This window comes from Phycodurus eques, chromosome 8 (genome assembly GCF_024500275.1).
Source record: "Phycodurus eques isolate BA_2022a chromosome 8, UOR_Pequ_1.1, whole genome shotgun sequence".
NCBI lineage: Eukaryota > Metazoa > Chordata > Actinopteri > Syngnathiformes > Syngnathidae > Phycodurus > Phycodurus eques.
Window position 1 is genome coordinate 21,220,885 of NC_084532.1, and position 72,089 is coordinate 21,292,973.

Sequence of the window (72,089 nt, forward strand, 5' to 3'; positions counted from 1 at the left end):
AATCACCGCTTTGTTGGGAAAATAAGAGGTTAATCTCGCCCCCCCCCCCCCCCCCCCAAAAAAACAACAACATCCTTCTAGTTTTTCCCAACAGTCAGCCTCAATCCCGCTGCCACACTCGCAATCCTCTTCCTCCTCCAAGCCACTGACTCACTCATCCAATCACAAATCACAGACACCTTCAAGGTCTCACAGACAGTCGGACCTTATAAAACTCTTGCAATAATCTACGTAACATAACTGCAGGTTTGCTACAATACATGATTGCAAAGCATTCCCTCCACCTGTATTTTTTTTTTTTTATACTGAAGACCACAGGTGTCAAACTCAAGGCCCGGGGGCCGAATCTGGCCTGCCAAGTCATTTCATGTGGCCTGCGAAAGCAAATCATCTGTGTCAACTTCCATGATTCTTGCTCAAATTCTCATAAAATAATAACAATAAATAGTATATTTGAGACATTGCAAGCATTTTATGTTTAGAGTAACTTGAACAATAGTTGAACACACTATTATCCTTGACTTCTGATTTAAAAAATAGGGTATCCATCAATTTGTTGTGTGTATGTAATAATATTATGTATATTATGACATACTTGGTGTAGATTATTAATATGCCCTGTAGCGACCCTGCAGTTGTGTTATATGAATTGGTGTTGAGAGTTTTAGAATTTCCGACTGTCTGCAAGGGGTCTCTGAATGTGGATGAACGAGTGTCTGAATGTTTATTTACTGTCAGTCATATAAAAATAAGTTAACCACTATAAAATAGAACTACAATAAAGTAAAACTACTCACCCTCTGAAGACACCAGACAGACAGGGAATAGGAAGGTGCTTGCAGGGCGATATGGTCACTGAATTTGTGTTGGTACCCTCCTGTGAATGAAAGATAATGAACACTATAATAACTTGAAACTGACAAAAGTAATAATAAATAAATATTTACTGAAAATTAACCAATGAAAATCAGGTATTGTTGTATTTTTGTGGTCCAACAGAATTATCTTCAATTAATAGAAACAGTCTGGCAAGAAATTATAGTACTCTTAACTTAATATTTTATTGCACGAGTACTAAGTGCTCCAACTTTCTCAGGTTTGAACAGTACCTTCTGCAGACTGTATGTTTCAGCTTCTTTCACCATTGTCCAATAGTAATAGAACTCTGGTGAATAGTCCAATGTTTTGTTCTTAGCCATTCTTTTTTTATTAGCTTTATTTTGTTTCGTTATCCTGTTGGAGGACCCACGACTTGCAACTGGAACCAAACATCGTGACACTGGGCAACACATTTCGGTCCAGAATGCCTTGGTAGTCTTGATTTCTTTGAACTCAGCACACATCAATCTAATGTGCACAAGGCCTTCAGTCTCAGTCGCACTGCCCGATGTAACTTAAACTAAATTAGCATCTCGAACTTTTACACCAAGTACCACCTCAAAAAATCTTTCTTCGTGACAAGAGCGTAGAAGTACATTTAACATTTTTGTAAGACACTGTAACGTGCTGTCCAAACATTAGCACCGTGCTGAAATATCGAAATATCGAAAACTACTTCCATTCAATTAAACTGTATTGTATATAAAAGTAAATATTTCACCTAAATACATGTGTGAAAACAAACAGCTCTTTAAGATTAAATGCAAATATATTGAACTTTAAAGTTAAATAAAACTGAACTGTACATAGGCAGTGAGTCTTTCGCGGCATACCACTAGAGGGAACCAGCACACTACTAGTGGTACTCGTACTACACTTTGAGAATCACACCAACCAATCAGATTTCAAAAACATCTGAACTCCGGCCCACAATGACGTTAGCATTTTTTTCCATCCTCTGATTGGTCGGTAAAAGCAAAACTGCTCCAGTCAAGTTCGACAGTCTGTAGGATATGCACACGTGAATATATTTAAGAATCAGCATCTGTGCCGAGAATGATGCATTTGTTTTCTATTTCTGATGTTTGTGTGATGTTATTTGATAAATACTGCCTCGGATGATTTAAGAGGCACAGTTGTGTGTTGGTATATTGCGTTTTTGTATAGTCGCATATTGATGGTCTCTATAATAGAGACGAAATGGTGGTTAAGAGGTGGCTTAAGTCGGGTAAGACCCCACTTGAAGGTGCAGGCACCAAATGCATGGCCTGCCACTGACATGGACACCTTGAGCAAGGCCCATATTGAGTGTTTGCTGTGCTTACAGTATTGTGGTTAAAGGTCAGGCTTTGTGCATTCAATATGATGCATTAAGTACACGTACACACACACACACACACACACACACACACACACAAAGCTTCTCGCACACATCTCGAAAATTCAATATTCACTTTTTAGCATGAATAAATGATGCACCAAGTTGATGATTAAAGGCATTGCAACAATAAATATCGAATGTTTAAAACTCCACGTCGCTTGGAGTTATTAATATTTAACCTTTCACCCGCAGAACACGTGGCGTATCACAAAACAACAAGGATGAGTCCTCCTGTTATCCTCCCCAAAGTAAACGTTGCTCAAGAGTGGACCTTTTTGTTGTTTGTTTGTTTTTGTTTTGTATATCACCACAGACACAGCCGCTTAATGCAATCTTCAGAGCTGGAATTCGAGTCCGAGTGAGCAACCCGACCATATGACACGACGGCGTGACGTCACATCCCGAGAGCGCGCGCGTTCGACGATACGCCACGGGGGCGCGCACATGCGCACAGGCTGGCAGTGTGATCTGAACATTCACAGAGAGAGAGAGAGAGAGAGAGAGAGAGAGAGAGCGAGCGAGAGAGAGCGGGAGAGAGGTGAGAGAGAGAGAGGTGAGAGAAAGAGGAAAGCGAGCAGAGGTTGGCGGCGCCACAAGGAGAGAGAGGACCATGCTGGATTGACTGCAGACAAGCAACCACAATCAATGGCTCGGCTTTGAAATCGTTCACAATTTATCGGCAAGGAAAGAAGACGAGAGAGGAGTGAGACGAGAGAGCGCGCGCGCGTGTGTGGGTGTGTGCGTGCGTGCGTCCGAGCGGGGTGGAATTAAAGATCCCCCCCTCTTTATTTCCTCCCCCAAACATGGAGCTTACAATGGAGAGCATTGGCAACCTGCACGGCGTGGCTCACTCGCACCAAAGCGGGGAGCTCATGAACGCCCCCCACCACGCGCGGCAGCCGTCGGCGGCGTCGCACCGGAACTTGGTGTCGTCCCACGGCCGCTCGGCCATGGTGTCCAGCATGGCCTCCATCCTGGAGGGCGCGGGCGACTACCGCGCCGACCACGCGCTCTCCGGGCCCTTGCACCCGGCCATGAGCATGTCGTGCGACTCGGGGGGCATGAGCCTGAGCAGCACCTACACCACCCTGACGCCGCTGCAGCACCTGCCGCCCATTTCCACCGTGTCGGAGAAGTTCCACCACCCGCATCCGCACCCGCACCCGCACGCGCACCCGCACCCGCACCACCACCACCCGGCGCACCAGCGGTTGGCGGCGGGCAACGTCAGCGGCAGCTTCACGCTCATGCGGGACGACCGCAGCCTCGCCTCCATGAGCAACCTGTACGGCCACTACCCCAAGGACATGTCCGGTATGGGCCAGTCGCTTTCCCCGCTCTCCAACGGTTTGGGGCCTTTGCACAGCTCCCAGCAGTCCCTGGGCGCCTACGGCCCCGGAGCGCACCTCTCCAACGACAAGATGCTCTCCGCGGGGGGGTTCGATTCCCACGCCGCCATGCTCTCCCGGGGCGAGGAGCACCTGGCGCGGGGACTCGGCGGCCACAGCGCCGGCCTCATGACGTCCCTCAACGGCATCCACCACCACAGCCACCCGCACTCTCAGGCCAACGGCTCCATGCTGTCAGAGCGGGACCGGCAGACGGTGGTGGGGGGCGCGCAGGGCGGAGGCTCCGGCCAGGTGGAGGAGATCAACACCAAGGAGGTGGCTCAGCGAATCACGGCCGAGCTCAAGCGCTACAGCATCCCGCAGGCCATCTTCGCCCAGAGGATCTTGTGCCGCTCGCAGGGGACCCTGTCCGACCTGCTGCGGAACCCTAAACCGTGGAGTAAACTCAAGTCGGGTCGCGAGACCTTCAGGAGGATGTGGAAGTGGCTCCAGGAGCCCGAATTCCAGCGCATGTCGGCGCTCAGGCTTGCAGGTGAGTGACGAGCAAGGCGCAACACCGGCGGCTCCCCAACCGGATCAATTTCAAGTCAATGTGGCGAGACTGTCGATGGCAGCGCAAACAGACATTACGACGAGTTATTAGTCGACGCTATCGAGTAAAACTCGGTCGGGGAGTTCAATGGTGGCCCCGTGTTAGATTGATTCCGGAAACCGACTGTGCTGGGTGTCACAAGCAGGTGATTTCACGCACACAGCGCACCTATTTCATCCTGTAGATTTCCCACATGCACAATTCATATTAAATAGTAAACACTAAACAATATCCCGATGAAACCTTGTGACTAAATTAGACTGCGAACAAACTTGGTGCTGCACTTTGCACTCGTTCTTTTCCAGCCATCAAATAAATGCATCTTTGCAAACAAGGATGGCCTGGAAGAAAGAGATGAGGGTGGGCTGCGAGGGTGTGCATGACCTCCCGTGGATCAATACTTGAGGTCCGGGCGTCCCCTTTCATACCGAGTGGCGCTCTGATAAATGATCGATTTGGATCAAGGCAGACAAAAAAACAGATGCGCACATTCTCTCCAGAAAACAAGGAGCCGTTTTGCAGGAAATCGCGTCGAACCCTCCTCATGCGTTTTTTTTTGTTCACAAAACAACGTCTCTATCGTTCTCTCCGATGAAGAGGACTTCAATAAAACAATAAAAACACTCGAGCTCGGCTTAAAAGCTCTCATTGACTGACGCCTGTTTATTGTAAAAAGCCGGTTAGAGCTCAATCGCCCCCCCCCCCCAACCTTGTTTTTGCGCGTCGTATTTCAAGACAAAACTTCAATTAAGTCAGGCTATAGTGGCATATTTTATTTCCAGTCGATGTCTTATTGAAAAGCACTTAATTGGCATGTAAATTGTTCCTCGGCGCGTTTTTTTTTTTTCTTCCGGCCGAGGTTTCTGGTAAATAAAGATTTAAACGCCGTCCCGCAATTGTCTCTTTAAGTGTCACCGCAGTTAAAGCTAATTGGCCTGTGCGGGCTTTTATATCTGCAACACTCTTTTATCCGGATGAAAGCCGCCAATATCCGTCGAGGGCGTGAAGACAAGGTGCTACTTAGGTGTGTTTAAATCTTTTACTTTTAAAGAAAGAAAGAAAGGGGGGAAAAATAGCCTAAATATGGTTTGAATGTGATTTTATTTACCAAGATGCAACCTTTTGTCTACACACCAGGATTAATTTAGTGCATTGTGAGCAACCCAGAGCCAAAATGGCGCCCATAAGGAAACAAATGATAAATGGCCTGTATGCAAATGCACGGAAGAATTATTTTACTGATTGCATTTAAAATCACCATTATCCCGGGTGCACGCGTGGGCCGTGTGTGTGTGTGTGTGTGTGTGTGTGTGTGTGGCCCGCACACAGTGAGATAGAAAACGAGAGAGGGGAAGGGGGCTGCACTATAAACTGAAAGTGAGGCTCGCTGGGCCACATCAATCAATAACTTCAAATTACTATTCCAAATTCATCACAGTCGCACAAATCAATGCAAGCTGGCCTGCTTAGCTAATGCGAAAATGCCACTGTCTGTACATGCATGCACACACACACACACACACACACACACACACAAACACAGTGTGTACAGACTTGGCCCATTTTAGGGGGACTTTGCATGCCCTTCACGCCTAATGGGGCAAACACCCAGAGGCACCATTGTAGTCCTCATGTAGACCCCATTCCATTTAAAAAAAAATAAAAAAAATAAATAGGCCTATTTTTATGTTTAATACATAAATGAATAGCAGTTAGTGTAAACAAGACGCAGCTGGCGCGGAGGAGACGTTAACATACGGCATTAACGCCGAAAACAATTCTTCTTTTGCATCTGTGTTGAATTCCACACTCCATCTCAATGTATTTGGTGGGATCAATACAGGCCTGATCGATAAGGATAGCCAGTGCATCTATCAATTATCCCGCCTCAGCACTCTCTCCCACTGGTCTCTCCCCTGCAGGAGGATGAGGGGGTGGATTGTAGATGTGAGCGGGGGATGAGGAGTAGTAAAAAGCAGCTGCATTTAAAAAAAATAAATAAAAAAAAAGCAATTTCTCTGTCCGTGTTGTCACCATGCTTCATTTCTTTTATGTGTGGCTTGGTTCCAAATGTGCCTTTTAATAGACTGTGGGTCTCCTTTAACATATATTTCTGGAAAATATCACCAGAAGTGTCATATATATTAAAAAAGATGTTGGCAGCAAGAAGGATCGCTCCATTTGTTCTTTAAGGGTATTATACTGTATATCAGTGGAAGGGCAATTTTAAAAACAAATACAATTCACACGTAACCCACAAATGCTCATAATATTTCATCTGTTCAGTCATTGCATTATTTTTTTGAATACATACAGTATGTTTGGGTACGATAGAAACAGTTACCTTGTAGTCTTGTAAAAAAAAAAAAAAAAAAATAAGAAAAAAAAAAACAGGGCTCTATAGTCAACTTACTAAATGGCCCATGGCCTCCATTGATTCTTTAGGGACGTTATACATGGAGAACCTACGGCTGGTGGGCCACACAATTTTAAAAACAGATACAACCACACTTCACCCACAAAAGTTAGAATGTTTTCACTTCATTGCATCATTTCCCCCCCGTACATTTAGTGATTTAATAGTACGTTGGAGTCCCCAAATTAGCCAAAAACAGGCGTGCAGTTGGAGTTAACCGCCGAAACTTAGGGTAACGAACCAAATTGGGTCTCTGTGGATGTTATATTCGGTGGATATTAAAAGTCTACACACCCCTGTTCAAATGCCGTGTTTTTGTGATACAAAAAAAAACAAGACCAAGTTAAATAATTGTAAACCCTTTCCCCCCCCCGTTAATGTGACCTATAGCATGTACAATTCAACATATTTTTATTTTTAATATTTTCGAAAGACGAAGTAAAAATAAACAAACGTGGTTCCACAAATGTGCGCACACACTTATAAATGGGATACAGCTGTGTTAAGAATCAACCAATCACATTCAAACTCATGTTAAATGGGAGTCAGCAAAAACCTGAAACCATTTAAAGTGCCTCTGATTAACCCCAAAACAAAGTTTAGATGTTCTAGTAGGATTTCCTTTCCGGAAGGTTTTGTGCCAACACTGACTGCTATTTTGTTCATAATTCCTTCCACCTAGTCTAATACTGATGGTATGGTGGTCTTTGGGTGATGAGCATTGTTGTGTTTATACCTTTGAAATACCTTTTGGAATTATGGCTAAACGTCCAATCCTGCATTCATTCGACTGTAACAAAATATGCCAAACGTGGGCAAATGTGTCATGGTTTTATTGTAATTATTTAGCTTGGTCTCATTTCATCATATCACAAAATCCTGGCATTTGGATAGGGGTGTGTAGACTTTTTATAAGCACTGGGCCAAGGAGTCAAATGGAACCCGCCATGAAATTTTAACTAAAACCACATTTAACCCACACATTCTGATCATTTGTTCATATTTGTTTTCCATTCATGTAGTGTTGTCTATGAACTAAAATGGCCCCTGATAGAAAAAGGTTACAACCCGTTCTTTATATTCATTACATGTACAGTCGTATAATTTCCTGTTTCATTTCCCTGTCGCATTATTTTAATTCCTCTACTGCACATGCAAACATTCTTGGCAATAAACTGTCTGGGAAAAAAAGAACAGTTGGCTTATTTGCATGTGAATGGCCGAGGCACGTTCCAGGGTGGTTAGGTCAAGATCCGCTGGACAAAAAAAGACAAAAAAAAAAAAAAAAAAGGTTGTGAGGAGAGTCAGTGAGCTTTATTTAGGAGAAGAATGGGGGCCTCTTTATTCAATGGACCACACGCCGGCACACTTATGCACACACTCTGGCGATTAAAAGTTGGCAGGCAAAGTGTAGCGGCTAAGCGATCTATTAAAAGGTTCCAGTCGAGTAACTTGATTTCACGACCTATTAGAAAGCATGCAGGAGTTTGAATCGGTGATGCTGTCCGTAATGCTGAAGTAGTCCACAACCGCCCCCCACGCCCCCTCCTCTGTTTTGTCCTTCAGTTTGAGGACAGTTCAAGGTGATGAACTCTCCCCACCTCAACACATGGTTAATCACATTCTTGTAGGCCCCTAAACACAATTATTTCATCCAACAGCTCCCTGCCATGGATCAATAGCACAATCCACAATGGTGTCGATCACACCATGGATCCGAGTGGACCCAAACTGATCTGATCACAAAATGAACAATCAGCACTTCTTCATTTGGAGCCATTGCAAGGCAAGGGTTCCAATTGGATACGAGGTATTACTATATGATTGATGCAAAACACAACAAAAAAATCTGAATGTAAGCTCTCGAGATGATCGATCGCTCCCCTTTAATAATTGATGGCGGTGGTGGTGGGGAGGCATGGGAGTAAACAGCGCGGCTGCGGTTTGGGAGCCTGGTCCTTCGTTAAGCACTCTCGCAGCGAGCCGCCGTGTGATGTAAGTAGCGAGAGAGACGCCTCGTGTACAACCTTTAAAACCCTCTTGTGGGAGTGCTGGGGCGCTCGTTTTACCGCAGGTCAAACCCCGAGAGGCTCTTTCGCTCCGAGATGAAACGACATGTGACGACCTAACTGATGGAAGGCGCGGGTGGACGTGGATGCTGAATTGGGGGGAAATCTTTATTTTACAGACTGGTGGAACAATGCGAATTATGCAGGAAACAAGTACACCATTGTTCCTTTGGGGGTGCCGAGGCCAGCTACTGTGGGTGAAGGATTGGGTTCCTTTTCAGTACTCAAACTAAACAAAATGATACAAAAAAAAAAAAGAAAAATACAAGGGGCACTACTCAAAGAGCAATGAGCCTAATTTTCCTGTAGCTTTATTTGTTGCAAAAGAAAATCCATTTATGCATTGAAATCAAGCCCAAAAAGTGGGGATTTCATCTCCCTTTTTCTCAACACCGACTGTCCTTCGATGAACAGTGGCATGTATTGTATGGCAGCCTTGTAGAATTCAGTAGGCTGCACGTTTAACCATTTTTCCCCCACAGCTTCTTTAACTTGTTCATCAACAGAGAAGTGCTGACCCCTAACTCCTTCTTTTAAAGGTCCAAAAAGGTGATAATCTTATGGTATTAAGAGATGGGTTATGGTTGCCAAAGGGACTGATGACTTCACAAGCTCCTTTGCTTGTCACGAAGGTCAACTCAAAATAGGCTCTTGCTCTTCGCCTTTGATCCTGGACACCCACTTTTCTACTGTGCTGTAGTCTATTGCTTTCTGAAAACGGTTAGTGGTGGCTGCCTTTCCAAAGCAAGAAATTCAATCACAACTCTCTGCTCCTGAGGGACATCCAACAGTGATGTAATTTCCAAAATGGCTAACAAAAGAGGACAGGATTCAACAAAACGTTGTTTTTAAAATAAACCGTTTTATAAGTATTTAAACTACAAACTGTGAAAATTTCTCAAAAAAAAAAAAAAAAAAAGGAAAAAAAAAATCTGTTATTGGTAAGTTAAATTAAATTGGGCTCATTACCTTTTGATTGCCCCTCGTACATGAATGGAAAGCCCCTTTTCTGAGAAATTATTCACGTGCCGGGCGACCAATACAAAAGCGTAACAGCATTTTATTCCTCATTTCCTATTAAAAACGTATCCAGGAACCATTTTGGGCTCCAACATTGTTTGGAAAAGGCTTTCCGCATAAAGATTACCTTGGAGTCTCAAAATTAGCCTTTCAGTGTCAAAATCAGGTTTGACACTGAAAGGTAGGGAACCAAAACAGGTTTCTTAATGGCAACATTTTTTTGGGTCACTAATCATCTGGATAAAATGCTGTGAGCTATTTTATTGAAGTAGCAACAATTTGTTTTTTGCAATAAATGAATGTTTAATATGTCCTTAATCACACCATATGATTTATAATACAATGGTGTCATGAGATACGAGTTTAATTCATCCCATGACCACACTCGTAACTAAGAATACTCATGTCTCAAATCATCTTTCCTAATTGAAATGTATGGAAATTCCATTATTCTGTTCCAGCACCCCTCATTTTTTTAAAAAAAAGAAAAGAAAAATAGCACTCCAAAGTACTGTAGTTTATGGAAACACATAAAATGACATAATTAAATAGAATGTAACGAATGAAACAGTTTCTGCCACATTTTGTTTCACTTCAATGCACATTGTGGTGCTGCGCATTGGCCACCAAGAAGGCAGTATAATACAGACAGAGACACAAGAAGAAGAGTTTCACAACTTCGACAAGAGAAACAAGTATTGGACTGCAATTACAGTGTGAGTTCAGTCTTGTGTTATCTTCAGCTAGTGAACAGCAGGTTCCGACATTTTGTACAAATTTGGGTTTCTTCATAGCATGAGTTGCAATTGCCCAGGCTGAGTCAAATGAGCCCCTAAATCCTACAAGACGTGGGTGTCATCCCCAAGTCCAGCCTTGTTGACTCTTTCGGGCCACTGTACTTCATGTTCATGAGCTAAAAACACGTTGCCTAAGAAGCTCTATACCAACTTTATCCCACAAATTTTACATACAGACAATATGAATTTAGCCTAACTGGTCGAATTACCACTACAAACCAAATTCCGGGATTGTGGACATGTAAGAAAATAAATGAATGCCTCATTATAATGCAGGGAAACCATATGATTTCTCCCAGTCAAACGATGAGGAAAGGTGACATTAGTGAAAGTGATGAGACAATTGCACCCTCAATTCATCGGCATTAGCACCCTCGTAGTCCACGAGGGGAGTTTTAAACCATTCTGACCTGACTGGACCACCGTTACGTCAAGCTCATGCTGGTCAAAACCAGTACTAGTTGACATGTGAAATGAACTAAATCGTGTTTGTTTGCGACTATATGGTCACGATGTCGGACAGGGACTCTTAAATGAATAGCGGAGGAGTGCGTGTTTGTAACTTAAATTATGAGTTCTTTAAATGATGTCCAATACGACTATATTTATTCTACTTTGACAATTTACCCTGTCCCGCCCGGCGCTCTCCCCAGTGTAATTTAATATCATGAAAGACACTCCTATTATTAGGGACTGACATAATGATCAATTAATGGATTAAAAATTCTGTCGATTGTGTGGAATTGATTGTTGATTAATGGACCAATTGAAGCAAAATGGAGTGCACGACATGGCCGCAACAAACAACTCCATGCTTTTTTTTTTTTTATAAATTGTGGGAAATAATATACATATCTCGGAGATTCATGAAAAGTTCAAAACAAAAGGTTGAAAAGTTCTAACTATAAAATATATATGTTTTCTACGTAAATCGTGTGAAGGACAGGCATAATTACGATTAATCGATCATTGAGAATTCTGTCGATTGTGTCATTGATGCAAACAGCAAACGTACTCTTGATTCAGGTTTACTGGCTAAAGAGGCTTTAAGATGTTTATTGCACCCCGTCCCCCCGCCCCACTTTTTAGGGTGTTCCGCCGCCCGTGCGCACAAGCGCAACGCAGACTTGTGCACGCGTGGGCTTCCTCTGCGCGGATGTGCGCACGCTCCTGCTTCTGAGTGGCTCTTGCGGCCACACATTGTTAGATAGAAGGCCGATGTGGCCAGCCCTGAATATGTATCGATTTCCAATTCCCGACCTCCGCTTTCCATCCCTGAAGCTGTGCCACGCAACACCCCCCCCCCCCCCCCACACACACACACACACCACCACCAATATCACGCAGACACAATATCTGCATTAATTGCGGCGCCCGTTCATAACGCGCCAGTGTCAGGACGTGACACTAAACAAAATTACAACCTTCTTCTTTTTATTTTCTTTCCCCACAACCTCCCCTTCTTCTTCCAAAGTTCACAAGCATTTAACTTCTTCTTCGTTATGCATCCCACGCTCCTCTTATGGGGTCGTGCGTATTATTCAAAACTAACAGAAAGTCAAATTGGTGTGCAGCCGAGTCGCATGCACTCTTCTCCCACATGCTCACCCCAATTCACACCGGCGCCGCCGCCGCCGCGCATGCACGTGCAATTACAAATGCAACGGAGGCGGTCTGGACTCTGTACAGTCTCCCCATACCGTCTCTTTTATTTCACATGATCAATTCCTACGCCCCCACCGCTCTCCCCCCCCCCCTCGCCGGAGCGGATCGATAGGAGAGAATGACCTTTAAATCAAATTGCTGCAAGAGTCGACTGAATGCACGCGGATAGCATCAAAAGGGTTAATGCTTGCGCGTGCGCACTGATTTCCAGTCAAACATAACACAAAGCAGACGAGATAACCATAATTCAATCTGGTTATTCGTCCTTGTGGCGTATGTGTGTTGTGTGTAAAAAAAAAAAAAAAAAAAAGAAGAAAAAAAATCATGACTTTTGACCCAAGCCCACAATCAGCACCAGTCCAAAGAACATGCTTACGTGCAGGAAAGGTATAAGTGGGGGGTTGTGCAATTCAACTGCGCAATGGAGGTGCTGTTTATGCAAGTTTGCGAGAGCGCCGAATCCTTCGCCTGTGTGTAAACTAATGAGAATCGTGTAAAAATATGACATTTGTACGACTGAACTTCTAGTTATGCTGTTGCAAACGAAAGAAAAAAAAAACAGCGAGAAAGTAAAACGCTACACTGAGTTGTGTGTCACGTATAGGAAACTTCCAAAACGGGAATGTACATATTGATATAGAATTTATTTATGATTGTGGTTTTAATGTAGGTGAATGCCCGTAAATAATGCAACCAAAATATTAGAAACAGCTCACAGCAATGCAGTTAAACAGATCAAGCATTACTATTATTATCCATAAAGGATTTGTTTTCTTTCTTGTATCTGTTGCATTTTGGATGCTGTACCTTAAATTGTGGCGCGCGTGTGTGTGTGTGCGTGCGTGTGTGCGTGTGTTGTCTGCTTATCTGGCACACTGACAAGCCATCGGTTATTAAAGGGCCGATAATGGCTTGCTTAATAGAACAAGAGGATCCAATCCAATTGAGCAGTGCCAGCTTTCTAAAGGCAATTTAATCTGGTATTAACTGTGGAAATCTCCATAGAAGATTTAACGTGTGTGTGTGTGTGTGTGTGTGTGTGTGTGTGTTGTTATTCATTCACTCTAAAATGTCAAAACACCAGTTGGATGTAAACAGCATTCTAAAATGAAAATAAAAAATTCACAATAAAATGATCTAAATTAATAATTGATATTTCCCATGGATATATTAAAATATTTTTTTAGGGGAAGGTCATCTTATTTGAAATTAAATTGAAATTGTGAAATTCAATTTAGAATTTGGACTTGATTACGATGTAGATGCATTTGCAAGCTTTCTCTTCACAAATAATAATAATATATAAAAAAAAACCGTGCATGTCCACACACAAGCAACAAAAGGAGTAAAACGAGTGTGAAATCAATTGATAAATGAATCGATGTCTCCGCCAATACACTCGGAATTACATGTTATTAAAATATAACAAGCAACCAGTGTTTTTGTGTTTTTTTTCTGGTTAAGTTTATAATAATCGATTTATTTATTTGAGTCATTCGCTGCATGCATACGAACTCGTTTAGGAGACGGATCAAAATATATGAATCCCATAAAATCCCCTATTATTATTGTTGTAAATTAGAACATTTCTGCCTATATGTATTTTTTTTTAATGTATTATTTTTTTTAATTAGACGTATTCCGGTTTGTAAGACAACATCTTAAAGAGCAAATTTGTGTGCGTGTTTTCGCTGCATGATAGTTAAAACATAAAATTTAATCACGTGAATGCAATTGAGTCTTGGACTCCAATGTGTAGATTTTTAAGAGTTTTTTGTGTGTGTGTGTAGTACTATCCATTGTAATAATCTGAACATAATTGACTTTAAAACTAACATGGCACAATGCATACATCTAATTCTATTTGTCCAGCAATTAATTTAAAAGTTCATTATTTTATGGAAAAACTTTGAACCGCAGTTTCCATCATCAAGTCGACATTTTATCCTCATTTTGTTCATAATGAGAATGAACGTGCAGCGCGCACTATGCAAAGCGCGCTTCAACTACGCTGTTTACGACGCGCGGCCATATTTGAAGAAATGCAGAGGACGAAATCAATGTTTAATCTCACATAAAACGAGTTGCTGGAAACGAATGCAATTAAACCGGCGGTAATAATCATAATCATCACGCTTCTTAAAAATGAGTCTCCCTCAAAACGCTCCAGGGCATTTAATTATTAGAGTGCCGATTGCACCGCTCATTAGTGCATGCACCACAGGGCTGCTAATACAGTAGAAAGAACATATTGGCACTGATAGGAAAATGCCCCCCCCCCCCCCCCCCACATACACCTGAGACCTTATTTCTAACATTGTGGCGACCGCATTGGGAGTGTTGGACGAGTAATGCCTCGCAGGAGAGCCAAGCAACAAATTGTGTCCCGTTATCAGTGCATTAACGCCAATTCTCACTCATTACACGCCGCCGCTATTGAGCTGTGCAGATTTTTCTTGGCCCGGCTTTTTGGCCTGCAGCCTGTCTGACACACGGACACGCACGCGCGCGCACACACGTATATACGCACGCCCACACGCTACTTGGACAAACAAAGTGGATCCATGCACTGAGGTGATAACGCAAAAACTTGCAGCATGCATTTCAAATGAAATCAAAGTAAGAGTAATGCATGGGGATTTTAAATGGAATATTTTCTCCAGGTATTAACGCAGCAAAAACGATACAGCGGACCCCCGTATATCGTGAAAATCCGACAATAATTGATATTACAATTGCCATGAGAAAAGAAATCTGAAAAAAAAAAACGTGAAAAAGCAGGGTGATCTGGTTGAAAAAAAAAAACTCAATATAAGCGAGGCATTAGGTAACAAAATGTATGAATAAGCAGCGGTTCCGCCCGAACCAGGGATAGATTCCTCCCAAAATCCGTAAAATGTCAATCCGCAAATGTTGAGATACGAGTTTAATTCGTTCCGCGAACGTGCTTGTATCGCCAATCATCTCGCTCTGAAATGAATGGAAATGCAATTAATCCCTCCAAGCCCTGCACACCGAACAATAAAATTCGATTCTTAATGGGCTTTTTTTTCATATAAGAAAAATTCCACTCAACAGTATTGTATAAAACACACAGTAATAACATTTACTCCCCACATAACCTGCAAACGGAAAATGCAAAGCCAAAGCCTAACCCAAAAAAACGCTCATTAGCGGTTCACTTGCCGCTTATTCTAGATTTGTTTGGAGTTTAAATTCAATTAAAAAAAAAATCAACACAATTATAATAGCGTCATTATCTGCAGATGTTCGCTATTCGCGGTCCGGCCCGTCCCTACCCACCGCGAATAGCATCAGTCCCATGTGTAGATCAAGGGTGTCAAACACTTTTTTGTGGTCTCGGGCCGCATTGTGGTTATGATTGCCCTCAGATGGCCGTTAGAACAGTGGAACCATAAAAATGTTTAATCATCACCAAAACATATTATTACCATTACACAACAAATTGAGGGATAACTAGTTTTGAAATCAGAAGACAAGGATAATAGTTTGTTCAATTATTGTTTAAGTTACTGTAGAAGAAGGGTTTGGTAACAGACAAATGTAGTATGTCAACATTATTGTTTATTATTATGACAATTCGGAATTTGAGGACAGATTTTAGCAAAAATCACGGAAGTTGACGAGCATGATTTGCTTTCGCGGGCCAGATAAAAGGATGTGGCGGGCCGCATCTGGCCCCCGGGCCGTGAGTTTGACACCAATGGTGTAGATTATGCCCTCGAGTCTCAAAAGTGTTGTAATGGGAACCGTTAGTGGTATGGGGGCTCCCTCTAGCGGTACACTAAAGAATCACCGCCAAAGCACAGTTAAGTACGTCATTTTTAAGTTAACTCAACCGTAAACTACTTCACGTGTGCGCACAATGCCTTTTGAAAAGTAGTTGACGTTTATTCTGTATATTGTAAGATGTTGGTATATTGCCCGAGTAAGTGTTCGGAAAAAATTAAATAAAAATTTGATGGATGAGTGAACTAGTCAACTCGATAAAAATTAGGGAGTATAGTAGAATGCCTGCATTCCTCATCATTCCCTACTCCCTAACCACAATATATTGATTTTTAGTGGACATTTTAGTAAACTATAGAATACAAATCCTTACACGTTAATGTATTGTTTTAAGATGTGTGTATTTTGCCAAATTAATACAAACAAAGCACTTAATGTCCATTCTGGTTGCTCTATTCATCTATTTATTACTGTATTTATAAAAACCTTTTTGCACCACAGCTCACAAATTTGTCTCGTATTGGCGCAATGCATCATGGGAATGTTGCTTTTTCTGAGTGACCATCGGTTTCTCACTCCTTTTTTTGTGGGAAAAATTGAGGGCACACATTCGAAAGCACTACAAAATGACAAACTCACTATTTAGGGCTATATATAGGTAACGAGGTTTACTGCAAATATTTTGTCCCAGATGTCGATGTACGCATGTCCTCTATGGCTTGTTGGCAGCTTTGTTTCCGTTTGGAATTTGAGTAAGCGCTATCCCAACGATTTTCAATGGTATGCAAAAATAAATCACTTCCCAAATTCAACTCAGTTGTATTTCGCTTCTAAATGCAATACATTTGTGTTTACTCTTTCAAAAGCGTTTGTCTTTTTATTTAACTTTTATGTGCAATACATTTTAATTGAATCATTATTGAAGTGGTTTTCCCTATATTTAAGTGCAGTTTTAATGTTCAATGTCTTGTTGTTTTTTTAAGAACATTAGGCCTTCTATATTCATGATGGTGCCACTTGGAGATCTTGTTCTAGGTGGTAGTTGGTGTAAAAAGTTTGACAATCTAAATATTTTTTTCCAAGATTACACCGATGCACACATGCACAGTATGGTTTGTTGGCAGATTAAATTCCATGAGATTTTTAATTCCCCCCTCCTCACCATTTGCTGCCCTCTCTTCCCTACAATAAATCTCCACCCACTCCTCCTCCGGGCCATAATTAATTGGACGTAATGAATTTCACACACGAATTATTCACGAATCCATCGATCGATTATTGAACAGCCATGTGCCTTTCTCTTAACCTCGCTCGGTTTGTCGCTGGGAAGAGGAATATTAATGCCGTCGTTGCTGTGAGTGGGGGATAATAGAGCTAAATTATAACTAAGATTACCAGGAGTATCGTTTGAAGGATATTCCTGCTTGACGCTTATTTCCCCACCCATGTCGTGTTACAATGCAACCCTATGGGGGGCAGAAGGCAGTGCAAACTGTAGGCCGGTCCCGAGCCCGGATAAATGCAGAGGGTTGCGTCAGGAAGGGCATCCGTCTTAAAACTTTGCCAAACAAATATGAGCGTTCATCCAAAGAATTCCATACCAGATCGGTCGTGGGCCGGGTTAACAACGTCCGCCACCGGCGCCGTCGACCCGCAGGGCGCCGGTGGGAATTCAGCTACTGTGAGTCGAAGTCGAAGAAGAAGAAGGGTCGGAGTTGAAAATATTTTACCATGGTGTAGATGGGAAGAGAAATGGAGTCGGGGTTATTTTAAAAGAAGAGTTGCCTAAGAATATCTTGGAGGTGAAAAGAGTATCAGATCGAGTGATGAGGCTGAAACTTGGAATTGAGGGTGTTTTGTATAATGTGACTAGTGGCTATGCCCCACAAGTAGGATGTGACCTAGAGAAATTCTGGAAGGAGCTAGACGAAGTAGTTCTGAGCATCCCAGACAGAGAGTCGTGATTGGTGCAGATTGTAATGGACATGTTGGTGAAGGAAATAGGGGTGATGAAGAAGTGATGGGTAAGTACGGCATCCAGGAAAGGAACTTGGAGGGACAAAAAGGATGCAAATGGCTGTAGTGAACACATTTTTCCAGAAGAGGCAGGGACATAGGGTGACCTACAAGAGTGGAGGTAGAAGCACGCAGGTGGATTACATTTTATGCAGACGATGTAATCTGAAGGAGGTCACCGACTGTAAGGTGGTGGGAGGGGAGAGTGTGGCTAGACAGCATAGGATGGTGGTGTGTAAGATGACTTTGCTGGTAGGGAGGAAGATTAGGAAGACAAAGGCAGAGCAGAGAACCATGTGGTGGGAGCTGAGACAGGACGAGGGTTGTGTAGGTTTTCGGGAAGAGGTGAGACAGGCTCTCTGTAGACAGGAGGAGCTTCCAGAAGACTGGACCACTGCAGCCAAGGTGATCAGAGAGGCAGGCAGGAGAGTACTTGGTGTATCTTCTGGCAGGAAAAGAGAGGAGGAGACTTGGTGGTGGAACCTCACAGTACAGGAAATCATACAAGGAAAAAGGTTAGCTAAGAAGAAGTGGGACACTGAGAGGACCGAGGAGAGGCGAAAGGAATACATTGAGATGCGACACAGGGCAAAGGTAGAGGTGGCAAAGGCAAAACAAGAGGCATATGATGACATGTATGCCAGGTTGGACACTAAAGAGGGAGAAAATGATCTATACAGGTTGGCCAGACAGAGGGATAGACATGGGAAGGATGTGCAGCAGGTTAGGGTGATTAAGGATAGAGATGGAAATATGTTGACTGGTGCCAGCAGTGTGCTAGATAGATGGAAAGAATACTTCGAGGAGTTGATGAATGAGGAAAATGAGAGAGAAGGGAGAGTAGAAAAGGCAAGTGTAGTGGACCAGGAAGTGGCAATGATTGGTAAGAGGGAAGTTAGAAAGGATTAAAGAGGATGAAAAATGGAAAGGCAGTTGGTCCTGATGACATTCCTGTGGAGGTATGGAAGCATCTAGGAGAGGTGGCTGTGGAGTTTTTGACCAGCTTGTTCAATAGAATTCTCTAGCACATGAGAAGATGCCGGAGGAATGGAGAAAAAATGTGCTGGTTCCCATTTTTAAGAACAAAGGTGATGTGCAGAGCTGTGGGAACTATAGAGGAATAAAGTTGATGGGCCACACAATGAAGTTATGGGAAAGAGTAGTGGAGGCTAGACTCAGGACAGAAGTGAGTATTTGCGAGCAACAGTATAGTTTCATGCCTAGAAAGAGTACCACAGATGCATTATTTGCCTTGAGAATGTTGATGGAAAAGTACAGAGAAGGTCAGAAGGAGCTACAATGTCTCTTTGTAGATCTAGAGAAAGCTTATGACAGAGTACCCAGATAGGAACTGTGGTACTGCATGCGGAAGTCTGGAGTGGCAGAGAAGTATGTTAGAATAATACAGGACACGTACGAGGGCAGCAGAACAGCGGTGAGGTGTGCTGTAGGTGTAACAGACGAATTTAAGGTGGAGGTGGGACTGCATCAGGGATCAGCCCTGAGCCCCTTCCTGTTTGCAGTGGTGATGGATGAGGTTAGACTGGAATCCCCGTGGACCATGATGTTTGCAGATGTCATTGGGATCTGCAGTGAAAGCAGGGAGCAGGTGGAGGAACAGTTAGAAAGAGGGAGGCATGCACTGGAAAGAAGAGGAATGAAGATTAGCCGAAGTAAGACGGAATATATGTGCATGAATGAGAGGAGGGTGGGGGAAGAGTGAGGCTACAGGGAGAAAAGATAGCAAGGGTGGAGGACTTGAAATACTTGGGGTCAACCGTCCAGAGCAATGGTGAGTGTGGTCAGGAAGTGAAGAAACGGGTCCAAGCAGGTTGGAACGGGTGGAGGAAGGTGTCAGGTGTGTTACGTGACAGAAGAGTCTCTGCTCGGATGAAGGGCAACGTTTATAAAACAGTGGTGAGGCCAGCCATGATGTACGGATTAGAGACAGTGGCACTGAAGAGACAACAGGAAGCAGAGCTGGAGGTGGCGGAAATGAAGACGTTGAGGTTCGCTCTCGGAGTGACCGGGTTGGATAAAATTAGAAATGAGCTCATCAGAGGGACAGCCAAGGTTCGATGTTTTGGAGACAAAGTTAGAGAGAGCAGACTTCGATGGTTTGGACACGTCCAGAGGAGAAATAGTGAGTATATTGGTAGAAGGATGATGATGATGACGGAGATGCCAGGCAAGAGAGCTCGAGGAAGACCAAAGAGAAGGTTGATGGATGTCGTGAGGGAAGACATGAGGGCAGTTGGTGTTCGAGAGGAGGATGCAGGCGATAGGCTTACATGGAAAAGGATGACGCGCTGTGGCGACCCCTAAAGGGACACGCCGAAAGGAAAAGAAGAAGAGTATGTCGTGTTATAAAATAAATGTATTCTGCAAAAACATGTCACCCGAGGGATAAGCCCCCGTCTCTGACAAGTCCCCCCGGGGCCGAGGGAGCAGGGGGGAGCATTGCAACGCTGCAAATGCGCGCTCTTGTCCCGGCTGCTTCTTTGTGCACGTCGGCCCCCTCCGCTCGGTGGTGCCCACTGGAGCTCTAAAAGCCGCAATGATCGATTTCCCCCTCCCGCTTTTCTACGCCGAGCTTGGTTCAGTAATCAGGGCCCCCTTCCTCACCGGATCGATCGATATTGATTCGTAAATCCAGCCCCTGTAGCAAAGGCAGCGCATCGTGGCGCCCCCCTGTTGCAAAAGCGGGGCCGTGGCGAGAGCGACACCGGGTGGCTGCAAGGGCGAACGGCAAGCCGTTGAGGACGACGCACCGACGTGGATACGTTTTAGGAAGTGCTGCTGTACGCACAACGTGTAATATATACGCACTTCGCCAATAAACATGCATATAATGCAAAAAAAAAAACCCCAAAAAAACACATACACAAATATAATTCTTATTGAAAAATATAAAAAATACAACAATACATTAACATCAGGGATTGAGAGTTTACAAATGTTACTATATATAATGTATAAAAACATCACTAAATGTCAAGTTATTCAACGTTACAATTTAGAAAAATACATTGTAATTCATGTCAAGGATTGAGATTTTAAATACAGATTTTATCGTATATAAAAACATTACTAAATGTATTCTTTATTACATTTACATAAATGTAATTAATATGTATAAATGATTAATTTTCTACATAAGAAATAATGAATACATTATATTTATATAGAGGGTATCTATTTATTAATAATTGTACTGTATATTTAAAATGATTTCTTTTTATGTATACATCTTGTATACACTACCATTCAAGTGTTTGCAGTCAGTCTTTTTTTTGGTTTGTGTTTTTTGTTTTGTTTTAAGAAAAGCACAAGTGTATATTCATATCGCTACTGTATACAGTACCGTTCAAACGTTTGGGATCACTGAGCAATGTCCATTTTTTGGAAGTAAATCATACATTTCTTTCCCCAAAGAAGATAACATTTAGTTATTCAGAAATGCAGTGTAGATTTAGATGCAGTGTTATTTTAAGAAATCGAACGTAATATATGTTTGATGTATTCCTCAAGTACATCTAAATCCTAGCCAATTAGAATGTTGCATTTTATCATCATTTGATCAAAAGTACATGTCTCGTTAGATGTAAATGTTTTTTTTCCCCCTCTCTCTCTCTCTCTATGGGCCTGTTTCGGCTTTAAGTCTACCAAGGCCCATAGATCCTTAACTCATAAAAAAAAAATATAAATGCAATGATCAAACAAATGTATCATACACAGTATGAGCAAGTGCGGGTTCCATTCTTTTTATAACAGTTTATGTGAGTTTGTATTTGTCTTTAGAATTGTACGGTGGGCAGGATCAAATGTAAAGCCCACGAGCCATATGTTACCCAGCCCTGATTTGGATTTTGGCAAAAACTAAATTGTTTGGTGTTCTTTTAATAGATTCTGAAATACTATTTGACCGGATTGCGCCAATGTGTTCTTGTATGCAAATATTGCACGTATTAGATTTGACGCACTGTATGTGTGCGCGTGTTTGCACGTATACGTATGAGGTTGGTTGGACAAACTGGAAGGTGGTCTTCAGGTCAACTGGAAACAGCGTCATCTAAATAGAGAGAAGTTGACAACTGTGCGAATAAATATTGAAAAGGATGTAAATCTACTTATATCTTGATAATATTGGCATTGGATTAATGTTATTGAGAGCAGGCGGGGAGCAAAAACGCCCCAAATTACTATCATACACGTTCTCGCAATTCACACAGCTAGAGAATATATTTTTTAGAATTAGACATTTTGACCGTTTAAAAGTGCGTCTATTTGCCTTTTTTCATGTTCACTGAAATGGAGGTTTGGTTCTGTGTGGGCGTCATTGAGAGTGTAGCGGTCCAACTCACCTGAATGAGTTTCCACTCAGTTACTGTGTGAATGTTAGTGTCTTGTTTACAAATTTGGTGAAGCAGCATGTGGCTCTTTAGCCAAGGTTCTCTTTGAACCGTGAACAATTGTGTGTTTATGATCATCAAGCATCTCTGTGTTTCGTAGAAGTGGGACCGTGTTAGTCAGAAGACATTGTATACTGCATTCCATGGATTAGCTCTCTACAATTTCTGTTTCTTGCAAGACATACACTCAAAAAGAAGCTGAACAGTATTAACAGTTTACTGTATTATAACATAAAAAAATAATTATACATGACACACATACTTGTGATTATTTTTTGTATCTTTTTAAGAATTCTACCCATAAAATGTTTCACAAGTTTGAATAAAAAAGGCAGTTTCTTTTCCCCCTTCAGTTATATAGACACCGTGATGTATCATAGGTGTTTATTTTTCTTCCAGGATATTGCGCAATCACTGTATCATGATAGCATCACTTTCGTGACTTTCCCGATGATGGATTCGCACCTCTCGTCCAAAGTTGTTGATAGAAGACTTAAAAATGAACTCACCAATCCATCCATCGTAATGAGGAGCCTTGTCGTTACTTCCAAAGTTGTTTGAAGTGCTGCAGGAATGCAATAATGATGTTGCAGTGAGGATTTCTCATTATGGACAATGGTTGTTTCGATGTACAGTAATATTCAACACAAATGGGGCAGTTTAGAGGTTTTAAAAAAACAAAAATAAAATAAAAAAGTTAGTGGTTCTGGGCCAAAATTCATGACTCACTTGATTGTACATAGATTTAGTCACAAAAAAAATAATAAAGAGTGTAAGACCATATCAAGTAATAAAGTCAAACAAAAATCAATAAGCACACAGATGAACACATTTAATTATTGCACCCATTACACTGCAAACTTCAGTAATGCCTGTATGGGCAAACATACATTGAACAGGTTTCTGCAAGTTGAGCAAAGCCTATTACCTAATAGAATTCTGGGAGGGGGGAACTGGGGGGGGGGGGGGGGGGGGGATTTTAAAAGCTATAAAATAATGAAAAAAAAGCATATTCAGAAATATGACTAAACGGGGAGTCATGATTCTGACCCAACTTGAATAGACTGTACATGTTTTCAGGTTCTAACAATTATGGGCCAATGAAACCCAAGTTGAACTGTTTGGCTGTAATTCCAAAATGTATGTTTGCTGCAAAACATATTATTCATGGCCAAAACAACACCATACCTACAGTTAAGCATGCTGATGACACTTTCGGTCTGTTTTTATTCAGCTGCAACTGGGGCCTTCGTCAAGGTGGAGGGAATTACGAACATTTTGAAAGAGCAGTCACTTTTAGCACAAAACCTTCAGGCTTCTGTTAGAACGATTAAAGTGTCAGGAAAAGCCTACTAAATCAACTGAACTTAATTTGGGGTTAATCACAGGCACTGTAGATGGTGACAGGTGGATGACCCCGCCCCCCCCCCATCTAAAATGAGTTTGAATGTGATTGGATAATTTTGAACTCAGCCACATCCCAATTATAAGATGGTGTGCACACTTATGCAACCACTTATATTGTTACATCCCCGCTTGAAAAAAAAAAATATATAAAAACGACTCGTACAAGTTATACGTTACATTAATGGTGGAAAAAGTTAAAAATGATTTATCTTAGTTCCACTTTTTATATGACAAAACCTGGCATTTGAACAGGGGTGTGTAGACTTTTTATAGCCACTGTAGCTCAATGAGTAGGTAAGAATATTACAAAGAGCTCTCAGTGGAAGATAGGATACTCCTTTGTTGATCCCAGAGGGGAAATTCAAGTGTTACAGTAGTACAGGGTAAGGCAGCACACAGCAGATTGTTCAAAAACACAGCAAAACATATACAATGTTTTTTTTTTTTTTGGTTTGTTTTTAATGTGAGATGCAGTGCAATCATACACCACCACAAAGTACTAAAGTGTTCACTGAAGGTTCAGGGGGTACCTAATGAAGTGGCCTGTGAGTGTGTGTACAGTGTACATAAATACATAGCTGCGGTGTCGATGTGAAACGTGAATATGATGGATGGGACTATGTGCAGGTTAGACGTTTGTAGTAAACAGATTGGACTGCAATGGCTGATCAATGGGCTCTGTTCCACTGTAATTAGACACACAGCGCCCCTGCTTGACTCCAGCCACTTCAGCACAATCACAACCCCCCCGTAACACACACACACACACACACACACACACACACACACACTTCTGCCTCTGTACAAGTTGAACAAATTTCGTCTTTACATGCACCCGGATGCAGCGCGAGGTTGATCGAAGGCGATGTTCACGCAGACAATGGCGGCAGCAGCAGGTGGAGACCACACGTGGATGACATCTTTTTTTTTTTTTCCTTTTCTTTCTTTCCTTCACTCCAATTTTCCTTTTCCGTTTTAAACTGGGACAGCGGGGAAGCCGAGCTCAGAAGCTTCGATCCCTCGGTCGGTGGGGGACCGATGGTGGCTGCGCAGGCGGTGGCGCCTTAACATTCCCGCTCACCACTTGTACACCTGTCTGCCCCTTCCTACCCACAATGCACCACTCTATTAACTATTAATCCCTGCCTTCTCTGCTTTCGGCCCTGGCTCCTGAGTGTCAAATGTGTGTTTTGAAATGTGCTCCGTGTATGGGAAGAGGAGCCAGACTCAAGTGTTTGTGTTTAGGGGGTGGGGTGGTAGGTTGGGTTATAAATATGCTCTTAGAGCTCAGTAGAATGGGCTCCAGTGGGCTGCGTTTGAAGTAGCAGACTGTAGACCTGCTTGGGGTGGGTAGCGGGGGATAGTCTGACCTCAGTCCCAGCAGAGAGCCCGACCCCCCCCGCCCCCTCTTCCCCAGTTCCTACAGCAAAGTCGGTCAATATCTTGCTTTTCTCCTCTATTGGCCAGCCCCTCTTCATCCTTCTTTCCCTCCTGCCTCCCTTCTCTACTTGGCTGGAAAACACAAAACCTCCTCCATCCACTTTCTCCACAATCTTTTCTTAGCCCTTATTTTGAAGCACAAAATGCTTATATTTGTGCAACGCTCGCTCGGGTCCCCTGTTGTGACTCAAACTGCATTAATATTGAATCAAACAGTAGCAGCGGGAGCACCCCCCCTACAACCCCTATCCGCTCTCTTCCACCCCCTCCCCCCCCCCCCCCCTCTCACCGCAGGCTGGCTCCCTGTCTACACTCGGCAGGATGGAAGGAATATTCCCACTGGGCAGGGCACATGGATTTGCTTTAAATCAACTTTTATACAACGATAAGAGTGGAGCTGGAGAAGCTCTTCTCCACAGTGTATGGACTACTTTACGAGCGGCGTTACTTTAAGACCAATTGCTAACAAGGAGTAGAAGTTTGGGATGCAATTTTATTCCACTAAGTGTTTTAGCGGTTTGGTTCAGTACAAATTTTGGGGGCTAAATACAGTCAGACGTTTACATACACTCAGAGGAATGAACGTTGTATTAATTTGTGGTTTTAATGGTTTATTGGAACTGGAATTTTTCCAGGGCGGATTGATTGTAACCTACTTTAATGATTTTTTTTTTTTTTTTTTTTTTTAAGAATTGGGTGCACACTTTGGAATTTATATTATTTTCTCTCTAAAATTCACAGGGTCAAAATTAGAAAAACAGGCTCAAAATAATATATGACATATGCCCCCACTAATATTTGGTTAAATGCCCCTTATCATGTTTCATTTAGTTTAGTTTTTTTTTTTTTTTTTTTTGCCATGGACATAGATTTTAAGCATTGTCCTGAAATGTTTAATAGAGCAAAGCCATTCCAGAAGGTGTTTTATCCATTCCAAAATAAGTTTTTATGTGTTTCGGACAACTTTCCTGTTGGAACACTCAATTGTGCCCACATTTCAGCCATTGGTGTCAGCGGTTGAGTTGAGCAACATCCAGGCAGAATTCCTATATGCAGCAGTATGCTTCTCAATACAACACTGGCATGGAAACAAGACCATTTGGAAACAAATTGTCAATTTACTTTTTAAAAAAAAAAAAAAAAAAAAAAAAAAAAAAAACCTTTCCCACCACTAGTAAATATAATATATTCCCGCCAATTTATTATTTATTTTTTCTGGAAAAAAATGCCATTTGTTTTCACGAAAAAAACAAAACAACAGTTTCTGGAATTTGTTTTTTACTTTTTCTGAAAAAAAAAAAAAAACAACAACTTTGGACAAAGGGCCAAACAAGAGGTGAATTTTAACAAGCAAAGCTTGTCATCTTGTAGTAAACCTCCATATGCCGAGAAGACCTCCAAATGCAGAAAGTCCTACATTGTTGTCCGATTTTAATCCTTTCACACTGCTGTCCGGGCAAAATGATGCATTGGAAGTGTAACAGGAGTTTGCCTGCCTTTCAGTTGTCACGCAAAGGGGTTCTACATAGAACCAACCATTATCCGGTGATTCTATATAGCACCAAATGAGAATGATTCTTGGATAGAAATCTAAATATAAACCAATTACTCAATTTAAAGCTCTGATTTGACTGGACTGTCTGAGGTAAATCTGTGTGCAGTCACTTTAATCGTGTGCAGCAATTCTAGCTAACAAGGATAGATCAAGATTTAAATACATGAAGTGGTGCTCAATCCTTGGAAAACTGTGTCCTTTGTACCAGGTACTTTTGAGTTAGTTTGAGAACCCCTGCCTTACACACAGGAAAGCAAGCCAGAGAGAAAACCATATTACATAACCAGTGTGAAAGGTACTTATGTTTCACTATACAGCGGGGTGACTTGTTCCGACCTTTGCGGCAACCCACTTTTGCATACTTACCTTGCTTTGTGTTCTTTCCCCTCTCTGCCTCCCACTTTCATCCCCATCCCTCCCACTGCTGCCATCCACGCCAAGCCTGCAAGCGCAAAGAACAGGAGCAACACAAGGACCGCAACACCGCGCCCAAGAAGCAGCGCCTGGTCTTCACCGACCTGCAGCGGCGCACGCTCATCGCCATCTTCAAGGAGAACAAGCGGCCATCCAAGGAAATGCAGATCACCATCTCCCAGCAGCTCGGCCTGGAGCTCAGCACCGTCAGCAACTTCTTCATGAATGCGCGGCGCCGCTGCGTGGACCGCTGGCACGACGACCACGGCGCCAGCCCCGGGCAGCCGGGCACCTCCGCCACCACCTTCTCCAAGGCCTGAGAGGAGGAGGAGGAAGAGGAGGAGGAAGAGGGCAATCCAGACCTGGGCGAGCAGGCGTAGGCCTCGGTCTATGACAACCCTTCCTGGCCTGGACCTTCCGATTACGTCCTCTGCCCAAAAAAAAATCCTTTGTGCCATGCAATCATCTTTTTGTCGCTCAAAAATGTCAAGCTCTAAATGGGGAAAAAGGTAAAGTCAGGTGCACTCTGTATTACTCACACAAGGACAATCATTGATTCCGAGTCTTTTTTTTTTTTTTTTATGAAAGAAAACCATCCTTAGGGCATCTAAGTAAAGAGATACCAAAGATTTTTTTCTGTTGTTGTTGGACTGTATTGGGCACAAACGACGTAGCCACTCATGCTACCCCCCCCCCCCCCTACCCCCCCTTCCTGATTCAACCCACGTCACCCCTCTACGGAAGAACGGCAATAAATCTGACACCACAGCACATAGCCTTACTGTTCGTCATAGCCCAAAACGACGAAAGGCTTTCTCCCTTGCCTCTACCTCCCCCCACAGCTCATCCCTCGGCTAACGGTATTCCCCGATGGCCGGCCATCTCACAAAGCAGCTCCGCCTGATCACACGGCCAACTAATGAATTGAAAAATGAATCGATGCAGACAGAGCGAGCGGGGCCTCGACCTCTCCCTCAAGGTGAAAATTAAGACGCTCTGCGGCAGGTCTTCCAGGCCCAGGTCTATATTTTTTTGCACAGATGTTGGAGGGCCTGCCATTGTAAAAAGCCTGAGCTCAGAGTTCTCTGACCACAACCAGGGAGAGGACTGGCGACACGTCTGGACAAGCTCTTTGTTCCACCGGGAGTTTTTTTTCCCTCCTGTGATCGATAAGCCGAAAAGCGACAATAACACGCTCGAGCATCCGTCCGGTTTCTATAGGGAGAGTAAAAGGAGCACCCAGTGGAGATGGTGACACAAAAGGCCCCATATAAAAGCAGCACACCTCGCCTGCACGGCTCTAGCGGAGCCACAGTGCGCCCTGCCGGCCAGAGCATAGAGGAGAGAGGCACAACACATTGATCAATAAGCAGCCATTTTCCTATTGTTGCTCCTCATCCAAAGACGAAAAAGAAGGGGGATGGTCCAAACCCAATTGGAAAACTGCAGGGATCCAGCAAAGACACAGACCAAAAAGTTTGAAAGCTTTATAAACAAAAAAAACAAAGGAGAGGGAAAGGTACAACACACAAAACGAGGTGCAGCGGCGGTTTACTATTTATTTTGGGAGGCTTTGTTGTTTCATTCAAAGGAGTATTTGGGCCACACTCAAAGGAAAAAAAAAAATAATGATTGCACCAACAAAGTCACAATCGAAGAAAGTCAACAAAGGCTAGCAGTAGGAAATTCCAAATGAGCTACATCCCAACAGACTGCATCCCAACCTTATTTCACATGCCCTTGGAAAATTACAACTTTGCAAGAATTTTTGACTAGTCTCGTAAAATGACAGCTTTTTGTTCTGTAAAATAATAATATGATTTTCCTTGATAAAATATATATATATATATATATATATATATATATATATATATATATAGTGATTATATATATATATATATATATATATATATATATAATTTTCCTTGAACAATTCGACTTACTAAGACGGATACGATTTTCTTAAAAAAAAACAAAAAAACAAAAGACTACTTCAAATATGCTTTACGTGTTTTGACATTCTAGAAAAAAATGAAAATTTTATGGAAAATAATTACTCAGAAATACTTCTTAAAAACATATTTTGTTTCTCAAAAGAAATCAACAACTTTATGGGGGAATCTGCAATTGTTTTTAAAACCCCCCTTTTGTCAAATTTGTTAAACAGTCACAATTTGACAGTAGTACATGATAAATATGATCAATGAAAAAAAATTAAAACAAAAAATCTCTGGCCCGATCGTGTGCCTCTAATTTCATATACAAGAAACAACCACGTCTGAGGAAAAACAACCAGTCAGCAACAGAGGGCATGTCTAACAAGGTGTCCACCATTTGTCACATGCTAAAAAATAAAAACGATAACATTTAGTGTTACCCCAATACTCCACTCTAATACAAATGAGGTGCTTTTCTGTTTTTTTAAATTGCAAACTCCCACTTCATCAATCCCAAAACGACTACCTTTTTTCTCCACCAAAAAACCCCTCTGTCATTACTTTTGCCCCAAATTACAACTCATCTAATCCCAACTATTCATCTGGTATTTCATTGTTTGCAGTGTGGCCCTAATACTCTCCTAAAATTGATAGTTCCATACCATATTTCTAAACCACACACACACAAAGGGGTTAGCTGTAGCCTACATGCAAGCTGTCAAAAATGCTACAATAAATTTTGTGCCAATCCTTTACTGCCTTAATTCCAATCAGACAACACGGTAGTGGGCTTACACACACTGGCGACAGGAGGTACGTGTGCGCCATAGCAATCAACAATCAGCTTGAATTCTTATTTTCTTTTCTAATTAGGAATGAAAGACAAACCTCAAAAGACGACACAAGACCCGTATGTGTTGCAAATAGTCCAGAAAGTTGGTCATTGTTTGGTTTTCTACCTCCCCTTCACCCTTTTCCTCTCTATAACAATGCGGGTATTCAATTAGTACCATAGACACAGTTTCTATTTCTTCTTACTATTGTGCTCTGTCGTGCATAAAGTAAGGCACCTTGTTGATAAATCAAAAACCCAAAAAGATAGGACTTTCTAAAAGAGTGACGTGGCTAATGAAGGACATTTGGTTTTGATTTTATTTTAGCATTCAGCCGGACTCTGAAGAGACGTGTACCACGAGAAAAGGAAACGGGGAGCTGCTGGAGAAGAAAGGACTTTTTTTGGGCAATTTTTGTCAGAACTGTGGTACATTTTTGAGCCCTTCAATAGAAAGGGACAAAGAAACATGACCTTTGAGGAGGGGTTGTTGGGAGGGGGGGGGGGGGCATGTGTGTGTGCGTGTGTGTGTTTAAAGCTCGGGACTTTTCAGTGTACGGTCTTAAGATGCAACTGTAGCATTTCCAACAATGTAGTCAGAGTAGTGCAGAGCTTGGATACAGGAGTTGAGCACACTTAACTTCACCTTGCTGTAAGCAGTGAGTTAAGGCCGCTAAAAAAAAAAGGACGAGCTACAAGGGTGGTACCAAAAAAAAAAAAAAAAAAGGGGGGTGGGGGGAGGGGAGGGTGGCAGTGGGTATGCGGGGAGTTGAATAAGCGACGAATCAGCTTGAGTGTTTTGGGCTGACAAAAATGTTTGTAGTGGGAAAACCAATGATGGCTACCTCACTATGCTGAGTGGTTTGTGAAACCGCCACATATACCAAAGATACTGCAGCCTACCGCTCCCAAACTGCCTGAGGGGGTGGGTGGGGGGTGGGGTGCACCCACACACATACACACACTTATGTACACGCGTACACACATACATGTTGATAGTAACAGCGCAGTCAGATTGCAGCTGGCCACATAGGAGGAGGTGGCCAGTTTGCAGGACAGAGTTGAGTGCCTTTTCCTTTCAACCACGGGTGGGACTGCACTGGACACACACACACACATATACACACACACACACACGCGCTCGATCACACACTTTCACCCCCCCCCCCCCTCCCAAACAATGCACCCATAATTGGATGGACAGTAAAGGGGGCAGGGAGGTGGGAGAGGGACATGGGCTGTGTCAGCATTTTCCCCCATATTGACTTTCCATCTTGATACACTAGAATACAAGCACTTTATCATGTAGAAAGTCTATAAAACAATCTCTATACGCTATTTATTTCAATCTAAAATATGTTAGCTCCTTCATCTGTCACACTCTTTTGTGTTCTTAAGCGCCTGACCCGCCCCTCCCGCCCGGTGCGCTCCGCCACCTTTTTTTATTTTTTTTATTTTTTTATTTTGCCTCTCTCGGATCAGAGATATTTTTGTGTAACAGAGACAGAGGGAGGCAAAAAGGCAAGAGGTGCCGGGCGCCCAGAGCGGTTTTGTACTTTGTCTTATCTTAGCTCATCATCTCACTCCACTCGTGCAAGCACAGAGGCTGCAGTGTTAAAAGTGTGGAAGACTCACAAAAACAAGCTCTACTCCCCCCTACCTTTGACCTTGTCCATCCATCCCTCGGTCCCTCCATCCCGCCCCCCAGGCGAGCGCTGAGAGGCGGTAGGCGTGTGTTTGACAATTAATTCTGAAATACCTCAAAAACCTTTCATGTAAACTTTATGTAATTTAAAAACTGAAAATAATACTGCTAATGATAAACGATGATTATGAAACTCTGACACTATGATAGTTAGTTTTGAAACTTGTGACTTGAAGCTTTATACTGTTAAAAGAAGAAAGAATTCCTTTTTCTTTGTTTCTTTTGCGCATTATTCCTCGTACCTTTGCTACGGCATGTACTTGTTTTCATAAAAGGAAAAGACACGGTGAATGTGTGGAATCTGTGGAAAGCCGCAAAAGAGACAGAAGTTAAGACGGAACTTTAGTTCCAAGCCCAGTAACAAGGCAGAAGATCGGAATGAAAAAACTAGATTGGGCATGAATAGACTCTTTTCATATGATGTCAGACCACTTGCCTCATGTCTTCCTGCAGCTATCTTCACTTCCGCTGTCTGTATTTACTCATCAGCATAGCATAAAAAGCAAGGAAATTGGTTTGCTAGATGGCTTCTTTCTTGTAACAATGCTTCTTGGCAATAAAAAAGTATTTCCAATTGTACAAGGTTCATTTCCCTTTTACTGGTGCCGCATTTGTAAGGAATGTGCATTTTGTTTGGTGAGCAGCAGAAGTGAGTATGTGGCTTGCGCCCATGAAACATTTCCCAAATCTGCTCTGCCAAGGCCAAACATGTTATTTTATAACTGCCATTGAGTTATTTGGTGTTTGGTGGGCTTAAGACATTAAGCCACATAAATTAACAATGTATACATTTAGCAATCGGGCGCCTCAGTAGCATGCGGAAGAACCAAACACAGGCAGAACAGCCTGGTACCTCTTCCTCATGCCGGTCGCGCAATTCTGTGGGAAGTCATCCCGTTCTTCATCCAACATTTGCCACAAGTCAGGCAACGTGTTTGTGTTCGGCACAGCATGCCCAAGCTGATTCCACAAGTGTTCAATGGGGTTGAAGTCAGGGAATTCCAGCTGGCGGTAGACTTTGAAAAACCCCCGCTCTGTGGGGGAGTTCGGCAGAACCTCATCTGGATCTCTTTGTCTGAGGACGACAAGCCTCGTTTTTCCAGTGAGGGAGTTGCCGCCTCACACTATCACAGTGCCGCCACCAAAAGATGTTACTCTCTCAGTTGATTAATCAGCATAGGCCGTACGCCGAATCTGATCTAAACATCCAGATGTTCAGGCACCAGAAGCTCAGAACGAGTCAATGGGAACTGACACTGGCAGAAAGGATTTGGGAATTTTCCATTGGCATCTGCTGCTCCTCCCATAAATGCATGTTCCTTACAAATTTGGCTTTCAATGGTATAAGATTTATTGCCAGAAAGCCTTGTTACAACAAAGAAATAACCTACCAAACAAATTTCCTCTTTTTGTGATCTGTTTTAATTTATTGACAATAAGTTATTTTAAATAAAAATGAAAGCAAAAAGGGTCATTCCGACTTTCTCCGACAACAGATACCGGTAGTCAGCCCCCCCTTTCTACCGTCTGGAAAAGCTGACATTCTCCATTTGTTTTCCCCAGAAATCAACAATTTTACAGCGTTTGAGGTAGTATCAGAGATGCAAAGGAGGAAGGACAGCACGTGTGACCTCTTGTACACTACCTGTTAAAAGAGGGCATTTTTTGCTAGGTACAAGCAGCACTGACACAGTGTAGGGGCTTCAATTCACAGCAATTTTCTGGTTTTGGAGGTTCTTCCAGAGCTGTAAAAATAAAGAGGCAGGAAAGCACCTGCGGCCCCTTTTAAACTGCTAGTAAAAAGCTGGCATTTTCCCCGCCTTCTTTCTGCATCACTATTCTGCTTCAGTGCTTGATTCAGAGCCATGAAAAGGACTGTTGGCTGTTTTGTATAAATGGGCAGTTTTAAGAAAAATTCTATTGTGTAAAGCTTGCTATTTGCCTTCTTTAATTAAAACGATTACAATTGTTACAAAAAAAAAATTCCATTAGTTATTCATTTGTTTTATTCTTATAAACAAAGACCAACAGCGGAAGTGAAGCTAGGTCCAGGGAGACAGCGCGAACGTGGTCGGCCATAAGCGTGAAAAGGTTCTACTGCAAACCAAAAATGATAACAAACCAAAGGAAAATATTTTACTCATCATTAGCTTTCTTCTGTCCCTGAAGTTGTCTTTTCTCTCGGGTGGGGGTGGAATTATGTTCCTGGGTGTGTTTAAGTGCTCCTGGTATTCTTAGAAAAATGAAGACCAAGACCTTTTGTTAAAAAGTTGTGCTTCATTTGTTTCTTTTGTGCATGGATATTGTATAACTGTATAGAAACTAACAGGAATGACCTGTGATTTTGTGTGGGAGGAAGAAAATAGGAAAGACCTAGGAGTCAGTGGGAATATTTTGGTTAGCTAAAAAAATAGAAAACAAAAAACAAAAAAAACAAACAAGAGGATGAGTATGGTTTTCAGCATTGGAGGGGGGGTCCTCGTTTTTAGACTGTCACTGGTTGTGTGCATGTGTTGTTGCAACCCCCCTTCCCCAATGTTTCTTTGATGTATATAACTCCAGACAGTAGGGGGCAGTGTTCCCGGGGGTGGGGGTGGGTGGGGTGGGGGGGGGGGGCAGGGTGGTCAGACTCTTCTCACAATCAATAGCATTCATTCCTCAGCTTTTGGCGGTCGACCAGCTCGGGTCCTGCTGAAACGTGCGTCTTGCTTTTCCAAAGACAGGGCTGTTCACTTGGAGTTAATCAGAGGGACGCGCACAGGCCCGAGCTGGCGTTGAACTCACCTCGACGTCTGTCCACATGCTTCTCTTCAATCTGTGTATGAGCGTGTGTGTTTGTATCTTTGTGAACGACTAAGTGCTTCTCATGTTCTTTTAACTATGGGTTGCAATATTTGTCATGCTGAAACCATTTCTTGACCAAAAACAAGTGGTGGACCCACGCCGAGCGGACGACCAACCCCACCACGGCGACGACATCGGCATTTACTGTCAAACAGCCTCGTGTGTGTGTCATTTCGCTTTTACGGGATCAGTCGCTCGGTCGACGGCATGCCGGGGCCAGCCGACGTTGAAGCCCCCCAGTCACACTGTGCTCTCCCTCTTCTGTTACCTGTTAATCAATCAGAACCAAGTGTCTTTGTGATGGTAGAAGACAATCAGTTTAAAAACAAAAGGAAAAAAAAAAGGTAGAGAGAGGGGCCTGCCAGTGGGGGAGGACAAAAGGGGGAGGGGCAAGGACAGAATAATAACACAGGGGAAAAGAGGCTGTCCGAGTCATGACACACTGCTGTGCCCTACTGCCAAACACCCGGTGACACTTCCTCTCTACATGCCATTGACCATCATTTAAGCGAAAATCCCATAAATGAGGGGGAAAAAAACCCTCATCCCCTTCCATACCCACAGCATAGTGCACTGCAGTAGTGCTGTGGCGCAAAGACCATGCATCCTATCACCCACCACTTAACTTCCTGCTGATGGGGAAAAAAAATAAAAGGCTCCGGTTGGTGGCTTTTGCACACAGAACTATGCAAACACTTGACCCCACCCAATCTTAATCGTTGCTGCTGGGTCAGAGTGTAGAACCCTCCCCCCACCCGTATCATCTACCCTGAACGCCCCCCTATAACCCTTACCATCCTACCACAGCGGACAGCAGAGCACCCCCCTTTCCACTCAGGGTTAAAGTAGCGAGTGGCCAAGTGAGGGGCAATGCACTGATGTCACACAAAAACTGCCACTGACACAAAATGGAGTCCACTTTTTACCATTGGTTTTGCGATGTTTGACCGTCTTTGCGAACCCCCCCCAAAGCGCCAAGGAAGGGCCACACACAATCAACGCAAAGACGCATAGATCGCACGCATAAGTTTACAAAGCGGTCTGGAGATGGTGGCTCGTATTGCACCGACAGACGCACACAGAGGGAGAGGGCAACGTCTGCCTTTTGAAACCAAAGATTAAATCAGAGGTACGACAATCGGGCGAGCAAACCGAGAAGACAACGTTAAGCTCTCCACACTGCTCTACGGGTCATGTGATATATAAGTGGATCATTCTACCTTGTGTACACACACACACTTCCATAAATGCACCAAGTAGACGAGGGATACACCTACGTGCAAACATCTGCTCAGAGAGCCTCTTTTTCCCCTCCTCCCACTGCAGAAGCCGGAGAGCCTGTGGAGGACATTTTATTTGTTGTTGTTGTTTTTTTTTTTTTTTTTTAAAGTTTCACTCTTGCTGAGACTTTGAAAAGGGAAAGGGAAAAATTAATAACTGTTACAGGAAAAACAACATCTTAAAAAGGATAATATGGGTAAATTTGCGTGTTTTGAAATAAATTAAAATAAAACGATTGTAAAACAAAGGCTTCGCTCTCACTTTTTTGTTGTGCTTGGAAAGCAACACTTTTCAAAACTGTGACTATTCTATTAGGTGTATATACAGTCTGTGTGTATGTAGAGATATAAAGTACAGTATACATGTTTTATATACTGTATATAGAGGGTAGTAGAAAAATTATGGATGTTTAGAGGTACAGTCGAAATACAGACTGATAGACGAGTTAAATATAAATGTGCAGCCATCATAAATATATGTGGGAACAGTTTGCTTGCCTGTATGAGGAACATAAATGATGATCTTTAGACATACTTAAGTATAGACTTTACACCGATTTTATCGGGCTGATCGGTATCAGCCGATATTTAGCATTTTATGCTGATCGGCTGATCAGTGGATCACGCCGACTGTATTCTAAGGACAAAATGGGGAAAAACGTGTGTTGATGGTCACCGGTGCTCTGGACAGGACAGAACTTCATTTAAGGCTTGCTTGAGGTATGTTCACATACTTTTAACACGATATGGCTCGCAAGCAGGAAACAAAACGTTATGTAGCCTAGCAAGCTCGTGGTAGCACGAACGGTTGTACCTAAACATGCCGCCGTTCTGTCGAATCATGTGCTAAAGATCCGGTGTGGGTGAAGTAATTTTATTACAGTAAGTTAGCACCCATTAATTCTGTCATGTTGTAATGTTGGCTTGAACTGACTGATTAGAATACATGATCTGACTAGAGCAGTGATTTCCAACCTTTATGGAGCCAAGGAACATATTTTACAATTGAAAAATCTCACGGCACACCAACAAACAAAAAGTGGATACATTAATTACTGTATTTACTTCCTGCCATCGAATAGAAGACCATTCATTTGTTCTGTCTGTCACTATGCCTCGCATAAATAGAGGAACAAATATACATTATTTATTATAAATATAATTTTTTGAGCAAGTATATACAGTAAATGAACAGATCATTTAAATAGACACATTCCTCCATCTTGTGATCGGATCGGTGATCGGTTATCGTTTTTTTAAACTCGCTGATGGGCCCCAAAAATCCTGATCGTGTATAGCCTACTCAAGTACTGTATAAATTTCAATCAGCCAACCCCACATTACCAACATCATGAGTAGTATCATGATCTAGAGATAATTATGCAAACCTTTGGGTCTGTTCCCAAAGGAGCACACAACAGCAACACATCTTTTGTTGGATCATCAATGAGTACTTAATAACTGACTTTTTTGTTCCTTGTAGAATTCAGTTTTTTATTTTGCAGTATTTAGACGTTTCTTTTTTATATTGCAACCTTAGTTTACCTTGTATTTATATTTGAGACCCAGTTCCTAGGCCTAAAACAATTCATTGTACATAAATTCAATAGTTTATTAGAAAATAATTGTCTTTAATGTGAGTGTGGGCTCTACAGAAAATTAACTACCACTGCTCTACAATAATGCAATATTTGTCTTCTCAAAGGTCAGTGGTAATTTTTTGGTTTCTTCAAGTGGCCATCAAGTTCCACCACTGTTGTGTTCCTTTACGGCAATTCCTACATGCCGAATCCAAGACTGTGCTTCAGACAGGTCCTTGAGCGACGACAAATGATGAACGCCAAAGAGAAGTCTTCCTTCCGAACTGTGATCTCAGTTCCACTGGCTGATGGGATCTGCTGTGAACCTGCATCACATTCAAGTAAAAACTCATCAGCGGCCGCTATCCATGAATAATGAAGCATGGAAAAAAAAAAAAAAGCCTTGCAAATCCCTGTTGGGTAAGGTTGCCAACAAGGGGTACGCTTTAGCTTTCAACAGCACGGTTGGGACCCATAAACCCTCATCTAGAAAGATTTTCCATTGTAGTGTCATGCACAAATGGGAGATTTCTTATATTCGACAGGGTGTGCTCGATTTACGACAAAGTTGAAAAAATACTCAAGGTATGAGTAAGTTTTACTTTATTTTTGTTGTACTATACAGTGGTGAGCTCAACTTGATACTTGTGTGACAGTTAGGACTTAATGGTACTTCAAAAAACAATACCTAAAGGAGGTTTTATGATGGTGATAATTTGAGTCTGGAACAAAATAATTGACCATACATTATTATTCATTGGAAAATTGTTTTTTGAAATGAGAATCAGAAGTCAAACGGCATAACAGGAAGGCTCCCCTGCACTTTGTTAAAGAAAATATGTTTTCTGTTCGTCGCTTTCCATTTCCATTGTTGCATGACGGTAACAATTGTTAAGCCAGGCACCCAAAATGTTTCAGGGTACCTTTAAGTTTTTTTGGTACCCTTTACAACTGAATGTCAAAGCAATATTAAGATAAAATATGGAAATAAACTCAACTGTAAAGCTTGGATTTCTTATTATAATGCCAAAAATCACAGAAGAAACAATACATCATAGTGCATGAAGTTATTTGAAATGAAAGTAAAGACTTTGGCGCAGAAAGAATCAGACAAGAGTTTCACCTTATGTTTGCCGTGGATGTTTTGGATGACACTGAGGGCGAGGAAGGTCATTGAAGGCAACACAGCTGTCCAGGCAGTGAGCAGAGCAGTGAGCCACACGACTGGATCTGTGAAAGCCTCGCCAGACGCACCTGATGAAGAACCCACACACGATCAAACCGTGCAGTTCACGCCATGCTTTCCTGTCTCACATGCAGTAAAGGAACTACTGCTCCACTGCACTACTGCGGGGTGTGCCAATGCAAGTGGAGCTTTGCGTTACCATGACAACTAGTGAGCCTGAATCCGGGGAGAATCAAGGCTCCTTATAAAAGTTCATTGGTGCAGCCATATAGAGTGTGTTTGAACTAGAGCCAGACCCACAGAAAGAGAAGACACTCGCACTTCTTGTTGTATGTGGGCATATACACTAGCTAACGTTCTTAGGTTTTTCTGGCTGTGTTTGCTATGCTAGTGACTGCTACCATGTAAATTTCAAAAGTGTGTTTATGCTCTGGTTGTCAGAAACTGAAAATGCAATCACCCAACTCAAATCAGAGCATCAAACAACACTGCAGCTTATCTTAGGTTTTAACTTTGATAGTGGGTAGCTGTCTCGCTGTCATTTTCCCCAAAAGAAAATGGCGGACCTTGGCCAAAGTAGCTACCAAGTGGTGGGTGGATAAACTGTGTAAGGGCACTTACGACAGTGGTATCTTGTCATATAAGTTGAATTTTTTACACGACCACGCTCGCAGTGCAGTCACAAATCTCCTCTTGTAATGAATGGAAATGCCATTAACCCGTATTTTCACAAGACAACATTATGTGGCTTAGTTACATACGAAGTATGTACAACAGTTACCAGTACTTTTTACACTTTGTCATGAAGTTCCCTGCCGTCATTGGCTCATAACTTGAAAAACTGAACATAATTCAAGGTAGTACTATATTTAAATTCATGCAGATGTTGTGCCAAAATCTGGACACCTTGCCTACAGATGCTTTTTTTCTGACAAAGGCAGCTCACAAATATTATACTTGGTAGTGTAACTTTACACTTGATAGGTGAGCAGGAACCAAACAGCCAAATACAGTTGTGTAAACAAGCAATTAAAGTCACTTTTCCATAACATGTCCCTTTGAAAATAGATTTAAAAAAAAAAAAAGAAAAATACAAATGGATGATTATCCGTCAAAGAGTATTGTACCGTAAAATAAATAATCAGCGGGTGCTCTCTGGAACAAGAACTTGCTGTGTGTGATCCTGGAGCAGATGAAGTAGAGCAGCAAAGAAACACACAAGGCTCCTATGTTGAACTTTGTCCAGTTTCTGGTCAACAACACCATCTGATAGGACAGAACCAATGTCATCTTGAGATTAAGTCAAGCAAAATTACAATACTGGTGTTCTATTCATTGTTTGCAACTCTGACCTCTATGTTGGCAGTAAATACGGCTCCCATGGACACAGTGACCGCCATGGTCTGGTAGTCGACGGCAGAGTTGTAGTAGACTCCACAAGGAACGAAGAAGAGAACAAATGAAGCGTAGAGAGCGTACACCAATGAAGCAAACAACACCAGGGGCCCGGAAAGCTCCTGCCTCTGTCCACACTTGTACAGCTCAGGCCACTTCAGGCTGTTCTCTGCACTCACATCCTACAGTGAAACATTGAAGTCAGTACGGGGCCACTGTTGCTGTAGCCGCACAACGCTAATGACAGTGACAATGGGCAACGGCTGCAACTTTATTTAGACATTTAAAGTTGACAAAAAGCACACAAAAAAAAAACTGTTATTTAGTTCAAATACAGTATGAATGAAAACAATGTACAATATTGAAGCAATGGTGAAGTCACGGTGATGTTGTCATCTATGGGAAGCGTGGCTTATTATCTGCTTGCTTTACTGGATCCAACTTGATCACCTGCAATCAAAACAGCCATTACTATAAGAAATGTACATATGATAAAATAATTTATTACAGTAGGCCTATATACCTTTGGCTATAGGTCCAAATCCTAAAACAATCTTCCCTCAATCTTAGTTCTAGGATTAGCAAATGCTAACTGTATTTAACAGACAGTAAGTGTGTAGCGTTTAAATTAGCACACTCCTAATGGCACAGCTAGATTTAACTTTAAAGCTAGTGGCAAATCTCAGGACAACCAATGTTAATATTAGCTTGGGGCTAGCGCTAAAGCTAAAGTAAAAGCTAGCTCATATCAAAGCTAAAAGCTAATAGGAACATTAGCTAACTAAAAGCTAATGCTGTACATCTTGTGCTACTGTGAAAGTTATCCATTAGCAATTCAGTACCTCGAGCTTATGTGGAGATAACCTAAAAGGTAACTAAATTGAGCTATTGTTTTAGCTAGGTACCAACTAAGACTGTACAATACCTTCAGGCTAATGTTAAGGGCCTATCTCATTGGCAGACATGTCGTCGCGGCGACTCAGGAGACTAAAATATTACTTGCGCTCTCATTTCATCAGGGCGGAAATATAATGGAGACCAATTTGCCTGAAAGTTGCTGCGACTCCGTGGTGAGGTCTCCACAATGTCTCCTCAATTTGGTCTCCAGCAGGTCTTGGAGATGTCACATAGATCTGCTGGAGACTCCGAAAAGGTCTTGAAATGGTCTCGGAAATAATTAAAAATTTACTGTGTATGTGTTTACTTAATTTACTTAATTTACTGTGACAGCCTGGCGACCTGGCTAGTTACCAGAAGTTGCGGAGATGTCTCCGCACCCAGCAGACTCGGGTCACCATCAGGTGGCCAACTAGTCTCCAGGCCAGTGACATAGGCCCTTTACTGTAGCTAGTAGGAATTGAGTGACAATTACTTACCATAAAGTCATAGCTTCTTTAACCGCAGTTGGTTGAAGTGGAAGGTTCCTGAAAGTTTCATCCAAAGTGTAAATGTTGTACCAGTAGTAAATACAAATAAACTGTCCACCGTTTAGCGGCAAATTAATCTTGCTAAACGCCGTTGACCTAAACTTTTTTGACCCAACAATGTGTTACCAGTACCTTACACAACACAAGACATAGCATTACTAGCAAACCAGAAAAATAACCTTTGTACATTTGACACAAAGGTACCTGAAAAGAGATGAAAATCTTTCTATTTTTTACCATAGAAATTTAGTTGCTTGCATTCACTGTCAGGTTCACATAGATAAGAGACAAAAGAATACAACGAGGAAGCCAGGGCTTGATATAGAGGAGGAGCTAATTGGACCATACCAAGTGTTTTGCAGTTTTCAAGGGGGGTGCAGTTTTCTTGTAGCAAGATTTTTCAAAAGCCATAGGATCAGTATTGACATATTTATATACTGTATATTTTTAGTGAGTGAGAGTTCATTTTCAGGTTAATAAAATATATATGTAGATTTTTTATTGTTATTTTTGTATTTTTGTAATGGTGGAAAAATAAAGCAAACCTTCTCACCTTTTCAAAGAAGGCCACAAACAAAATCTGGGATGATGTGTAGAAGGCAGTGTAAAAAGCGATGAACCATGTCTCATACATAGACTACAAGAAAGAAACATTCAATTTTTAAAATGAGCACTTTGAGAAAATAAATATAATTCATATTCTATAATGTGGGAAGTTTCCAACTTTAAATACAGTGATCCCTCGCTATTCACGGGTGTTGGTGACAAAGCCCTGATGTGAATAGTGAAACTTTGTGTGCGAAGGACGCCCCACCAAAATAATATTTATAATTGATTGCCTGTATTAAACCATAAACATACCAAAAAATATCACCAAACACATTTATATCATTTTGAAAAAAAAAACTTAACAAGTGCAAGGACACTGGCATATATGTCACAGCTTCGCAACCAGGAAAAATTTGAATTTCTACTGTGACCAATTTATTACGTTTTTGACTCAGCGTACTTAGATACTCTGATATATTAAATGCATACTGGTATGCGTATTGCAAATGACTTTATCATAAATTTGTCACTCACTTTACCTCATGTTCAGCAGCTAGCTGATCACCTGTTAGCTTCCACCACTGGGTACAGTGGTGGGACCTTGCTTTGCATCATTCTGTGATGTTTACCACCCTGCTTTGTGTAGCTTCAACCCCACAGTCAGCCTTGCCTGCCTGTTGGACTTCTACTGTAATCTTCCATTCATCTGCTCTCCTCATTAATGGTGAATTGTAAATCAGCTGGGGTTCACTGTATTTCTGAATTCCTCAACTAAATTTACATAGGTAGCTACAATCCCACGATGCCCCACTGCTTGAGGTTTTCGCTACATTGATTTCCCTACCTGAGCACTGAAGCCGTTGAAGATGCTAAACCACAGGTGCACCAGTGCAAAGCTACAGGTCTTGAATAGGAAGTAGCGCAGGAACAGGGAGATGCGCCGGTATGACCAGCGCCCGTGGACCAGTAGCAACCTCTGCAGGAATCTGAAAGAGGACAAGGAAAAGTCTGCGTTCTGTACTGCTTGACCTCCCTCCACTCCTGTCAGTCCCACGCCGACATGAGCCGCTAAAATGAACAACAAACATGATTCAATACTAGAAACGCGAGTAAAAAAAAAATTTTGGGGGGGGGGGGGTGATGGGGGGGGTTGTTCATTTACTTTTGATCATGTTTACATCATTGGCGCCGTCACCGATGGAAAGCGTGATGGAGCTTGTGTGCTTCCTGACCAAATTAACAACGTCCGCCTTCTGTCCAGGTGTCACCCGGCAGCACAACACTGTGTGACACTGTTGGGCTAGGTTCATGAACTTGGCGCCCCACTCTGGTCTCTGGTCAAACTCTGTCTGCAGAGAAACACCAGGTTAAGTACAGGTGGTCCTCGCTTTAGGACGGTCCCGATATACAGTACATCATTTCAAGGTTACGAACGGCATGCCGTGAACTAGTGCAGCAGCGTGTGAATATGTGGTCATGCGACACGCTCAATTCCTGCCAGACTTACTGTTTTTCATTTGACTGCTTTATTTTGTGTTTTTCATTCAAATAGTTACTGGCTATATGACTACTACTATGTTAGTCTAGGTTAGTAACAGACCGTGCTGCCTTCCGACTTAAGTACAAATATTGGGTATGTAGCTACCATAGGAATGGATCGCCATCGTAAACAAAGGACCCCCTGTAGAGAGATGCGAGTGGTGTTACACAAGGGTCCTTACTAGGTCCACAGATTTTTCCATTATGCAATGATAACTTGATTTAAGAGTGCGGCAATTTACACGTTTCTTTCCGTTTTGTTCCCATTCATTTGGTATGGAGTAGTTGTAGCTGCAGCTCAGTGACCGAGTCCTTTTAACAACAGTAGTGGTTGTTTCAACTATCTACAATTGGAGCCCACAGCATTACATTTTGGGACTATTTGCAGTAGTGACTTCCGGGATGAGTACTTGTGCGTAGGAGCTCCCCTCGGGCCCCGCAGTGTCTGATGGTCATTCAACATATGTATAGAAAGGTTTACCAGGAGTTTCGTTATTTGGCGTGTTTTTTGCCAGTGCTGTGCTGCTAGCCCGGAGAGGCTGGAAGGGTTAGCTGCTAGGCCCTCCAGCCACTAGCTGTAAGCAGGTTGGGAGCAAGGGTTGATTCAGTGAAAAAGTACAGAAGAGTAGCGAACCAAGAAGCAGCAAATTCTTGATATGATTTAATGGTAGTCAACTGGAAACTAAAGTGGAAAGTAATCAGTAACATTATTTTGGCTTGTCTCATCATACAGTTATTACACTAAAAATGGATGTTTACAAGCTCAGGACCAGTCAGGACCACTGCAGTCTGTACTCCAGCCTTTTCCTTTTCAACAGCCCACAGATCTGTCTGTTTGATCTTAAGGAAATGGACCACAGGGTCTGGCGATTGGAGGATCTGCCTGTGAGTCAAACATACAAAATCAGTACTATAGTATGATGCGTTCATGGTCCCACAATCACAGTTGACCTCAACTCCTGCCATTCCAGTAATCTCGTGTCGGGATCCAGTAGTTTACATGCATATCCAATGTTGACTGCCGTCTCTTGAGGGTCCAAACAATTACAACAAATTAGGAAATACATGTACAAATAGAATACTGCAATGGTGTGTTTCCTACTCGGTTATTCCATACCTTTTTTGTCCCCTGTTAGCACCCATACTTTAATCCCGGCCTGTTTTAGGAGAGAAATCGTCTCAGGAACGTCTTCCTGGAGTCGGTCCTCTATGGCTGTAACACCTAGAAGCTATGGATGATAAAAGTTGGATTTATTTCAGTGTGGGTGCTGCAACAAGAATAGTGATAATGCTATTCATCCACTGACTCTCTTTTTCATATAATTTGATCAATAATGGATAATACACGTAAAAAATAAATAAAAATCTAATTTAGCAATATTGTTATGCCACTTTGGTTTGATATTGGTAAATGTCTCGCATGCTCAAACAGCCACACTTCCATTTTTAAAAAAGTTGATGATGATTTAAAATTTGAGGCATTCATTGTAAAAGTCATCCTTACTGACAGAGCAAATGGTGGTAGCCCACTGAAATATACTTCTGTTTATAAAAGTTAAGACAAAGGTGCATAACTGTAAAGACATTGATAGCTTTATAAAAATTGTATGAGTTGCACAATTTATGTGTTGTCTTTCAAACACTACGTAGACAAGTACATAAATGATGCTAACTACTCATTAAACCCATTACACTTTTGTCTTTATCCAATCACAATAATGGTAAAGACATGCAACAGTTCCAACACAAATTCATACACAATCATTCATATCTCAGAAATAATATATTTTATTTTGCTGTCTGCTAATGTGTGAATCCAAAATCTTTTAAGGTAAAACAAATGCCAATAATTCAAAATACTCGTATCGCTCAAATTAATTCATGGAGGAAATTTCCATATTTTTGCCGTTACTGATCACATATATGTATATCACAACTTATCATCAAGGCTCATGCATTTAGAAGAAAACAACTTAAAAATATCTGTCTGCCATTGATTGGGCCATTTTTTTTGAAAATGCATATGAACACATTATTTAAACAACATTAAAACATTGAAGTACAGTGTTTCAAAGCGAGCCCACCTGGAGATCTTGCTCCATCTCATCATAAAGCTTCTCCAGCAGGGCGTTGCGGTCGAAGGTCGCCATGGCAGCAGCCCGAGCCAGAGTTTTACTCCACTGCTCCCATGACGTCTCGGAAACCGATCGAACAGCAATGCACAAGGTCCTCAGACAAGCCTGGGAAAAGAGCTTGAAAAAAACACTCAGAGCCCTCAGTATGAGCACAAACCTCCATTAAGGCAGCGTAATCCTAAACACGACTGTCTGACTTGATAGTGTAAGGCCATATTGTTAAATCTAAACCCTGTTTACTAGGTCGTCACTGCCCCATTGTTTGCAGTTACTTGGAACAGAGTGTACAAGAAGCCACATGCTGCTTCACCAAGTATAAAGACAAAGACATTATATGGTGATATGCAGCAGCCTGGTTTGTTACATTCCCATTATGGGCCCTCAGAAAAGTAGATTTTGTGCAGGTCAACCTATTGTTGTGTCCAGCAGCGTCTTTGTGTGAATGTACCTCAAGGGCTTGTTCAGTGCTCTCCTGATGCGGACAGTCCCTCTGCAGCCTCTCCAATATCACTATGTCAGCTCCCTTACAGTACAGTTTTAACGACCCCTCCGGGTCCCGGACTGTAACAAATGGGAATAAAACAAGCAAACCATGGAGAGCAATCCTCAAAAAAAAGCATTTGAAAGAAGGAGAGTGAGGCATAAAAACACTCATTCCCTCACCCAAAACTGACATCCGTCTTCTCTGACTGGTAAAGTCAAGCAACGCCAGCAGCTTATAGTGACGCGTGACACCCATCTCGGAGACAACCATGACGTCTCTGCTTCTGGACAAGAAGACCCAGCCCAGCTCCCTGGCGGCGCCGACAAGAGCCTCCTCATCTGGAGATGCTGCTTGGTAAACTGGAACGTCTGGGAGGACATGAGTAGGAGAATACCGTAAGAATTGGTTTATCGAACACATTGTTACACAAAAACTGGTGTGCGCCTTAGCCTGACTTTGGCAGTAGTGTGGCACAGGTAGAGTTGATCAAAGATGTCAGGAAGAAGTAGACAGTAAGCATCCTAAACTAAAGATGAAGCTAAACTCCAGCAGTTTTGATTGTTTCCACAGAGCAGAGAGAATATGAGCCAGTGAGTATTGTCGGATGTTATATTTGTTTGTATTACTGCCATGTTTACATTAAAGTAGTATTTGTTTGATGGTTTAAGATGACCACAACAGCGGTGCTAATTTCAGTTAGCCCAACAAAGGAGTTTCTCGTTGTATGTTAGCATTAAGCTAGCAGACTTATTTCAGGATAATGGTAATTGCAGTGGTGCTGTGTTAAAAGCACTTTGAGTGAACCTTTATATCAAATAAACAGATTCAAGAAGACTTTGCGTTTCTTCAGGAGAACTGTTAGCTGTCTGCCCAAGTAAATATTGCATAGTCAGGGTGGGCAAAATACATACAAATATGAGACAAAGCAAAAACTGCCAGCCTTACTTTAGAAAATCACAATTGGAAACAACACAAAGTAACACAAAAGTCTACATACATGATGCTTGTATCACAACAAAATGAAAAAAATTGGAAAATGAAAAAACATTCTGGGATTAAAACTGGGGGGGGGAAGTTGCAGCTCATGGTCTAAATTTAATTCATTCCGTGAACACGCTTGGAACTCAAAACATTATCTCAAATCATCTTTCCCCATTGAAATTAATGGGAATGCCATGAATCCGTTCCCACGCCCCAAAAAACAGCAAAAACAATTTTTGTAACACATTTTCAATAAGTGAATAGCACTCTACAGTCTTGTACGTGATACAAATAATAGTCGTACCATAATACAAGAATTTAAATTTCAAGAATCTCAACAGATTGTGCATCATGATAATTCACTGGGCCTTGTGCTGCTTGTTCTAGTGTTCACGCTTTGGCCACCAGGGGCAGTACAATACATACAGACATACTACAGGATTTGATGAATAAACACAGAATAACACCATTGCAATAATGTTAGTAATTTTTCGCAGAGCATGAAGAATATATGATTGTGAGTATTAGTGTATGTGTTGCTACTGTTGGTGTTCAAATATAAGGTGTTTCAAGGTTTTTCATAACCACAACATTGATGGTATTTTTTTTTTTTATAGCCTGTCGATGGCATTTCACATTGTGTGCTAGCGTTACCCGAGAGGGCTTAGGTGAGACAAAAAATAACGTAGTTTTGTTAAATACACAATTGGCAATTCTTTTTCTGTTGTTGTTAGTTGCACTTCAGACTTCATCTGGGAATGGCAATAAAAATCTCATAGCAAACACTTGGGCTCTTTTTTGAACAATTGTTCACTTTCTGCCAAATTGCCGCTTGTTGTGAATTTTGCTGCCACCACCGCTAGCACTCGTAACTCAAGACAGAAAAAGCTCAGTGCACAACAACATATATTTCCTCCCACCTTCTTTCCACTGGGCCATGACAGTATGACACACAGTCAGTGCGGTGAAGAACCGCCTGATCGTCGGAGACTGTTGTGCTCGGAGACGCTCCACCAGGGTGGGGGCCCACATGAACAGACCGCCACGGGAGAACGGATTCCAGGTGAGGTCCATCGGCTATGCATCCAAAGTATGCCAGAGCACACACTGTATATAAACTTAAATAACATCATGCTGTGCATTGTATAATAGTGAGAATTCATGCAGAAGTGATCATACCTCGGTGTCCTCTGCCCTGACTGATGCATCACCTGTTGGAGTTAAAATATATATATATATATATATATATATATATATATATATATATATATATATATATATATATATATATATATATATATATATATATTAATGCTATATGTACAGTAGTAACCAAAGCTGATCCGGCCCTCGCACTCCTTTTCCATGGTGAAACATTGACATACCATACCACACCAATATTAGATTTTATACGAAAAAAATTCCATACTAGAAGGTGATGAAAGTATGAGTCCTGGAATTTTGGTGCTCCATACAGGTTCAAGTATTATACTTGGTGTTCAATAAATTAGAGGTGAAGAATGTCAAAATGATCCTTCGATTTCTCTGTGTGCACCCCCTGGAAGAAAAATGTTGGCTACCCATGTATTGGAGGGATGGCCACTATTTGAGATATAATACTAAAATTTAAATTGTCAATGTAGAATAAGGTGATCGTATACCGTAGATCTCCCCGGCTATGCAACACTGCCTGAAGAGCAGACGATTTTGGGTCAAGGTTCCAGTTTTGTCACTCAGCAGGTATTCCACTTGGCCCAGCTCCTCACACAGGGAAGTGTTCCGGGCCTGTGCTGGGCAGTCTGTCTGAGGCCAGTACATTTCCAAATCCCAATTAATAAACTTGCTGTGGAATGTATGAATCAACTCAAACCTGTCCGCACGCACACACGCACGCACGCACACACACACACACACACACACACACACACATACACACACATACAAACACAAATCATCAACGTTAGAATCCACACCACCACTGTACATCACAGCATGTTAGAACTGACGTGACGTATAGCATGATGGGCACGGCCGGGCCGAGCAGAATGAAGTAGCTCCAGTAGACCAGGAAGCCCGTGTATACCGGGTCACCGTTGATAACCAGAGCTGACAGAACCTCTGTGCGGATCATGACCCGGCTTGCAAACACCCCGCAGGCAATGGCCAGAAGAAGAACGACCAGCAGCAAGAACACCACGATCTGTGGACCCCAAAGACATGTACACTCAGTGGCCACGTCATTAAACCATCCATTTTCTGAGCCGCTTCTCCTCACTAGGGTCGCGGGCATGCTGGAGCCTATCCCAGCTATCATCGGGCAGGAGGCGGGGCACACCCTGAACTGGTTGCCAGTCAATGGCAGGGCACATACAAACAAACAACCATCCGCACACACAGTTACACCTACGGGCAATTTAGAGTCTCCAATTCATGCATGTTTTTGGGATGTGGGAGGAAACCGGATTGCCCAGAGAAAACCCACGCAGGCACGGGGAGAACATGCAAACTCCACACAGTGGATATATATATATACAAATGTCAATAAATAATGCTATTATTCAATAAATAATAGCATGACAAAAGTACTGAAAAAATACTTGATTTCAAGAAAACAGGGATACATTGTGGTCGTCTACATATAAGCAAGTAATAATCTTTATATGTATAGTAACTAACCCTGTAATTAATAAGTATTGGATCTCATTAGATACTGAAGCACTCACCCCTATCACCACTCTGTTGAGACTACTTTCCAAGCGAGTTCTCTTCGCTCGCACTTTCCCACAGTTCCTCAGGATCTTCGTGTCGGCACCTTGGTCGGACAATTACGAGAGCGAGAGTTCAGGCCCTTGCTCAACAAGGCAGACAGCCGCTGATGTGCCCTTGAGCAGGATGACCTTACTGTACAGAGGTGAAACACATGGAGATGTGCCCCCCCCCCTTGCAGTGATACATGGTTCTTTTGTGTAGGTGTGACTGTGAGTGAGAATGGTTGTTTGTTTGTATGTGCCCTGCGATTGGCTGGCAACCAGTTCAGGGTGTACCCCGCCTCCTGCCCGATGACAGCTGGGATAGGCTCCAGCAAGTCTACCGAAATGAGTGTAAGTTGTCAGAGCTGCAAAGAAATGCTTCATACTTGTCTCCATGTGGTGAAAGTCAAGCCGGGGCTTAGTCAAATATATGTGAGCAGGGTCACAATCGTCGGGCTGTATCGATAGACATGATGTGACAAATGGCATAAAAGCCATCTGTGGAGGATTTTGACATATAGATCCGCTTCACCAGAACTGAAAGGGTCACGGTGCCGAGATCCGTGACACTTCCCTCCTGGTTCAGTAATATCTGATCAATGATCACTTAAAAGACTGGAAAAGCGTGTGAGCTGTTCCGGGAGACGTGCGATGACCCACATTTCAACGGCACCATCCATAATTAGCCGTACAGTATAATGCATTCAACTTAATATAATTTGCCTTTGAAGCAAGAGGAGGCCACAATAGAAGGTTAGCTAAGGACATTTTGGATAGCACTCTTGGTTGTGGTCTCCTTCCACAGACATTTTGATTTGAGGTTAATAATACACGTATTAAAATGAATCTATCCGTACCGGTATAAATGACCAAACCGTAGGCGATCTGCGTGTTTCGTAGGACGGTCCCCCTGAGAAGGAGGTGCTCGTTGTCCAGCAGGAAACGTTCCCCTCTCCAGTGCAGCTGCCCTCTGAAGGCGTACATGCCATCATTGGGTTCCTCGCAGCACACCACGCCTGGGAAATTGTTGATTTATGATAAACATTCATCCATTTTTTTCCAGCGCTTATCCTAACTATGCTCATCTCAGCTGACTTTGGGCGAGAGGCAGAGTACACCCAAGACCTACATTATATATAAACATTTTGGAACGTTTATTCACCGCCAAAGCTGGCGAGCCTACACTCTGAGGGTTCCGACGTCAACTCGTCGTGCGTCGCACCGAGAGCCTGTCGATACTTCAGGTTCGTCTCGCTGCATAATCAGAGATAATGCATGCCAACATTACTTTTTCATGTTCTTTTGTGCACATAATCATCCATCCATTATTCAATGTAGGAAAATGTAAACAAAACATTTACTTGTATAATAATTTACTCAAAATATAACGCACATAAAAGTTAAATAAAAAAATTTCAGAAATAAAAGTAAAGTTAAATGCAAATGTATTATATTACATAGTTAAATACAACTAAACTATGGTTCTTTCGCGTAACACTAGAACCGGGATCAATCAGCAATCTTTTTGAAACAAAGAACTACTTCTAGTTATCATTTTGATACACACTTTTGAAATAACAAATTTGCTTAAATTATTTGGGGGCAAATAATCTCCTCATTGTCGATGCAACAGCTAGCTTTGTTCCACAAACACTATGGTTTGGTCATGCTTAACAAAACTGACCTTTGAACTATACCAGTTTTTTAAATATTATTGTCTCTTCCATATTTACACCCCTGCACTAGAAGGAGTCCATCTACCTTTAGTAGTACTTACCGTAAGAAGTACTAGGAACACACTTTGAAAATCACTGGTATAGACAAAAAAGCACACACACACACACACACACGCACACACAGTCACACTAATAGACAATTTAGTTTTAGTCTTAGTCTTTAATTTTTTTCAGGGAGAGTGAAAGGAAGCCAGAGTACCAGAAGCCAGACCTTATAAAGGTCTCACCCATCAATGTCAGCCGTTTCCACGTAGGACAGACTGTGAGTCTCGGAGCTGCAGAGGAGCATAACGTCTGCCTGAGAACGAACATATGAATAAATGAGTGGTGGGGAAAAGTTAATTGAATTAATTAGAGGCTTTGTGACCAATTAATTGCAAACATTTAACACAGTAAGCTTTGTTTGTCATTTTGGTCATCGAAGAGACGCATATGTGAACTTAAACAGCAGTTGTTAAAACAAATCAAGAAGCAGCAGCTGTTAAAACAAATCAAGAAGAAGCTGTGGATGAGGAATGCTAATGCTAAAAGCAACGCATACAGTACAACGAAGCAGTATCCATTTTCTATAACACACTCATCCATTTGGGTCGCGGGTGAGACCAAATCTACCGACTGGTTGCCAGCCAATCATAGGGCACATACAAGCATTCGAACTCACATTCGCACCTACGGACAATTTAGAGCCTTCAATAAACCTAACGTGCATGTTTTTGGAATGTGGGAGGAAACTAGAGTCGCGTGAGAAAACCCACCCAAGCTTGGGGAGAGCATTCAAACTCCACGCAGGAAGTTTGCAGCCAGAATTTGAACCCCAAACCACGTGGGTCAAGATTATGTCATTTGCGCTACACTGTGAACTTAACTTATTTTCAAATTTAAACTTGAGCAGCTCACAGGGATGGTTTGGTCTTTGTGGATGCGCACGATATCTCCCACGCACAGATCCTTCCACTGTGCCGGACTGAAACTGAAATAAATGTGACAAATTAATCATATACTTTCCCCTCCAAAATATTTTGTGAATGCTGAGAGATGCTTCAAACATCACGTCATTAAAAAAACCAACAACAAAAACACTCCCGAGGGGCTGTGAGCTGCGTAGTTGATGACATCATTTACAGTATGTTCATTGTGATCTTCTTGTCTCAGCATTCATACTATTATTTTTGGAGACACAATAGGATAATCAAGCTAATATTTGCTACACAATAGCAGTAATGTGAAAGCTTTTCTCTCAACATTCATGCATTTTTTTTTTAATACACAGCAACATACAGTATGAGTGAATGCTTGTCACTCAGCATTCCATAATTTTTTAGACATACAACAGAGATAAAAAAGATGGCATTACCATGGCAATAGTAGGAATGCTGGTCTTCTTTTCCTTTCGGCTTGTCCCGTTAGGGGTCGCCACAGCGTGTCATCCTTTGCCATGTAAGCTTAGCTCTATTTATATAGCTCTTTAGCTATATCTTTCTATATCTCTATATCTATATCTATATCTGCATCCTCCTCTCTAACACCAGCTGCCCTCATGTATTCCCTCACGACATCCATCAACCTTCTCTTTGGTCTTCCTCTCATTCTCTTGCCTGGCAGCTCCATCCTTATCATCCTTCTACCAATATATTCACTGTCTCTCCTCTGGATGTGTCCAAACCATCAAAGTCTGCTCTCTCTAACGTTGTCTCCAAAACAAAACAAAACAAAACAAAACAAAACACCTTGGCTGTCCCTCTGATGAACTCATTTCTAATTTTATCCAACCTGTTCACTCCTAGAGCGAACCTCAACATCTTCATTTCCACCACCTCCAGCTCTGCTTCCTATTCTCTCTTCAGTGCCACTGTCGTACGTCATGGCTGGCCTCACCACTGTTTTATAAACTTTGCCCTTCATCCTAGCAGAGCCTCTTCTGTCACGTAACACACCTGACACCTTCCTCCACCCGTTCCAACCTGCTTGGACCCGTTTCTTCACTTCCTGACCACACTCACCATTGCTCTGGACGGTTGACCCCAAGTATTTGAAGTCCTCCACCCTTGCTATTTCTTCTCCCTGTAGCCTCACTCTTCCCCCTCCACCCCTCTCATTCATGCAGATATATTCTGTTTGATTTCGGCTAATCTTCATTCCTCTCCTTTCCAGTGCGCGCCTCCATCTTTCTAACTGTTCCTCCACCTGCTCTCTCAGCATGTAAGAGGTGTAAATGTTTGTCTCTCAGCATGTACATATTTTTTTACGCACAACACCAAACATACTGTATATATTTGTTTGACATACAAAAGCACTATTATTAGAAAAAATATTTTTGGGGAAATGATCAATTTTAGGAATCCTTGCCTCTCAGCATTCACACAGTTAGTTTTTGATTGACAGCTGCATTTGTGAATGCTTGAATGCTTTGCATCCTTTTTGGGCGTACAATAGCAATATATTTTTGGATGTTGTACATTTTTAGGTACAAAAAGAATGTTTGTCTCTCAGCATTTATGTTATTTCTTCATGTACAGTCAGTAGCATTAGTGTGGATGGTTATTTCTCACCATGCATGCAATAAGTTTTGTTGCACAGCAGCATTTAAGTGAATGCTTGTGACTCAGAATTCATACTTTTCTTTGGACGCTTAAAGTAAATATTTTGAATACTATCATATAATAGGAATGCTTGTTTCTCAGCATTTACATAATTCTTTTGGACGAGTCAATAGAAATACTATGCATTGTATTTAAAACATTTTTACATACAAGAGCAAGAATAGGAATGTGTGTCTTTTAGCATTTACACACATTTTGGACATGTAGTAGGTGTGAATGCTTTTATTCCAGCGTTCACTCTATTTTTATTATTCACACCCTCATCAGTCTTAGCGTTCACTGGATGCACAGTAGCATTCATATGAATGCTTTTCTCTCAGCATTCATAATATCATTTTTAGTGCCGATAACATATGTGTGGATGCTTGTCTCTCAGCAGTCACGTAATTTTTTTTGGCTATGCGCATTTATGGTATATTGATTCTTCACAGCATTCCCCTAAACCACCGAACACCTCTTAGAATTCAATTGCGTTAAAATGATGAAATAACAATAAAACGTCAAGCTGGGAGATCACTTGATTTTGTTTTTCCTGCGGAATGCCGGGTGCTCCGCTTGAAAAGGGCGCCTTGGGGTGCATCCGGGCTTTCTCTCATTCACACTTCATTAGAGCTTCATTAGAGGGCCGGTTTCACAGCATCTGGTCCCTAGGCTCCCACCCTCCCTCCCTGCCACCGTCTTTGCGCTCACCTCTGGGAGATGAGCACGTCACACGGTCGCGAGTTGACCTCAAAGTCGCTGCGTCTCCTCCCCTGGAAACGACAAAAAGAAGTGATGGAAAGGCAGCAGTGGCAAATGTACTCAATCTCGAAGTAGAAGTACAGATACAGTACTGATTTCAGTCCACTTAAGTAAAAGTAAAAAAAAAAAGTAGAGATTCTGAAATGTACTTCAGTACAAAAGTAAACAAAACATATTTATTTATTTATTTTTTATATACAATACCTGTTGGCATGATTTAAAAAACTAGTTTCCCTTTTATTAATTTATATAGTGCGTTCAAAGAGGGGAAAAAATGGTCCCGCTACCAAACAGGTTCCCATAGCTTTGATAACATTGTGAACCTGACTAATAAAACAAATGGACAAAAATACTGAGAACAACTGAAAAAAAACATGCAACAAAAAGCAAGATTTCATTTCAAAATAAACTAAAGTTAGACATATTATCTCGTTAATGTCAGGTTATTGCTTTTTTGTTTTTGTTTATTTTGTTGTTGTTTTTTTTTTACTTTAGTTTTTTGTAATTGTTTGTATTTTGTTTTTATTATCTATGGGATACTCTCTTCATCTGAGAGGTGCTGCTTGATGATAAATATATATATCTTTTTTTAACTTAACAGTATTTGCTGTCATATTTATCTGATTATCAATTGGTGCCTTTTGTGTTTATGTTGTTTACTTTTGTTCAACTCTGTAGCATGTATTTTGAGTAAGTGCTGAATCAACAAATCATTTGTAACAACAGTTATTGATGTAATATGTCATGTGCTAATTTAATATTTGTGTACCCCAGGAAGATTAGCAAATGGCATAAGACAATGGGGATCCTTTTTAAATAAAATAAATTGACAAATAAATAAAAAGATAAAAAATACTCAATATACTTAACTTTGTGTTTTTTCAGATTGGACTTTTTGATTTTTGGATGCCAGAAGCTGATGATTTTTAGACTGGCATGAGACAACATATTAATTACAAACTATTTGACAACCTCGAACAATTCTCTTTTATTTCTCTTTTAAGTTGTTCCCCCACAAATGCGGATGGAGTTTTTTTTTTCCACCTCAAACAAAAATTTTTTCAAAACAAAATTCAGTTCTCGATGAGAGGGGGTGTTGTATACCACTGCACGCAACGTCGAGCGGGTACTTCAAGGGTTAAGTACAGTAACAAAGTATTTGTACTTCACTACTTCCCACCACTGTGGACAAGCACTGAGCGAAGGTGGCTGTGAAAAGGTGAGACGGGAGAAAGGAGGGACGCCATTTACGCGGCCTCCCGGCGGTGACACCGGCCGGGAGATTTACACCTTTTGCTAAATGTTTAGTCAATAGAGAGGGGTCAAGCGAGCGTTTCAGTCGGAGAGCCGTTAACGACCGTAACTCAGCGATGCACTTAACCAGAGAGCCGTGCATGCAAAACATGACCCTGGTATTTAAGAGGGAAAAGCTTTAATGATATAGCGGGGGAATTAATGCTACCGGCACGACTGGTTTCGTCAATGAGGAGAGGACAAGGAAGTCGATGAGGACGACGAAGGAGAGTGTGGATACGCTCATGCGTGAGGCTTCTATGGCTACTCTTAAAAGAGTGTCAATGGCGCGTTCGGTGACCGCCTCACGGTCTCACCATGTCGTTAATGAGGTCCTTCACGGCTCTCACGGAGAGAATGAGGATCAGTGGGATGATGGAGATGTACCACTGGATGGACGAGATGATGGGGACGCACTGGGAGACACAAACAACAATAGTGTATACAGTTTTTATAATGTGTTATGGATGAGGAAGAAAAAAAGCATTCTATATTCATTTTATAACACAAATAGGAATAACATAATTAAATAGAATGTGAAGACTTAAACAGTTTGTGCATCATGATTAATTCATTGCGACTCTTTTCGGTGTGTGCGACTTGGCCACCAGGGTGTAGGCTAATACAGTCACAGATACACAAGTGAAGAAGACCTTTATAACTACTGTTAATGACTCAGTGAGCTGCAGTAATATTGGGCATTTTTTGCAGAGGATGAAGAAAACCTGTGAGTGACCTGAGAAAAATCTGAATACAAATACGTCACGACCGGGAGTCGGCATGGGCGGTTACTCTGCGTGTGAGCGTTTGAGCGTAAGTTGTGGCTTACAGCAGCTCCTTGCGAGTATTCTCATTTTGTATTTGAGCGTTTGAATATTAGTCCTGTTCAAGAAACGGCTGAAAGTGCATCGGCGACTGTGGCTCTGGCGCCTTACAGCATTGCGCAAGCTAGCTCAGTGGACTTTTTCTAACCTGGAAACTACGCATGTCAAGACTGTGTAATGGAATCCCTACCAAAGATGACAGCAACGGAGGAGCGCGAAGAACTGACCTGCAACGCCATCATGAAGAGGAAGTAGAGATTGGCGGCTCGCTGGAACTGCTCAAACAGCGTCAGCGGCAGGAAGGTGAAGACGGAGTACTTATAGCTGCGCACCTGGTTGTCCTGGCAACAAGGAGACTAGATCAAGACTTCATCTGAGACAAAAACAGGAAAATGTTATTGGGATTCTCACTTAATTGTATATTATTACTTAAATGTATTATTATATTGTTTGACATAATATGTTAGATTCTTTGTTTTATTATTATTTAAAAAGAAATCAAATATCATCATCATCATTCTAGCACACACTGGAGGAGGGAGCTGCCACTCACTGAACACCGGCCCCAACAAAAGCCCAGGAAGGATTTCTTCTGCTGCCGCTTGTGGTAGCAACGTTGGTTGGCCCTCACCTGCCACGTGAGACCTGTGACCAAACGTGAACCGATGTCGGGACATCATCGCGTGTGTGTGTTTACATGCCGGCATCTCTCTGAGGGACTCTTACGATTCCCCCACCGCAACAAAACCACAAATGACTCGAAAAGCATCCGCGGAGGAAACGTGAGCCGCGTAAACAAGGAATGTTGTCAAGGTCTGCTGTTTCAGCACCCTGAGTCCAGCCCATGTGTGTGTGTGTGTGTGTGTGTGTGTGTGTGTCATGAGTGCTTTGCAGGGTTGACGTGTTGGAGTCTAGCAGCTGCACCTTGTCATCGTAATGACACCTGACTGCTCTTAAGACGCTGCGGGACTCCAACTCGTCAGCAGACTATCAACGCTCTACGTCGAGGATCGTGGCCTAGCCGCCTTGCCTATCTTTTTGCTTCCTGAAGACCTAGTGAGTTACCTCGACCTAATTCTTGTTCTTCGTCCCCAGTCTGCCATCTGCCCCTGCCCCCCGCAAACCAGTGCTCACCTCTTGCGGCCCACCGACAACACGGACTCCTACCGTGCCAGACCGGTCCTCGTTGGTACCCTGCCGATCCCGGATTTAGTTCTCGGAGTTCCTTTGTTTGCTTCCAAGCTGCAATAAACATTTATTCACAAACTCACCTCCCTGTCCTCTCAGCATCTGGGTCCAACTTGCAACCTGAATCCTGACAAATGTACTAAAACTGCGATTCTCAAGCTATGGTTCGCGGGCACCCAGGGGTCTGCGGACCGTTACTTGGTGGTCCGCAAAATAATTTGCATTGAATTCATATTTTGTGACATGTTTTTTGAACCAAAGAGAGCACATCTAAATATGGGGACTCGTACGGCAATAAAACAAACATACTAAACCAATTTTCCCTCCCTCCCTTAGCTTTGGGTTAAGTAAAAGTTCTGACATAATTGTGAGATCGAAAAAATTAATAAAAATGGCATCCCTTCATGTGAAGAGCATTTCTGGCTCTCATGTAGAGTTGTACAGGTGAGGCAAAGCGACCTTGGCAAAATATTACCTCGGGTCAAAGTTTACGTCAATAAATCACTGATGGTGATGCACCTTGGAAATGCTTGCTTTTTATTGGACAGCAACACCATTACCCAATGTCACTTTAGTGTTTACTGAACGTACTCTACTTTTTGGTGGCTCACATTGTTTTTGTATTCATAAAAAAAATCTCGCAAAATCTGGATATACATGTTTTTTTATTGCACAGCGACACAAATACGGCCAATCACTGCCATTTAATGTTTACTTATCTTATTTTAATTAAAACGTACAATTTCATACAACCCAGACAATATATATATTTTTTGCTTTTAAAGTTTTGTTTTTCTGTAAAATCACACATCCAGTGTCATGTCACATCCAGTTTAGTTTTCTTGTCTTTTTTCTAACTGCATTTTTTTCTTTAAATACAAAGCAAGCAATTCTGCTTTTTGTTCGACAACAACACAAATAACCAGTACTGTATGTACCCTTATGTCTACTTATTTTATTGTATGATAATTTTTTCATTGAGAATATTTTTTTTTGTCTTCCCCCCCCCCCCCCCCCCCCCCAAAAAACAAATAAAATATAGTTTGTGTTTTTGTGGTTTAAATTGTTTATATCATTGTTTTTTAAATATCTTATTGAATGTGTAAGCGTTTCATTTAAGTGTAAAGTTTTTTGGTTTGCGTCATCTTTTTCAGTTGTTTTCTGAAAATTTGACATTTTCTCTTTAAATTTTGAGTGAAGTAACTGACTGAAAAGCTAATCAAATAAACACACTACTACTCTATATATTCTTGGTTTCTGAGGGGAGAAACACAAAATGTGAATGTTTTGCATTGGACAGCAACACAAATATCCACTGTTCCATTTTTACTTTCATTATTGGACATTGTTTCGTATGGCACTTGCATATTTTTGCAACGTTATAAATGTATTTGGCAATGTTCAGCAGGGTTGACTCTATGGTTGCCTTCCACCGGGCTTCTTTTTTGTCACTGGGAACACAATGTGAAAATGATTTTTCTCATGCTGTCTGATTGGTGTTACAATTACAGTGTGAGGTGGTCCATTGAAAAAAAGTCTGAGTAAAAAGACCACATTTTAGCAAGGCTTTCACTTAAAAGGATGAGGTCAAACAAGACATACCTGATTCTGTGCAGTCCTTATCCATGATGGTTTGAGGACCAGCTTGTTTATGGAAGTGTACAGCGTGTACTGCAAGGAGACGAGAGAGGTGTCCTCTGACTGGGTTATCTTGTAACTCATTACATCGTGTTGCCATGCCAACACAAGATAGGGCGCTACTCTACAGTGAATGGTTTGGAAATCATTGCACACCCGTAAAGCAAGTGCGGTAGAGCCGACTCAAGGCAAAAGCCAGGCATGTCCAAACGTTTTCCTCCAAAGGCCATCAACAGAAACATTGAAGGATGCAAGGGCTACTTTGAAATTCTTTGACTTAATTTATTAAACATGCTAAAAATAATCAATCAAACATTTGTATATTGTTGATATAGTTATTTTGAAAAACTGCTGTGTCGCAGCTTTCTGTTAAAGGTGATAAGGCAAATAGTTTAGGATTTTCCAAGATTTTGGCGTGACCAGCGGCCTCGTATCCCACTACAATAGATCCCACCTTGCACTGAACAGCAGTCCAATCCCATATCAGCATTCAGAACCAAAACAGTCGCGACTTGCAATAAGTTGACCATTTTTAATGTTAAAAAAATCGGACCTTGACAACGGAGCAGAAAGTGGAGGAAACCACTAGAAATTCTGTTATGAACAGAATCGGTGACAAAGGGCAGCCCTTCTTAAAAAGGGGGACCACCACCCCAGTCTGCCAATCCAGAGGCACTGCCTTAGGAGTCCCACAGGCCAAAAAGGCCCGATAGGACTCCTTCTTCAGCTTGACGGCATCCCTCACCTTTGGTGTCCACCAACGGGTTTGGGGATTGCCGCTACGACAGGCACCGACCACCTTACGGCCACAGCTCCGGTCAGTCGCCTCAGCAATGGAGGCGCTGAACATGGTCCACTCGGACTCGATGTCCCCCGCGTCCCACGGAACATGAGCAAAGTTTTGTCGGAGGTGGGAGTTGAAACTCCTCCTGACAGGGGATTCTGCCAGACGTTCCCAGCAGACCCTCACAATACGTTTGGGCCTCCCAGTTTGGACTGGCCTCTTCCCCCACCATTGGAGCCAACTCACCACCAGGTGGTGATCAGTTGACAGCTCCGCCCCTCTCTTCACCCGAGTGTCCAAGACATGCGGCCGCAAGTCTGATGACACGACCACAAAGTCGATCATCGAACTGCGACCTAGGGTGTCCTGGTGCCAAGTGCACATGTGGACACCCTCATGTTTGAACATGGTGTTCATTAAGGACAATCCGTCATGAGCACAGAAGTCCAATAACAGAACACCGCTCAGGTTATGATCGGGGAGGGGGGGCCTTCCTCCCAATCACCCCTTCCAGGTCTCACTGTCATTGCCCCCGTGAGCATTGAAGTCCCCCAGCAGAACGATGGAATCCCCAGCGGGAGCGCTCTCCAGCACCCCCTCCAAGGACTCTGCATAGGCACAAACAACAGTCAGGACCCCTCCCCCCACCCGAAGGCGGAGGGAGGCTACCCTCTCGTCCACCGGGGTGAACCCCAACGTACCGGCAATAAATATACCCACTCCTACTCGGCGCCTCTCACCGTGGGAAACTCCAGAGTGGAAGAGAGTCCAACCCCTCTCGAGAGGACTGGTACCAGAGCCCAAGCTGTGTGTGGAGGCGAGCCTGACTATATCTTGTAGGAACTTCTCGACCTCACACACCAGCTCAGACTCCTTTCCTGCCAGAGAGGTGACATTCCACGTCCCTCGAGCCAGTTTCTGCAGCCATCCACCGCCCAGCTCGCACTGCACCCGACCTCTATGGCCCCTCCCACAGGTGGTGAGCCCATGGGAAGGGGGACCCACGTTACCCTTTCGGGCTATGCCTGGCCGGGCCCCATGGCCACCCGGCTCTCGCCTTCGAGACCCACCTCCAGGCCTGGTTCCAGAGGAGGGCCCCGGTGACCCGCGTCCGGGCAAGGGAAAACGTCTTCCTGAATTGTTTGTCATCATAGGTTTTTTGGAGCTGTGCTTTGTCTGGTCCCTCACCTAGGACCTGTTTGCCATGGGTGACCCTGCCAGGGGCATAAAGCCCCAGACAACTTAACTCCTAGGATCATTGGGACACACAAACCCCTCCACCACTGTAAGATGACGGCTCAAGGAGGGGGTTAATTTGACATATGCCCTCTAAATGATTTTATTTGTTGTTGCGCTGTATTTTTGTTCTTGCACTACAACTGATGGTGGCATATGGATGCTGCAGTTTAAAAACAAATAAATAAAAACCAGATGACATTAAACAGTAAATGCGTAGTATACATATTGCCAATAAACATCTTGAACACCTTTTTTTGCTGAAACATTCACGATCTGCTGCTCTTTGTGAAGTTCGCTGCCACCATGTAGCGCTCACAAACATTTTTGCTCACAATTAAAAACAAAATCGACCGAGCAATGAGCAATGGATCATATCTCAAAGACCTTGCATATTGGGTCACTCTTAAGTCGAGGCACCACTATATTAAAAACTTCTCCTCTACTATAACAAACATTGTTGAATTAAAACCTGACAGTGCCAATCAAAACTGAGCATTTTTATCATTTCAAAGGCAGAATTTTTTTAACCCTGATTTTGACGTTTTTGTCCGAAATTAAAAACCTAATTACATAGACAAAAAATAAACATTGTTGGTCACATACTAACCAATAACAAATGCAATACATAGACCTCGTTTGCAGAGTTATGCTCTTCTTACATTCTGTTTGTGTAACACTTAAAAAGAACAGAAGAAGACGAAATATATGCATTTACTGTACCTGCAGTGATTGCCACAATTCCTCACGGCCGTGATATTTTGAAAACCGTTGCCGACGTGCTTTTTGGTTCACAGTTACCCTCTCGCTCGGCTCATACGGCACTGATGTAACATGTCCACGCCCATGTCGCTCCCAGTTGTGTCCTGCATCACATTGTACTCCACAAGCACCGTACACCCAGGGGCAGACCAAAGGGGAGTGGTGGATGGGCACTAGCGTGTTACTGTGCTCAAACAACTGAATAAATGCACAAAACAGTGGTGTCGTTATAGGCCTATTTTATGGGGGCTGAAGACCCCAAAAACGTCTCAATCCCCCCTCAATGTTATTTGGTAGTAAGTTTTAATGGTAATGTTTTATTGTCTTAGCACCCCGAAAACTAACGTCAGCCCCCTAAAATAAATTTGGGCTTCCACAAAATGATTGATGATAAATGATGATTGAAATGATGATAAATAATTCCAAAATCCTATTTATTCCAACCAGCATTGCAAAGGGAGCGTTTGTGGGAGTGCTGTACTGGATCACAACAACGAGATCGATCAGCTTACAGGTGTACATTATGTGCAAAGCACAAAGCTTTGCATTCAGAGGTTGAGTCAGAAGCAGGTGTGTTTGAATGTGCAAACAGCTGTGCCTTAAAAAAAAAAAAAAAAAAACAATACAAATGTCCAACAACAAAAAACTGGTGATGACCAATGGAAAGCTAGAAGAAGGATCTACAATTGTTTTTCTTTGTATCCAAAACCAAAATATACTGTTATTTTGGGATAAAAAGCAAAAACAAATAAAAAAATAATAAAAAAATGTTTCCCTTTTGTGTGTGTGTGTGGGGGGGAAGAGTGGGCGGTTGGGGGGGAGGGGGGGCTTATCAAATGTAATTTTAGTGTTTCTATATCTTATTCTACTTTTTTCAGCTCAGAAATTATTATTTTGTACATCCAAAACACTAAAAAACAATTTGTTGTTGTTGCTTTACTGGTAAAAACAAACAAACAAACAAACAAAACACACCACTTTTGGAGATACATGTTTTTTTGTATTTATTATTATTATTGGACAGGGACACATTTGTTCAATGCCACTTATTCAACTTTGTTGCCGCTCCATTTTTTAAGCACCACTTTCATTTTAGTGTTTACGTACAATATCCTATTATAGTTTTTTTCAGTTCTCAAATTATTATTTTCATTATGCAAAAACAAAAACAGACCTCTTTTTGTTGTTGTTTTTTTAGGTTAAAAATAAACAAGAAACAGCAGTGTTATCTCAATTGTATATGTATCTTTTGATCAAAACCACAAAATTTCAGTTGATTTTGGGGGGCGGGTTAAAAAATGCACAAAATCTCAAGACTTTTGTTTATTGTAAAGTGAAACAAATATCTGTTGTCACTTTGGTTTTTATTTGTTTTATTCTACTTTTATTCCATCTATCTATCTATTATCTGTCTGTCTATAAAACACAAGGAAATCGATAGTTCGCGATTGGAAAACCTACAGTATTTGGAGCTACAGTACATCTGAGGGACGCCTTCCTTGAGTATCTGGCGCCCTCTGATGGATCAAAGCGTTAATTGCAGGACAAATACAAGTAAAGTAGTGACGTCGCAACAGTGTATTGTCCGTTAAAAGTGTCATTTGTGGTTTGGTGGCTCACTTCTGCCCACGTATGGCTCTGACACTCGTGTGTGTGTGTCCTCATATTAATGTAAATAATAGAAAACATCGCTCACCTTCATGGGTGCACAGCATGCTGTGGTTAGGACGATGTGGGAGGTTGTGCGCTATCTGGAGCGCAAAAGGTCAAATTTGGTTTAACTGTGACCAACTGGTGGCCGACTGGTTAGAGCGTCAGCCTCACAGTTCTGAGGATCCGGGTTCAATCCCCGGCCCCGCCTGTGTGGAGTTTGCATGTTCTCCCCGTGCCTGCGTGGTATGTGCCCTGTGATTGGCTGGCAGCCAGTTCAGGGTGTACCCCGCCTCCTGCCCAATGACTGCTGGTATAGGCTCCAGCACGCCCGCGACCCTAGTGAGGAGAAGCGGCTCGGAAAATGGATGCATGGATGGAAGTGTGCACACCCTCTTATCATTGGAGATCCGGTTGTATTCACAATGAACCAGTCACATTCAAACTCATGTTATATGGGAATCAGGAAAGGCCTACCACCGTTTAAAATGCTCTAATATAGCTCGAATAGGTTCGGATGTTCTAATAGGCTTTTCCTGACATTTTCGGAATCACATCTTCCAGCACAAGCCATGGTCCCCAGGGAGTTTCCACAGCATCAGAGGGACCTCAGTGGTCAAAGGTACCATGTAAGAGACAGGTATAAAATAATTTCCAAGGCATTGAATATAACAGGGAACACTGTGAAGAGAGTCATCATCAAGTGGAGAAAATATGGCACAACAGAGACATTACCAAGAACTGGATGTCCATCTAAAATGAATGAAAAGATGAGAAGAAAACTGGTCACTGGAGGCTGCCTTAAACTGTACAAGTGTCGGTGAAAAAAGAGAGAGGCAATGCACGCAGAATTGTGCGTAAGTGGGGATGATGGTGTAACGACACAGTGTGGTTTGATCGGGACCGTGTTGATTGACACTTTCACTGCCGTGCATTTGTCTAAAGTTGTGAAACTCGATCTGGTCTCCACTAGAAACTTAACCTGATCCTGGAAGGAAAATACTCAATAATGTCCTCCTTTCATATCATTGCATAGGTTCACAGCTTCTCAAGGCATGTTTATGTCTTCTCTACATTGTGCATATTTGTATTTCAGTGTCAATAGGAACTAAATCAAAAGTTCAAATATGCTTTTTGTGAATATATATCCTATTTATGTGACTTCAAAAAAATGACTGACTTATAATCATATTTACAACAATAATGTCAGTCTAAATCAATTTTCTTACTATTTAATTTAATTAAAATTAATTCAACAATATCGATATGCTTCTTGGCTGTGGCGGGTCAACTCGAAAATCAAACATCCCAAAGTGAAAACTGTTGTTAAAAAAAGTCAAACAAAGCCCATCATGCGTGCATTTTGTGAGACTTCAGTTTAGTGAGAATCTAAAGCACTGATATCAAACTTAATGCCCGGGGGCCAGATCCGGCCCAACACGTCCTTTCCTCTGGCCAGCAAAAGCAAATCATGTGCGTTGACTTGATGTTTCTTGCTAAAATACCAAAATTAAAAATGTTCTTCACCTTTTCTCCAAATTTTCTAAATAAATGGATTTATAGTTGAAAATTATTACTGGTTTCCGATTCAAAACTAGTTATCCATCACTGTAATAATATGAGGCCATCATACAGTTATGTTTTCACAGACACAGTCATCAAACCATAACTACGATGTAGCCCACAACAAAAATTAGTTTGACATCCCCAGACTGTACTTAAGTAGATTTTTCAGGTATCTGTACTTTACCTGAGTATTTAGTTTGACTTTTGACTTTTACTTTTTACTTTGCCTCTTTACTTCTTAAACACAGTAAACACAAGTATCTGTACTTTCTACTCCTTACAGTTTAAAAATAAGCTGGTTACTTTTAAAACCTTCTAAAGTTAGCGACGACGCGGCGTAAAAAGCACAACAGCGAAAAACCGGACGTACGTGAGTCAAACGCATAGACATCGTAAATACGACACCTAACTTTGAGCCACGCTAAGCTAGTAGGGCAAAGTGTCAGCGCAGTCCATGTTTGTGGACAGATGACACTGTCGGATTGGTTCTATACACGTTGTACAATCACAAAAGGGGACTCTGTACTGGAAATAGCCTTTCATAGGTAGGTAAGAATATTTTTGGCTCTTTTTTTTTTCATAGGTGCCTGCAACGAATGAACCATGTTAGCTTTTTAGCAAGCTAGCTTGTTGAATTCTGTCTCGCCGGTAGTAAATTATGTCACATTTGAGCATTAAAATAATATTTCCAATACATTTACTTGCAAAACAAAACTGTAAAAAAAAAAAAAAAAAACTGAAAATATATATATATTTTTTGCTAATTTTTCAACAATAGTTTCAGTCTTCACTTCCTTACTACTCACCATTGCTCTGGACGATTGACCCCAAATATTTAAAGTCCTCCACGCTTGCTCCCTGTAGCCTCACTCTTCCGCCTCCACCCCTCTAATTCATGCACCTATATTCTGTCTAATTTTGCCTAATCTGCATTCCTCTCCTTTCCAGTGCATGCCTCCCATCTTTCTAACTGTTCCTTCACCTGGTCCCTGATTGTCATCTGAAAACATCACGGTCCACGGGGATTCCAGTCTCACCTAATCTGTCAGCCTATCCATCACCATTGCAAACAGGAAGGGGCTCAGGACTGAACCCTGAGGCAGTCCCAACTTCACCTTAAATTCCTCTGTCACAACGACAACACACGTCACCACTGTTCTGCTGCCCTCATACATGTCCTGTACTATTCTAACATACTTCTTTGCCACTCCACACTTTGGCATGCAGTACTACAGTTCCTCTCTAGGTACTCTGTCATACACGTTCTCTAGAGCTACGATTCTCCTTTTGGCCGTCTCTGTGCTTCTCCATCAACACCTTCAAGGGTCTTTCTTGGCATGAAACCATACTGTTGCTCGCAAATACATCTGTCCCGAGTCTAGCCTCCACTACTCTTTCCCATAACTTCATTGTGTGGCTCATCAACTTTATTCCTCTACAGTTCCCAGAGTTCTGCACATCACCCTTGTTCTTAAAAATGAGCACCAGCACACCTTTTCTCCATTCCTCAGGCATCTTCTCACCTGCTAGAATTCTGTTAAACAAGCTGGTCAAAAACTCCACAGCCACCACTCCTAGATGCTTCAATACCTCCACAGTAATGTCATCAGGACCAACTGCCTTTCCATTTTCCATCCTCTTTAATGCCTTTCTAACTTCCCCCTTACTAATACTGCCACTTCCTGGTCCACCACACTTGCCTCTTCTACTCTCCCTTCTCTCTCATTTTCCTCCTTCATCAACTCCTCATAGTATTCTTTCCATCTATCCAGCACACTACTGGCACCAGTCAGCACATTTCCATCTCTATCCTTAATCACCCTAACCTGCTGCACATCCATCCCATCTCTATTCCTCTGCCTGGCCAGCCTGTATAGATCCTTTTCTCCTTCTTTAGTGTCTAACCTGGCATACATGTCATCATATGGCGCTTGTTGGACCTTTGCCACCTCTACCGCCGCCCTACGTCGAATCTCCATGTATTCTTCTCTTCTCTCCTCTCCTCGGTCCTCAGCGTCCCACTTCTTCTTAACTAATCTCTTTCTTTCTATGATTTCCTGTACTTTGATGTTCCACCACTAAGTCTCCATCTCCCCTTTCCTACCAGAAGATAAACCAAGTACTCGAATGCACATCCTTGCTACATCTTTGCAGCACCCACATCTGTAGGTAAGTACTTTATATTTTTCATCTTATTCTTATTTTACCTTATTTTTGTATTCTATTGATAGTTCACAAGATTCAGGTTTGATTAGGCTAATCTGGGACCTCAGGTATCTATTTTGTGTCATATCATGCGTAAATGTGTGTGGGTATGACAAATAAATTCATTGTATGCTTGTTTGGGATGTCCAACTTCAAGTCTACAATGCATTATAAACTAATTTAATAATACAGGGTAAAAATCTCCACATAATCAATATTTGGTATGTATATTTCAGACAGAAGTTTTAAACTCATTTAAAGCTGTCAAAACATACTGATACTGAAAGATAATATTTTGACAGCAGTTTGGGGATATTTAAACGACCTCTTAAGGGTTAAACTAGATTTGAGATATTTAAAAAAACAACAACAACAATTGTTAACAACTTTTATCTTGGCTTTCTTTTGCAACACGTTAAAAAAAATGTTAAAAAATGTTTTTTAAAAAAGAGTTGACTTCTTGCCTATCTTCCGATTGGTGGTGCTTATTACAATAGTGCTTATTTTATTTAACCCTAGTATGCACAACTAAATCTACACACTGACCACACTTTGAAATGATTGCCTTAATGTGTAGTAAATGAGTGGCAGACAAAGTGAGCATGTCGTTGCAACACGACAGACTGTGTGGTTAGAGTGAGTCAGAAAAAGACAACAAATGGGGGCGAGAGGGCACCCCCCCTTCTCCTAATCCGGACAGCCCCTGCACTCTGCACGATACCACTCAATCTTCCACGGACCACTGATTTGATACACTTCACTCTTTAATGTGGTCATCCAATGTGTTCACTTCTCAGGAGGCTGGGAGGGAGGAAGGGGGGGCCAGGTTCGTGATCTGGTTTCATGATCTGCTTTTCTTTGAAACGATCAAACGTTCACTTGAACAGAATTTGAATGTCGCTATTCCTATTAATTCTGAACCAATCTCATAACATATATGCACAAATATGTGTGATATGTCTCAACAGAATGTCTAAAAGTGTGTGCCTGAATTTGCACAAATGGATGGGTAGCAAACACACTACAAGTCACATTAAACTTTATCAGAGGGGAAATGAGGCAGAATGGTGTGTTTGTATTTTATGCAATAAATTGTAATTCTTTTACATTATGTGTATATAATAATAATAATAAAGTTTGACAGATATTTCGTCTCTCACCATAATCAAACAACCATAAAACATGGAGACTATTACATTTTTTTGTCAGCGAGCAACCTTTACAAATTCAGAATGATTTCCCCCATTGTATCTGACGTTCGAACTGTAGGATATGAAGAATTTAAAGATGAAACTGCCACAGTTCCACTGCGGTTCTTGGCCTCATGACAAATCTTTTCTCGGACCTCGGCTGCAACAGGAAGTAATAACTGTACCGGTTTGTGTGGCACACGGCCTCTAAACATAGACGCGAGGCCTTTTAGTGCGTGCCTTTTATTTCCAATGTGCGGTTTTATCACAAGCGAGTTGGCAACAGAAGAGTGGCTGTAGTGTGCACGGAAAGGTTTGTAGTAAGATAATAATAAACGACGCAGCATCCATATGATGATACATTCACTTACACGGCTGATTAAAGCTCGATCAGGGCTGCAGAAAGGATTTTCATCATCGATTATTTTTTTTCCATTAATTGATGAATCACATTCCCAAAAACTTTTAGTTTGCGTTGCTTTATTAAAAAACACAGAACATTATTTCAAATTGATAGAGCAAAAAGGCACACGCGTAAATTGATTATGATTGAGTTAGTGGTTTGGTCCGTAACGTCAGAAAATAGGCAAAAATGCTGATCAAAGTAAAAGCAGATGTTTGTAAAATGTCTGATTTGGATTAAATACATCAGTCTGCTTTCATGGAGGGACGACAGAAATCTGAGAATATTTAGTATTGAGAGGCTGAAATTCTGAGGATTTGACAGTTTTAAGTTAAACAAGGTTTCTAAATGATTAATTGATTATCAAAATAGTTGTTGACACATTTGATAATCTCTGTTGTCGAGTGAAGTCTTAATACGGTGGAAGTTCAATTTGTGAAAAAAAATATGCCTCAAAATGTCATCATATCAGCAAATCTGATGACATTTCAGCTCAGTATACAATGTGAGTTCAATAATGTGGTTGCACAAGTGTGCACACCCTCTTATAACCGGGGACGTCTCTGTATTTAGAATGACCCAATCACATTCAAAGTCATCTTAAATGGGAGTCAGCACACACCTGCCACCATTTAAAATGCCTCTGATTAAAGTTCAGATGTTCTAATAGGCTTTTTTTCTGACATTTTTATGCTCTCTAGTGGAAGCCTGAAGGTTCTTTGCTAACAGTGACTAGCATTTGGAAATGTTCAGAATTCCTTCCACCTCTTCTAAGGTCCCAGTTCCAGATGAAAGAAACAAAACAAAAACCAGCCACCAAGTGTGCTGCTGCCACCACCATGCTTCACTGTTAGGTGTGGTTTTCTATTGCTGTCTTTGCGTCAAACCAACCTTTTGGAGTTATGGACAAAAAGTTCAACCTTGGTTTCATCAGGCAGTTTTCTCCCCAACACACATGTATTTGGGATATTTCAAAAGTGTTTTGTTTTTACAAAATGTAGCTGGGCTTGGATGTTTTTCTTTGTAAGATAAGGCTTCCGTCTTGCTACCTCTGTCCATAGCTCAGACATATGAGCAAAATGGGAGATTGTTGTCATGCACTAAACAGCCAGTACTTGCCAGAAATTCCTTCAGCTCCTTCAATTTTGTTGGCATCCTCACTGACCAATTTTCTTCATCAATTTTGGGGGCGCATCCAGTTCTTGTTGATGTCACTGTTGTGCAATATTTTCTCCACTTGATAATGATTGTCTTCACTGTGATCTATGGTACACAGTAATGCCTTGGAAGTATTCTCTTGACTGATGCCTTTGAACAATAAGATCTCTCTGATGCTGTGGAAGCTCTTTGCAGGCCATGGCTCATGCTTAAGATGTGACTACAAAAATGTAAGAAAAGGTCTCCTAGAACAGATAAACTTTATTTGGAATGCAATCCCCCAGCCCCCCTCAGGTTATAGGTCAGATTAATGGTACAAAAAGTTTTGAAATTAAATATCTTGGTCTCATTTATTTTTCATTACAGAAAGATGGCATTTGAACAGGGGTGTGTAGACTTTTTCTATCCACTGTATGTTTTAATGTTACTTGTACAGTTAATAAAGGTTTTATGATGGTCACAGTTTGAACCTAGAATAAATTCAGTAAAAGGTTAAGTCAATTTAAATTAGATGTAAGATTTTTTTTCATGAGATTATGTATACTAAAGCTGCTAAATGAGGGAAATAGTGCAGAGTGGCTTACTTAGGTAATCAAAGTACGACATGGCATCACTTTTACTGTACGGGTTCACATCATGATGCAATTCACTGCTAACAGTTTTCTGATTTAAATGATACTTTGACACATGGAGGGGTTGGCAGTGACCACAACACAATCAGACTGAAAGTGTTTCGCAATGGCACAATCAGAGCAAGCATCCATGCAGTGTACCTAACACAGCAGGAGACATTGCTGCACAAGGTAAGGCCTCAGACTGCTATTACAAAGATAATAATGCTCACTGATCAAAATGTTTATTATTGTGGCAGTAGAACTACACTGCATCACACTGAGAGCTGGTTTTGAGTATTTTGCCCCTTCCATATAAGGCATAATACCACCAATTTTCAAATGAATTCATGCATTCATATGTTGGCTTTTCCTTGGAAGTGCTTCTATTGGACTGTCTGTGTAGGAGTATGAAATTTCCAGTCAATTATAAATTGTTTTTTATTTATTGAGCATGTATAAATGCTATGTTGCCGTTTGCAGTTTTGAATATGTAAGGCCCAGTTTAAATCCTTGCAGCACATTAATTTATATGTTTACATGTTTATATATAATACTGCTGTCCAATTAAAAAAATGTACCTCAAAATGTTCAACTTGTATCTGAATAACAAAACAAAATAAAAATCTTCTCTATCAGAAAAGCAAAGTAAAAATATTTGTTTTAACTGGACAGTGATGCTGTATTTTTCATATATTTATTCATATATTTCTTTCCC

The 72,089-nt window shown here is 41.8% G+C and overlaps 2 protein-coding genes across 2 annotated transcripts; one reads left to right on the forward strand and one right to left on the reverse strand.

The window, feature by feature from the left end:
* Positions 1-3,063: 3,063 nt before the first annotated feature.
* onecut3a (one cut homeobox 3a) lies at positions 3,064-27,482 on the forward strand. Its single transcript, XM_061683969.1, has 2 exons — positions 3,064-4,141; positions 27,190-27,482. The coding sequence occupies exons 1-2, from the start codon at positions 3,064-3,066 to the stop codon at positions 27,480-27,482; spliced, it is 1,371 nt and encodes a 456-aa protein (XP_061539953.1).
* A 9,814-nt stretch (positions 27,483-37,296) lies between these two features.
* atp8b3 (ATPase phospholipid transporting 8B3) lies at positions 37,297-59,795 on the reverse strand. The gene is made up of 27 exons (XM_061684194.1): positions 59,771-59,795; positions 57,534-57,625; positions 57,208-57,321; positions 56,474-56,572; positions 54,813-54,874; positions 52,420-52,492; positions 51,750-51,820; positions 50,970-51,040; positions 50,644-50,802; positions 49,760-49,848; positions 49,043-49,236; positions 48,698-48,906; positions 48,216-48,247; positions 47,957-48,113; positions 46,235-46,423; positions 46,020-46,132; positions 45,521-45,688; positions 44,554-44,665; positions 44,388-44,463; positions 44,196-44,319; positions 43,060-43,246; positions 42,742-42,965; positions 41,902-41,985; positions 39,879-40,103; positions 39,654-39,792; positions 38,464-38,594; positions 37,297-37,666 (listed from the first exon to the last, which is right to left on the reverse strand). Exons 1-27 carry the CDS (start codon positions 59,793-59,795, stop codon positions 37,565-37,567), a joined length of 3,321 nt encoding a protein of 1,106 aa, XP_061540178.1. The 3' UTR covers positions 37,297-37,564.
* Positions 59,796-72,089: the final 12,294 nt, after the last annotated feature.

What these genes read in the sequence shown, in the direction of transcription:
- onecut3a (XM_061683969.1), top strand. Translation starts at nt 3,064, where the DNA reads ATGGAGCTTACAATGGAGAGCATTGGCAACCTGCACGGCGTGGCTCAC. An exon ending in GTCGGCGCTCAGGCTTGCAG is followed by an intron (nt 4,142 to 27,189) that starts GTGAGTGACGAG and finishes ATCCACGCCAAG; the next exon opens with CCTGCAAGCGCAAAGAACAG.
- atp8b3 (XM_061684194.1), bottom strand. Translation starts at nt 59,795, where the DNA reads ATGGATAAGGACTGCACAGAATCAG. An exon ending in GACGTGCTCATCTCCCAGAG is followed by an intron (nt 52,493 to 54,812) that starts GTGAGCGCAAAG and finishes CATTTATTTCAG; the next exon opens with TTTCAGTCCGGCACAGTGGA. An exon ending in GCACTGAACAAGCCCTTGAG is followed by an intron (nt 45,689 to 46,019) that starts GTACATTCACAC and finishes GTTTTTTTCAAG; the next exon opens with CTCTTTTCCCAGGCTTGTCT.